The following is a 72,089-nucleotide window of genomic DNA, read 5'->3' on the forward strand; positions in this document are numbered from 1 at the left end:
ATAACATGCAGTTGTAAGACTAATAATTGTGGAGCATCTTGCGGGTGCAGGAAGGCAGGCCTCACGTACTCAGTTGCTTGCAAGCATTGTGGCGGCGAAAATTGCAGCAATGTCCCCGTTATCGACCTTGAAAATCATTTACTTGAAGACATTGATCTGGATTTCCCATCTCAAGTTGTTCACTGGCCTTCAAATGAAATGGACAATAGCACAGATGGTGTTCAACAACTGATACATCAACGACATCGAGTGAGAACGGAAACTCATCCCAATGAACCACAAAAAAAGCAGAGGCGGCAAAAAAAAGTAAATAATACTATGGATTTTTGGACATTGAATTTTTAATAGTGGAAAATGTCATTGATATTGTCAAACAATTACTAGGTTTTGTAATAAAATAAACATGCACATGAAGGAAGCATTTTTTCTTTTTCCCAGCCACGATTCTATAAACAATTTCATGCATTTTTTATGTTGCACGCTCAACAACAATTATCAGCACATTTTTGGAAGAAAGTAATAGTATAGTAATAGTAATTTATAAATAACAATTCACTACTTACAAAAAGATTATTTGTTCAGTTTAGAGTAATGATTTATTATGTACCCGAACTAACATCGCCCTCGTCGGAAGCAATGGGAAATCTACGGCGTGACAGGTTTGTCACACTATAACTTCTAAACGGTAAGTCGGAAAATAAAAATTTATGTATCAATTTTATAGGTTTTTTTTGAGATGAACAACTTTTTCATTGACAGTTGTGCGTTAAATTTTTTTTTCTCTGTCAAAAATTTAAAAAACGCTTTTTTGGTACTTTAGCGCCATCTATTAATTGTACTTTTCATCGCAGCATATCGACCCAATGAGAAAAGTTGTAGATAATATTGCCCCCAATTTTTTTTTTTGTCCTAAACAATTTTCCAAAAAAACCAACCATTTCCGAGATATTTCAAATCCAAAAACTTTTTGGATTTTGGAAATTTTCTCAAAATTTGTCTTAACAAACCATCCCGAGTTTTTGGAGTTAAGCTTTTGGGATGCCTTTCTATCCATTTCCGCAAAAAACAGCTCTTAAATAAGTCGCCCCAAATACAGACCTTTTTTCGTGACAGATTTACTGTACTAATCTATTTATATAATACCTGATTATAATATAAGGAAAATGTTTTTGCTTAATATGCTAAAACTATTTCACATGAAAAAAAGATGTTAAGAATAAAATAGTAGTTATAGCTAGAGACTTTATAATATAAATGTTTTAGAAAACAAATCTTTTTATCTCATTTTAAAGAAATAATGGAATGTCATGGTTTTACTCTGAATTTTAATGTCAACTAGATTGCACAAAATAGTCAGTAAAGACAATTGTACTGAGGGTTCCTCTATTAGTTTTTCAAAAACTTGTTTGGACAATTATAATTACATTTAAAAGTTATGAGATTTTAGGCCTAATTAATATGGACATCAGCCTTTCAGATTACAATGCATTGTTTGTTAACTTTCTTCAAATAAGTACTAGTCATTTTAAATAAAGGAAAAAAGGTGTGTTAAAAAGTGTTATCAAAGGAATGAAAACTATAAAGTTTGTAAATTATTTAAAAACAAATAGTCCAAGTCTTGACATGAGTATGGATGTTAACACTAATTACAATAGTATTTGTGTAATTTTTTAACAGAATGTAATGCTTGCTTTCCCAATAAATTGCTAAAGAAAGAAAATAAAAAAAAAATTCATTGGTCCATTTTGTTACAGAGGGAATTTAAAATATCAAGTAAAAGAAAACGAGAGTTAAACTGGGAAGCCAAGCAAAACAAAAATTAAAACTTTTTAAATTACGTTAAAATATTTTAAAAAGTGTTTCAAAAAATATTATAAAAGATACCAAAATACTGGTGCAAGTGGTAAATAAAGAACTGCTAGAAAGTCTTTAAGCTGAGAGGAATCAATAGTATACAAATTAAAGAAAAATTTGTTGCAAAGTCTTTTAATGATTTTTATATATTAGTACGGTTATTAATTTTTATATACTAAAGGTCACTGTAAATGGTGTACACTGTTTATTGAGGAAGTGTCTGAAGTGATCCTTTCCTTAAAAAATAAAGCATCGTTTGGTTGGGATGAGGTGCTAATATCCCTTATTAAAGCTGCTGAAACTGTGATTGCTGAACCTCTTATCACTTATAATCAATTGGTGTCTTAAAGAGGAGGTCTTCCTGGACAAATTGAAATACTCACAAAATTTCACCAGTTTTTCAAAAAAGGTGAGAAGACAGATTTAACAACTACCATCCCTTGTCAGTGTTATGTTTATTTTTACCAAGATATGTGAAAAAAATTATAAAATTATAGGTTACTTAAATACTTTGAAGCAAATTATCTTTTTTATTATAAACAGTATGGATTCAGAAAAAAAGCCTAACATAGGTTCTGCCTTAATATAGTCTATAAAAGAAATTACTGAAGCCTTGGACAGGTCGCAGGCCATTGCAGGTGTGTTCTATAACTTGTCTAAGGCTCTTTATTGTCTGGACCACTCAGTATTACTGTTAAAGATGTTTGGTTAAGGTGTCAGAGGTACCTGTCTGTCTATAATTGACTCATACCTTTATTCTAGAAGACAGAAAAACAGTAATAATTACCGATATCAAACATGTCTCTGGTTGGGGAAACCAGAAACTTTGGCATACCACAAAAATCCCTATTGGGACCACTCTTATTCTTAATATATATCAATGATCGTGCAGTAGCTATTAGTTGGAACTTAATTCTATTTGCTAATGATACAACAGCGATTAAAAAAAAAAAACAACAATAGATTTGTTAGAAACACTTCCAGTTGTTATAAATTAAATGACTTGGTTTTATTGCTCATGGGTTAAAATTGAATGTTACTAAAACTCAAGTAATTAAATTTTCAGTTAAAAATACTGGTAAACAGAAAAGAAAAGATCTTCCTAATTTTACAAAATTACATAAATTCTTCTTAATTCATAAAGGCGTATATCTAGATTGTAACATTAATTGGAAGGTTCATCTAGAATATCTACAGAAGAAACTTAAATCAATAGCTTTTGTCTTTTTGCACTTGTGATATACTGTTTCTTTGGATACAATTAAAGTTGTTTCCCCACGGCTATGTAGAGTCCATTCTTAGATATGGTATTGTGTTGTGTTGTGGGGCCAGGCATTGAGAAATTAAAACTGTATTAGACTCCAAAAACGGTTAATATGTATCATAACAAATTCCCATCCAAGAACTTCATGCAAAAAATCATTTTTTTTAATTTTAAAATATTAATTAAACGAAACTGTACATTTACAAGACTCTATTACATTCATTGTAATAAACATAGTTCATCAGAAAGTACAACATTTCAGCATACAAGATAGCAATCACTGTCTTAATTTATGTGCAAGGATTCCTCAGTACTTTGGGGGTTGAAGTTGTGCAATGTTATAACAAATTATTGTAAAAGTTTAAATGAAAATCAATTCAAGGAAAGTTGAAGTCATTATTGATTTATAATCCTTTTCATTCTGTACAGAAATTGGTTAATTTTTATTTTGACTGATTAAAAAAAATAACACCAGTGTAGTAAAAAAGTAAAAGCAAGTTGGTTGAAAATAACTGTAAGCTTGCGGCCTGTATTGTTAAGTTTTTGTATTTTAGGATAGTTATAGTATTATTTTGCATTTATGACAAATCACTTGTCTAAAAATGCGTATTTGCATTGTGCATGGATGTAATGCGCTGATAAAGAATGTATAATACCTCGTTCTCCTTCACCAATACTGAAACCAGTTATAACAAGTTAAAAACAGGTTCAGGTCCATGAAGCAGGGGTTGGTGAAAGCTTGGTAGAATCTGATGTATCGCATGCACACATACACAAATAAAGTCGCAAATAATGTGTCAGTTTCAACATATCAGCTGTGTCTTGATCTCCATCACTAACACTGAAACTGTTATCAAATTCACATTCGATCAATTATATCTTCATTTGCTTGTACAAAATGTAGAATAAATAGTGTCAAGTAAATCAAAGCTATTATTAACATTGTATAAATACTATGTCCATCTAAATAAATCAACTAACTACTTACTACTACTTGTTGTAAAGTGCACTACTGGTGCACAAAAAGTAGTCAGATATAAAATATCTATGATTAAATTATTTTTATACTAATTTTCCTATTGATTAAAATATTCATCTAGTGACTAATATGCGTGTTGTAATATTTGGCCCTTATTATTTTTGGAATATAGTTTAAAAATTGGGAACATAAATTTTTTTGTTTTGTTTTTAGTTCCCTTATATATACTTATTAAAGTGATAAGTATCATTTTATTATTGAAATGAAACCTATTGTCACCAACATATAATTTAATCAAATATATCTCTAAGTTGTTACATGTTTGCTGTTACACAAACATAGAACCATTTAACCAAAATACAAACAATTTAGGAAACAGTTAAAATAATTAAGGAAATAAAATCTTAAGAATTACTATAAGTGGCTGAAAATATTCCTCTGTCAACCTAATTTTGTTGTAATTATAACTTCTATGGACAAATTGATGCAGCAGCAATGGGGTAATGATTGTGACTTGCAGTGACAAACTTATTTTGAAAACTTAGTTCATACTGAAAGGGGTACAGAATAAGTTGAATTTTTAGATTGCTAACTAAGTAGATGATGTGGGCAGTTTGATAGCATGTTAAAAACAGCTTAGATGAATTCATAGAAATATAAAAGTCTCACATCCCAACATCAAGTTTACCGTAGAAGTTGAAAACAACAGGAGTTTAATATTTTTGGACCTAATGGCAAAGGAGAAATCAGAGAAGAGTATACTTGTGCGTCAGATTATTGAAACCTGGCAGCCTGTGATAAAGAAGTTGTGTTGACTGATGATTGGTTTAATATTATCAGTTAATCATGATAAATCTCCACTTATCATGATGCACAGAAGTGCATTATTGGTGCTGTCAGTTTTTTGTTTAATATTTGTTTATAGAACATATTAGTTTAGTTTTTAAGTGTATGTAATATTTGTAAATGCTAGAAACCAAGGTAATCAGTTCATCATTACAAAAATTTGGATTTGGTGGATAAGTATTTAAATCTAATGAACATAGTGAACAAAAGTATTAAACATGTTTGTAGAGTTGCAATAATAAAACTAAATTTTATTAAATTGATTTTAAATGTTGAATTTTATACATTTATACACAGCTTGTTTTTTTATTACATAATGTTGTTTATACAGACATTTAATATAAAATGAATTCAATCTACTTACTTGTAGCAAAACACAACAGTCAGAAGGAGTTCTTTGGAAGAAAACACATACTTGTAAGACATTTCTGAGTGTGTGCCACACACCATACAACCATTAGACCATTAGATAGCATCAGTGTGTTTCCACTATTCTGATGTCAGATGAGATACTACTGTGATTCATGTCATATTAGTGTATTGGCCAGCAGCTGTCCAGTTACACTAGTTGTCATATTTGTTGATAAACCTTTGTATGTATTGTCTTGAATCATGAATTAATGTCTTTATTAATAACAAACACAATAATGATATAGGCAAACATAAAACTTAGTTTTTAATTGATTGGCAATGTGCATTTTGAATTAAATTGATAATTAATTAGGTATTCTTACCTCTGTCAGATCCAAAAACAACACTGAGGGTGTTGTAAAAATTTACATGTTTCGGATATTATTCTGTCAACAGACTACAGAATAAAAGGTTTTGCACAACACCTATACAATACAAACCATTATATGCTTAAGGTTAACCAAGGTCTAAAAGTGCTACACATATTTGGGAAAGGAAATGTTTTAAAACACATTAGAGCAATATAAAAAGTGTACAAGGCATTTAAAAACAAAGACGCATCAAATAACATTTTAAATAAAAAAAATAATTTTCTTTCCAACATAATTTTTAATGCCATGCTCATTTAAAAAATCAATCTGAATCAGCTGTTCCTACTGAACGCTGGGTGCTGTACAGGGGTGTAGATTACGTACCCTGTTGTCTAACTGTTTCATGTCACGGTCTACTGTTGTGCTGTATTGTAGCCATACAAAGTTGTCTGTGAAATAAGTGTTTGTTAGTTTACTTGTTGTGTTAAGTGTGTTATGTGGTTTTAACTACAAAAGCAAGTAATTCGGTGCATGCAATTTTATGCTATAGTCTGATGATGGAATGATATCTAAAATACCTCAAGGTTATTTCTGGATTTGATGGAGATAAAGAATACTAATTAATTGTCATAAAACTTGTATACCAAATATAGTAATCCACTTTACACAATCAGAATCTCTTTATTCACCAGTTTACAAAATGTCCCATAAATGACATCATAAATAAGAAAACTATACCTTTGTTATAGAATGCATATAAAATATAAAAATAATATAACATACACATATAAAACAATACAACGGAATACCAAGGGACCTAACAAAAGTTTATCGTATAAACAGGCAGATAGTTCGATGAACACCTCAAGGTTATTTTTGGATTTGACGGAGATAAGAATACTTATTAATTGTTATAAAACTTGTATACCAAATATAGTAATCCACTTTACACAATCAGAATCTCTTTATTCACCAGGTTACAAAATGTCCCATAAATGACATCATAAATAAGAAACTATACCTTTGTTATAGAATGCATATAAAATATAAAAATAATATAACATACACATATAAAACAATACAACGGAATACCAAGGGACCTAACAAAAGTTTATCGTATAAACAGGCAGATAGTTGGATGAATTGCCATTTGAACTGTTGACCCAAAATTCAGTGGGATTCTTCCTTGGATCAAACCAAGAGAAACCTATATGTTTCTGGTTTCTAGGTCTGTTATATCAAGTTATTGCACAGATATACGGATGGACTGCCTTTTGAACTGTTGACCCAAAAATCAATAGGGTTGTTTCTTTGACCAAGAAAAACCTATATGTATAAAAATTTCAATTTTATAGGACTTTTATATCAAGTTTTGCGCAGACAGATTGATGGATTGCCCTTTGACATCTTCACCTATAAATCAATAGGGCTTTTACTTGGATCAAGAGACCTATGTAGAAAGTTCAAATCTCCAGGACCTTTCTATCACGAGTTATCACACAGAGGGCAGAAACAGATAGACGGACTGTCCTTTGACCTTTTGATCCCAAAATCAATAGTGTTTTTTTCCTTGGACCAAGAGGAATCTGAGTACCAAAGTTTAAAATCTCTTGGATCTATTCTACCAAAAGTTATAACACAACTGACAACAGCACTATTTAAGAAAGCCCTGTTAGGTCTTATTAAAATAAAATAAATAACATTACGATTTTGGACTTTAGTGTTCTAGCCATGTCCTTCACCTTGCAAAGAGCTAACAAGCTAGTTCCTTAACAGATACTACAGTTTGAAGTATACATAAAAATCCATCTAAATTGTCACGATCTTGAGTTCTATGAATCTATTTTTCCCTACAAAATCAATAACCTAGCCAAGAATTATTCTAATTTTGTTGTTGTATAAAAGTATATTTAGATTCAAATTAGATGTTGCTGCATCACATTAGACTACTATGCCCTTTCACTTTGGTAGCGAGTGTGTTAGTATACGATTGTAACAGTTTTAAATTGCTAAATATTGTGTAATTTGGCCTTTGTCAATGCTTTCAATTTTTTCTTGGGAATTGTATGATATTTTAATTTTGTATCATCTGCAAATAAACACAGGCAAACTGTGAGGGATAGCTTTTTCCTATGTAACTTTCCCAGATTTTCAAGACAGCCATTATGTAATTTAGACAGCATTGTTGAGTAATAATGTATGCAAACAATACATTGCTAACAAGAGAAAAGAAAACTGAAAACCTCTAAATCAGCTCTTCTATAGCACTAAACGTGGTACTTGATTATTGATTATTTGGCTTTGTGTCAGTCAGGTACTAACTGTAACATGTTTCAGGACTGGCTGAGGAGTCTCTCTGTGTGTCTGGCACTGGTCCAAACAGCAGTATCTCAGCCTCACAACCAATTGTATCGTGGCAAGGTGGGGTTTTGTGTCAGTCAGGTACTAACTGTAACATATTTCAGGACTGGCTGAAGAGTCTCTCTGTATGTCTGGCACTGGTCCAAACAGCAGTATCTCAGCCTCACAACCAATTGTATCGTGGCAAGGTGGGGCTTTGTGTCAGTCAGGTACTAACTGTAACATGTTTCAGGACTGGCTGAAGAGTCTCTCTGTATGTCTGGCACTGGTCCAAACAGCAGTATCTCAGCCTCACAACCAATTGTATCGTGGCAAGATGGGGCTTTGTGTCAGTCAGGTACTAACTGTAACATGTTTCAGGACTGGCTGAAGAGTCTCTCTGTATGTCTGGCACTGGTCCAAACAGCAGTATCTCAGCCTCCCAACCAATTGTATCGTGGCAAGGTGGGGCTTTGTGTCAGTCAGGTAATCAAGGTGTTGACTCTCTTCCGCTCTCTACTTTGCAGTCCACCTTGTAGAGTAAGTCTTTACTTATAATCATCAGATTTAATTAAATCAGTTGGTTAAGTTTGATAGAGTATTTTGTGGATACTGTGTATAGATTTATGATAAGAAATACTTTAAAAACTTTACTAGAAAACTTAAAGCCTGCTAGTTTTAATTTAGAAAATATGTTAGTTTTGTCTTATTACAACAAAAATAATATGTGTCCTTATTTAAAATAATTGTGTAACAAACATTAGTACAAATTTACAATAGAAAAATACAACAAAAATAATGCAACTATTGTAAAAACATAGTAATTGAAGAACAGTAGTAATTGAACGATCAAAAAAATATAAATTTTCTAAAAAAATTAAATCTTCTTATATGCTTGTAAGTTTCAAAATTTTTTTGTTCATTAATCATACTACAAATTTAAAAAAAACTATTAATTTATTCTGCAAAACATTATTTAAGTTTACCCATGTGTTTATTGTTTTCAACCTGAAAAATATATTTATTTATTTATCTAACATTTATGCCATGTTCCATCAATATACCTTTTTCTTATGCATTTCCTTGTTGCGTTTTTTATTATTTGCCTGTCTTGATGGTTTTTTTAATTTGATCCGCGCTTAATTTTAATTAATTTTTAGGTACCTCTTGAAGTACATAGAGAAACATTGAAAAAAAATTGAAATGAATTTGTGCAAAATTGTGAAGCCTACACAATTATCTCATTATTCTTAGATGATTAAAGTAAAATAAAGATTACGGATTTTTGCTTTTGTTGTATTATTAAAAAGTTTTACTGCATATTAAAAAGTCCGGAAATTAGTTGTTGTGAATGTGTTAAGTGTTGGTTAATTTTCAGCTGATTGTAATAACTAACAGGTGATATAACTTACTAATTTTTTATCATATTTGAACAATTGTTATAAAATACTTTCCTGCTTTCATTATATGTTTTATTGCCGAATTGGTCTTTAATTTTTGTGTATTTATTGTAACCAAAATACCAGTCATTGTACAATAATTAGTTTACACACATTTATTATTATGTATATTTTACTTTAAATGAGTTAATTTACTAAGGAAGATCAATTAACTTAATTTTTAATTTCTAAAATTTTCAGTTGATTGTTACATTTTATAGTTTGGGTATTACTTGTTGCTTATTGTTGTTGACTAAATCATTCACGGTATAAAAAAATATGATTAATGAAATTATGTAAATTCTTTATTATAACTGGTATTTAGTTCAAACACATTAGCAAACCTTAAAGATAAATTAGGCAGAACAACATCTACTGTATCTAAGTATGTTTCATAATTTATGTATGGCCACCATTTTGAAGCATGATATGATATTTGTATGAAACTTTTAAAAATAGATCCTGATTAGAATAAACATTTTACAAAGTTTGAATTTTATACCTTTATTCAGTTTAAAGATAAATATTTCCTAACAAATAGATAGACAGACAGTAAACAAAGCAAGATAGGACCCATACTTTATATGGCATTTCTTATTCATTTCGACCTGATAAGTCAAATAGTGGAGTTTGATATAGTAATTTGTAGACACCCTGCTTATATAAAAGGACATGTTCTCATTGACACACTCACTCATCAACTCCCAGCAAAAACCATGACAGATAGAGACATGAAATTTGGTACATAGATATTATCATGTGCTCTATAAAAATTTTTCTTTCTGGCATCAGGACTACACCCCACTGGCCTCTAAAGTTTCTAAGTTCACATAAGAAATGCATTGCAGGAAACACGTGTTATAAATTTATGTTTGAACCAAGTTGTAAAGTGTTTAGTCCGACTTTGTTAGATTTGATCAGCTGTTCAATGTAAACCGATTCTGATACTCAGTACATGATTAACTCGAAACATAGCGGTATCAATTTATCAAGGATTCTTCAATATTTTATTACGAAATAATTGATCAAATTTAAAATATGTTAAAAAAGTAACAATATTTTATACATAATGTGCTTTCATCTACATAAATAAAAATTACAGGCTGTAATTTTTATTTATTATAATATTCGCTGGTAAATTATGTCACCTAAGGATGGTTGGACCGATATACTATTTTTTGTTCCAAAATAGTTGTAAGAATCCAATAGGTTTTATGTAGAGAAAAATCTGAAAAATTGGAAATGCATACATATACTCCAGATTTTCCACTAAAACAAGAAATTTTGAAAGTTACTACTTTCTGTGTATTTCAAACAACAATGACAATAATATTATCTACTTTTTACTGTAGCTGACATCAATGACATATTTAATCATTTTAACATTGTTATAAAATTCAAGTAATTATCAAAATTGTTAATTTGTGCAAGTAACATACCTGATATCACATTGCATCGTACTTTGTGTACTTTATTTCATATTTTAATATATATATTTGATAGTTTCACGCTGATTCGCATCACGTCGTGTTTCTGTCTGTGTATTCTTACCCTATGGGATACGACACTATGTTTATAAAGGTTAATATTATTCTTAGACTGAAATAAGGAAATACGATAATATAGTGAACAAAGATCAGAGATCAAAAGGACTTGTTTTCACTGTACTATATCAGGTTTACAGATATTTATATACTTTCCAAGAATTAAAATTGAGGATACAAGCAAGGACAACTGTGAGTCTATTAGCCCGCAAAACAGACAGATGTATCCTTTAATGATTGAATTTTATTGTAAATATTTTAGATGTAATTGTTTGGATTTTATGTTCCTGTTATGTAAAAGCTACTACATACAATATTGTTTTTGAATTTCACATAATTGCTGAAAATATGCCAACTTCTGACTCAAAAGTATTGTAGGACTCCTTCATATTACATTATAAGAGCTGATTAAAAAAGCTAACATATTTTAATTTTGGGATTCCTTTCCCTGACCTAAGATAGTTCAGTAATACTGATATTTTTTGAGCTATCCAATTAAAAATATCTTATTTGTGTGTGTGTGTGTGTGTGTGTGTGCTCTTGTGAGTGTTGTATGGCCCAACAGCAGACTGTGTGGTACCTAAGCGAGAGGCTGCGTTGGTGTGTCTCAGAGCTCCGCCGGGTGCTGAGTGGTGCTGGCACGGAGCAGGATCGGGACGGTGCAGGATCTGTTTCATTCCTGCGCCAGGTGGACCACGCCCTGCAGCAGTTGAACCATTCAGACCTGGAGGGCTGGAAACAGATAGTAGATGACATGGTGTGCCAGGCCATCTCAGTCGCCAAGATAGCGTCATCAATTGACTACAATGAGATCACATCAGTCTGCCACAGGGTCAGTGCTTGAGTGTTCTCACAGCCTAGGGTTTTCACTACTGCGTTATTACAGGTGTAAACTCCGCACTTTGTTCTATTAAAGAATTACAACAAACTATACAAAAATTTTTGTGAAGTAATTGCAATAAATTTGTGTTTCAGGTGTCTTGGGTAATCAAGTTAGTTTTGGAAGTAAAACTATTTAAATAGTTTGTAGTTGTTTTAGTGTTTATTACAGTGTAGGCTAAATTATGCATACAATACTGAAAAATTAGTGTGTAGAAATCAACTCATGTCTATGATTATTCATTGTGTTTACTGTAGTAGTATGCCACCACCATAGTCAGCTGAAGTTTTAGAACTTACTCAATAATTGAGTAAAATCCTAACTAGATTTGGAGATTAAACTTAACTCATGTCTATTGTTCTCAATTGTCTTCATTGTATTTCAGTAAGATCGAGAGCTTACTGTCTCTCTGAGAACAATCTTAGCCAGAGTAGAAGATGAAACTCAACTGCTGATTGAGGGCATAAATAGAAGGCCTGGAGTAATACAATACCAGCCAAAATATGAGATAAAACCCCTACTTTGTTTAGAAAGAAGTTACTACACTAAAACTACTATAATTTTACTTAGTGTTAGTATGTAACAATTTATTTTTGTTACGTTTGTCATGACGTCTATGTTATATTCCTTAGTCACCAGAGAAATTCAGTGGGGAGAGTTTGACCAGATGACTTTAATCAGATCTGGGAATTGAGTATTAACAACATTTTAAACTATTCTGTAAATTTCATCTGTTTTGAATCATAATGTATCAATATATTGCAGTTATTGGACGAGAGCAATCAGCTGGCATGTGAGAGTGATCAGCGGCAGGTGACTTTGCTGAAAGACTCACTGGCTGCCTGTCTGTCCAGTCTAGAGCAGAGAGTTAATATTGCTGTGCTCAGGCTTTTTCTGCAGGTATTCTAACAGGATATATATTTTATTTACTTACAAATTGCAAGTGCCATGAAAATAATGTTCTTATTAATTATTTTGTAAACAATTACTAGACTAGAGAAAGCAATTCAGAACAATTAATGATAATACCAATAAAATTGTAGAGGAAGGTGTATCTTTTCCTAACTGAAGCTGCTAAAGCCTCAGAGACTCTTGAAATTCAAGGTGACGGTGTACTCCATTTAATTAGTACCATCCTGCATTGCATTGTTTCTGCAAATATACCGTAAAGTGTTTGAAGTTGGATAGACTACAGATGATTGGGACAGGTGTTCTCAGAGCCTAATGGGCCGGTGAAACGACTAGTGCATTGTTGTGGCCAGGCATTACACACACAGAGAAGAACAGACCTGGATTCCTTGGTCGCCGAGTTGGATGCTCATATCGAACGGATCATCCTTGTCGGCCAGTTTGCGGTCAGCTGCTGTGAGGATAAAGGAAGTAAGTTAACATGTTGTTTGTTACATGTTTTTGTATTAAATCGACAGATTAGGACCTAGTAGAAGCTTGACAAGTGTGTAAAATATATTTATCTTTATTAAAAAAATGTGTGTAGACCAAAAACATAATGTATTTCATCAATACTATACAAGGTATAAATTATTTCTTAGCCTGATTGCAAATGCCTTTCATTCTAATTTTGTAATGTTTCTTTTTAAGTATATCACATTTCATCCAATCAGATATTTTCTTAAAGGATTTCAATGCAGTGTATGAAGGGTTTTTCAAACTTAAAATCCATGATAACTGATTAGAATTTCGTTTTTGTGCTTTTTGTTAGATTTATGGGTTTAAAAATACTGCATTCGATATTTGAACATTTTCATTAATTTAAATTCTGTTATACATATATTGTCTATAGACTGTCAGAATATTAAGATTTTAAATATTTTTTACTGAATCTGTATTATTTAGAGATACCTTCTTTTGGTGGATATCTTCTGCAGAATTAATAACTATGTACCGATTGTATTAAATAGTAATTTTGGGGTAACTGGATTACCGGTGGAAGGAGTAGGCCCAGAAGAATGATAAGGACTGGACATTACAAAAAGCCTTCTATCAGCGAGGCGCGCATCACAGATGGGAGAGTTTGATAACGAAATTGAGAGGTGGGGTGAGGTAGACGTGCCGTACCTCCCGTCTCAGTTGATCTGTAGTAGTGGTAAGAATATAAAGTCTTTGAAAGTGTTTAGAGTTGTTTCTTGCTAATCGTCATCGAACCTGCGGGTAAGTGAACTTTTAACTGGAGTCCAGTCAATATTCATTCTTAGTTATTTTGGATAATCTTGGGGAAAGAAATATTGTGAAAATTAAATTTAATGGGAATTTAGGAACTTGTCCTTTTGATCTGTGCAATATAAAACTTGTTGGTGCAGTGAGCACATGTATATAAAATTGTATGTAAAAAAATACTAAAAGAGTTTTGTGGTTGTTACAGATGCTTTCAGCAATTTTAATTCTCTAACACTGAAAAGAAGTAATTTTAATTCTCTGACACTGAAAGGAAAGAATTTTTATAATACAAATATTGTTAATATTTAAAGTAAAGTAAAGAAATTAGTAACAGAATAAAATTGAATTTTGAAGATAAATTAAAGTGAAGAATTGCCAGATCAGATTAAAGTGTGAAAGTTTTGAATTTTGAAAATTGAATAAAAGACAAGCTGTGAGAACTTTGTACATTTTTGAGTGACGAATATATTGCAAGTTTGAACTTAAAAGTCATCAAGAAGTTTTTATTTTAATTTTAAATCCAGTGATTATTTTCAAGAAGAAGTTTTATTTTAGTTTGATGTTTATTAATTTCAGATGATTTTTGTTTCCTTTTTGAACCTTCACAAAACTTAAATTTCAAAGCTAACCCCTCATGTGCCAGTAAAACGGTACAACTAAATTCTGTTGGTTTTTAGTCAGGTGTTATTCCATAAAGTTATTTCTTAATCAATCTTTATATTTTATAGAATTAAGTATTCTTTATGTATTATTATGTATAATTGTTTCTAGCATATTTTATTATAATTACTAAATATTATAGAGAAACAGCTAGGGTAAGATTTACAATATTTTTACTGAAAATTGCCCGTACATAATTCTTTGCCTCAATGTCTTCAAATCTTGGTTGGAGAGTACACAGAGCCTCATACTCTGCACGGTTTGGAGGAGTTCGTATGATCTGCTTACTGCCTGTCATAAATTAGTACATTTTGTGACCAAAAATTTTAAACTGTGTTATAATTGGCACTCTAAAGTTGCTATATGATAATAATAATAATTAATTCCAACTAGTATCATGAACATATGAACTTAGTTATTTGTGTCCTCAACAAATGTTCTCTACAGAATGATCTTGATTGATGAATTTGAAGAAAAGTAAAAAAAAAAACAAAGTAAAAAAATTATGTATATCATTGATTTGTGATATTCATAATAACACATCAATTGATTGATTTTAATGATATCTGTTTTCTCTGGATTAGTAATATGATGTGTTGTAGAGGTAGCAGCAATGAGGTGTTGCATGGCCAGTTTGGAGTCTGTAGACAATTACTTGGTGCCTGCAATCACTGCCTTCTACCTCACCCCAGACTGTGTCAACAAAAGAGCCTTTGTCAAGTTCCTCTGCGACCACTGGCAACATCAGTTGACATCTCTACAATCCCATTTGGATAGTATTATTGACTCGTATGCATTTTCTCAGGTAATAACTTGATTCTTGAATAATAGTTTTTTAACAGTTTTTAAATTCATGGTGAAGCTTAAGTTTTTTAAAATAATAAATGTGGCTATAACATTCATTTTATTCAAATTTTGTCTTTTTATATAATGCAGTCCACTATTAGCACTAGTTGACAGTAAATCATGATTTTATACCATATTGGATAAATGCCATCTTTAGAATTAACAACATTACTACTAAGTTTGTTTTAAAATTTGCAAACCTTTTTATTACATTGTGATGTTTTGTTCATACTGCTTTGCACCATTATGATACAATCTTTTTTGTCTCACTCTAAAACTAAATTTATTAGCTCCGTATCAAGTATTTTGGCTGCCCATTCACTACTGCATGCTTTCTTGCATTTACTGCCCTGAGAGCAGAATAGATTTAACTGTAGTTAGTAAATTAATACTTAAAACTAAGCAAAATTATGAACCAATTAATGCTACTAGGTCTCCAGTAAATTTCTCTAAAATAAAAACCAATTCATCTTTATATTTGGGGGATTGATTGATTTGCCGTTCTCTATAAAAAATAATTGCATAGTTTTTAATTAAACAAAATTCCTTAAAAATTATTAATTTCCGAAAGAACTGAAAACAAAGTTTTAAGATGTTTCCAATGTGGCTGAAAATCAGGATTGTCACTCTTCTCCAGATCTAGGTAGTCAATTTAGGAGTTTCTGTTTGGAGGACCCCCAGGATGTCATAAGGCATGTGTGATCCTCTCAGTAATTAGCTTTACTGGTGTGTCCCCAATAAAGTGTGTCAGTAGAGAAGAGTGGAGGAAAAAACTTAATTTATTAGTAGAAATATAGCAAAAAACTGTTATGGCACTTCTGAAAAATGTGATAAATTATGTACCAGGAATATGGTAAATAAATAAATAAAAATCCCTTTATTTATTAAATAATGTTAGGATGTATGATTTAGAGTGCGATTGTAAAAATTTAAAAATATTAGTAGATCTGTATCTGCAACCTATACATCAATACCAGTAAACGTATGTCATACATTATTTGCTTCAGTGTTTTACCAAGCATACAACTTTGAATATTCACATTTCTTTTGGAAAACAATATTAAAATATAATTTTATAACACTTAATTTATATTTTATCCTATACTAGCGGACCCGGCGCGCTTCGCTGCGCATTTCAATAAGTTTCCCGCGGCTTCGCACGCAATTTCCCGTTGAAAACAGTACACTATATTCACTTATTCATTTTTCTATCACATTCTAAACATTGCTGAGATAATTGATAGTCGTTCCTTCGTGAGCTTCTTGGGCGCATTATGAAGGTATGTACCACATTCCTGATACTTCTGTCAAAAAAAAACAACTAAGGTTGATTTTTTAACATTCTTTATATTTGTAGCCAACGTAAGATAGTAATTATGATATCTGCATTGCTCTTCTGATCAAGCATGAGCATGGTTTATATTAAATAAATATTGCAGTTAAAGGTGAATTTTTACGTCAAATTTGAATTGTATTATCTGGATAGTAAAGTCTATGTTTAACAGTGATTGCAGAAACAGTTTAAACAAAATTTGTCGTTTCTCTTAAGCTTACTCTATGCTTTAAAACTATAAGTGTAGTAATTAAATTATATATAAATATATTTTTTGTCGCATTATATATGTTTACAAAGAACAGCTGATTAAAAATTTGAAAAGACTCTTTCACTTAATAACATATGTTTGCTGCAATGCATTTCTTACGGGTATTTCTGTAACCAGTGGGGCGGAATCCTGAATCGGGAAAGGGATAAAAAGTATCCTATAACCTTCTACAGATCAAGACGAACAAATTAAAAAAAAAATTAGGCGAATCCGTCCAGCCGTTTGTGAGTGATGCTGTTACATACGAACAGTTTCATTTTTATATAATAGATTGTTACATTTGAAAGATACATTTACGGGTATTTGTTCATTTTGTTTATCTCCATATATTTCGTATTATTATGTGTGTTCTGATTTAATTGCAAACCATAAAATATTGTAGATTGTCTACAGCAATGAAGCAGTATTATTATTATTATATAGGTTGTGCAAGACAGCATGGAAGTGCTGAGCAAAAATCTGAATGGAGAGAGTGATGCAGTGTTGGAGGCCAGCCAGGTAATAGTCAGACATGGATGGCTGTTGTATAAACACTTATCGAGATCTAGTGATGTGTCTGTGGCTTCTGATGTCTTGGATGAACTGAAGAAAGGTACATCAACAAGTATTAATTCACATACTCAGCATGGAAACAACTTCTACATATCTGAAAACTAAATTATAAAATTAAGTTGTAAAATCAAAGTTGGAAAATAAGACATGTTAAGATATTTGAATATGTTAATTAGAACAGGTGAGTAATTATATTACATTAATTAATTATTAAATACAAAAAAAACTCACATTATTGGAAATACGGTGGTGGGTGATGAACAAGATGAATAAACAAAATTAATTAATACTAACATATTTATGTGGTAGTACCATTTGCACCTAACTATCTTCTAAGTTTTCTGGTTTATACCATGTCAAAACATTGCTAACACGATTAAAATGTTATTGGCTTTGCTAAGGAGTTCCATTTTCATTCAAGAGATGTTACATTCAAACTAAACTAGCTGACCCAGCAATGCACGTCCCATTCTGCGATCCATTTATAAAGGTGAGTGGAAGGGAATGAGCTATTTCATGATTGTCTGAGTTCAACCATTCAGCGATTAACTCTTTGACATGTTACTTATTTTACCTCCTTCTGCACAACTTACTTTGCCAAATTTGGCTGGATTCGGTTATTTGTTCCTAAAATATGATATTATTTATCGCATGTTGTGTATTACTTTTGATATTAAATGTTTACTATTTTTTCAGGTAATATCATACACAGTCTTTTTTCACTGAATTGTAAATTCTCTCTTGCTGTTTATAATCTTAAAAATATTGCATGTCATAGTAGGTACAGACAGGTCAAGATTTATTTCCTAGGAATAAGATCATCATTTTGATCTATATTCATTGCAACTCTACCTAATAATTCAAGAATAGCAGCTTTGATTTATCAACATTTTGATCTAATCCTAAGTCTAAATTTTAGACCTCTTTCAAGGGAAGATTATTTCAAACTCGTATACTCTATATTTACCTTATGTTACCTCAAGCGTTATTGCACAGACTGATACAAAGCAGCACAATTGCTAGAAGGCCATGTCAGGTAATAATGAGTTTAGTATTGTATATTGTAATTGTTTTGGTGACAGGTTGAAAAGGGAAAATTTTATTTGTTTCAGAAATGACGAAGTCTTGTGTGTAAATACAAAATATTGTACTAAAACCTTTCAATGCACCTGAATAATGATTTATTCAAACTGGATGATAAGCAGATATAATTAAAATGTATTGAAAGACATTTACAATGCTTTAGTCACCACACACTGGCCACCAGGTGGTACAAACATTGTTCCATAATACATGGATGTGATTTATGTTAAACTTATAACTAAAGTAAACTATTTACGTTGCATGACAGCTCTGCATAAGTGTGAAGTGGCAGTGACCAAACGAGCCCATACATCTACTATAACAAGACAGACCAAGCTGATACTAGACTCTGTTGACCATATCTGTGACCAGCTGAGTGTGTCTACAGCTTCATGTGCAGCTGTCGATGGTAGTTGTACAGGTAATAACTCACTTCTTGTACTTAGTTTATATGGAAAACATTTTAATGCACATAACTGTTTTGAATAGTTGCAAAGTGAAAAAGAATTGTATTAATTGGAAAAGTTATATGAACTTCAGTAGACTTTCATTAATTTGAATCATTAATCCAGAAATCCAGATTTTTGTAAAAATTGTACACAAATGTTAAAATGCACAGCACTTTAATACAAATATGAATATCCTTTTGTTACTATGTAAAAAAAACCATAAGTAAAAACTATTATATACAGCTTCTTAATCAATAGGGAAAATTGTAATGCACTATTAACACTCACAGTTGAGTGCTGATGAGTAAGGTTCACCCACCAATACTCCAAGCATTGCTCCATCTAAGATGTCTACAGTCTTCAGAGTATGACGTCTATGTACGAGGCGTGTTCAGTAAGTACTGTTTAACTATTTTTCGATAGTTTCCACCGATGTTCAAACACTTGTCGTAGCGGATGATCAAATTGTCAGTACCCTCTTTGTAGAAGGTTCCCGCCAATGAATGTAGCCACGACTCCACGGCAGTTTTTCACTTCATCGCCGGTTTCAAGGTGTTGGCCGCCTAGCTCGTGCTTCATGTGCAGGAACAAGTGGTAGTTAGACAGTGCCAAGTCCGGGTTATAGGGCAGGTAATCAAATTGCTCCCAACGAAATTGTCAAACCAATGTTTGCGTGTAACTAGTGGTATGGAGCCGAGCATTGTCATGGAGCAACACAATTCCGTTACTGAGCATTCCTTTCCGTTTGTTTTGAATTGCCCGCCTTAGTTTTTTTTAAGGTTTCGCAATACCTTGCTGTATTAATGGTTTCACCTCTTGGGAGAAAATCAATCAGCAAAACGCCTTTCTGATCCCAAAAGACAGTGCACATGATTTTTTGTGCAGACATTGTCGTCTTAAATTTTTGTTTCTTCTGAAATTGCGTGTGTCGCCACTCCATTGACTGCTGTTTGGATTCTGGTGTGACATGATGGACCCAAGTTTCATTACCTCTCACAATTTTGTTAAAAAAATCTTCACCATCATCACTGTACCGTGTGAGAAAAGTCAAAGCACTTCCGAGTCTCTTGGTTTTGTGCATGTCAGTGAGCATTTTTGGAACCCATCTGAAACTTAGTTTGTGATAACCTAAGCGGTCCGTAACAATTTCATACAAAAGAGTGCATGAAATTTTTTGGAAATCATCAAAAAAGTGTTGTCGTAGTAAAACGTCTGTTCTCTTGGATTTTGTTGTCAACTGCCCTTACCAGATTATCGGTGATGGAGAAGGCCGACCAATCTGATTCTCATCATGCACATTTGTTTGACCGCCATTGAACATTCTAACCCACTTTCTCACCATTCCTTCACTCATCACGTCTTCCCCATACACTATCTCGAAGTTGACGATAAATTTCAGCTGGTTTCACATTCCTTGCATTCCAAAATCTTATTACAGAACGAATCTGACAATCGGCGGTGTGATGTTCGTGGCCGGTGGTAATAATACTGGGTAATAAAATTACACCAATTCAGGAAAACTATTGGACTACATCTTGGTCGGGAGGACGCGGGTTTCACGGACCGTGGGTAAAACTGGACTGGGCAGAACACTCGCTGCTGGAACGGTAAGGAACGTTGGCGGGGAGAAGTGGCGTGACCTCAGTAGCCAATAGGATTTATTTAAACAGTATGGTCTCATATTACGTCACATACATATAACCGCCAACGGCCAGATCGATAATCAACATTCCTATCTTAACAAATATATTTTAGATAGCTGACTATTTATATTAGATTCAGATATGTACACCACATTTCCTCCCTTCCAAAGTTGAAAAACACTGCAAAATAACACGCTACATAGTTTAACAAAAAAAAACATTGTTGAAATTCAATTAACACATTAATACAGTAACATCAATAAATTTTCCTTGAACTACAATAAAGCAAATGGTATGAACGCTTTGGTTATCACGACTAAGACAAATAAAACAATATAATGAAACAAACTAAAATAGAACAAAACAATATAATTTACAAGTTCAGTCTATCCACGGGATTTTCTAATCCGCACAGGATAGCGTCTATCATTGTTGTTGTTTGGGAACAGCTGGCGCGGCACGGACAGCTGCCGTCGCAGCCGGTGACGTGTTGCCACGATCAGCTGTTTGTTTACCGTTAGAACGGCACGACACTGAGAGGGGAGGGGAGCGAGCCACACGGCCGCTCGGCGGAGAGTGGGGACTCACTGCTATTGGCTCTCGCCCCATCACCGGCGTCATGACCGGGGGGAAAGAGGAACTGTCATTGAAAGCGTCAGCTGATTCTACCTGTTTGTTTACATCAGCTGGCTCTCCCTGCACGGCTACAATCTGATCAATATGCCGTCTGAACACAATGCCAGACGTCAATTCAACTTCGTATATAACATTGCTGATCTGCTTAATTACCGTAGCACTAACCCATTTGTCGCGGGTGCGATAGTCCCTAACAATTACATTTTGACCAGGATAAAATAGTCTAATTTTAGTTCCAGAGAAATACTCCTTTTGCTTGTCTTGTCTTTTACCAACTGTCATTGACAGGTTAGGCCTTAATAAATCTAACCTAGTCCTTAATTGCCTATTAAACATCAACTTTGCTGGGGTCTCATTGGTGGTAGCATGAACAGCATTTCGATAATCAAACAATATTCTACTTAAAGCTATATTTACATCTTTCTTATCACGTAAAGCACATTTGATCTTATTCTTAGCATATTTGACAGAGTTCTCTGCCAAACCGTTACTCATGGGATGGTATGGAGGACTCAAAGTATGTCTGATACCATTGTTTGACATAAAATTATGAAATTCGAATGAGGAAAATGGTGGACCATTGTCACTGTGGACAGTCTCTGGCAGACCAAACCTACTGAAACAAATCTCTTAAATGATTTATGGCTACATTGGCTGAAGTGGAAGCTACAGGAAACACTTCCAGCCACTTGCTGTGCGCATCAACAATTAGTAGATACATTTTTCCATTAATCGGACCTAAATAATCCATGTGAAGCCTTTGCCATGGACTTGAGGGATAATGCCACGTATGCAGCTGACACTTGCTAGGGTTATTTCTCTCCATTAAACAGGAAAAACAATTATTTGCCAAGGACACAATTTGATCATCAATATTAGGCCACCAAACATAACTACGAGCTATCGATTTCATTTTGACTATACCCATGTGGGATGAGTGAAGCTCGTCCAGCACATATTTTCTCATTTTGCTAGGCACTACTACTTTGTAACCCCAAACCAATATATTATTTACTATAGACAACTCCTCCCTCCTTGCAAAATATGGCAACAACTCCTTGTCATCCCCAGGGATGCTATTGGGCCACCCGTGCCTTACATAAACCAATAACTTTGCATAAAATTGGATCTTTTAGCGTTTCTACTTGTACATTTTCAAAAGTTAAAGGCACAGAGCTTTCCAAAAGACAATGCAAATAACTGCCCTTCCAGTGGTCATCGTCGCTCACTTCCGGCTCTTTCATTGTCAGTGGTAGCCTGCTGAACGCGTCGGCATTACTGTGATCAGCTGATTTTATATATTCTATATTAAACTTGTACCCTGACAAAAATAAACTATAGCGCTGCAATCTGCTGGCGCTAAACACTGACACACCCTTATGAGGACCAAATATTGATAGAAGCGGTTTGTGGTCCGTACATAAAGTAAATTCCCTACCATACAGATATTGGTTAAATTTCTTCACGCCCCAGACAATTGCTAGAGCCTCTCGATCGATCTGGGAGTAGTTCTTTTCAGCATTAGTTAGCGTTCTAGACTGGTATGCTAATGGTTTTTCAATACCTTCTGGTGTGACAACACTCAGGACCGCACCTAGTCCAAAAGAACTCGCGTCTACCGCCAGCTTCAACGGAAGTTTGCCGTCATAGTGCGCTAAAATAGTCTCACTACTTAGTAGTTCTTTTACTCTATCAAATGCCTGAACACATTGCCTGTTGAAATCAAATGAAACGTCTTTCTTTAATAAATTGTACAATGGGCTTAAAATGCTTGACAAATTTGGAAGAAATTTAGAATAATAGTTAATTAGCCCAATTAGCGATTTAATTTCTGTGACATTCTTTGGGATAGGTGCGTTCTTGATTGCTTCTACTTTCTTGGGATCGGTGTGCAAACCGTGTTTGTCAATAACAAACCCCAAATACTCTACTTGGTCAGCAAAGAAAGTACATTTACTCTTTTTGACAGTTAAGCCTTTCTCATTCAACCTCTTACACACTTCTCTTAACTTCTCATAATGAGCCTTATCATTTTCAGCGGTTATTAGAATATCATCTAAAAATACTGCAATTTGATCTATACCCTGGAGAGTCTGCTCTATTTTCTTTTGAAAAATAGCACTTGCTGACGTTATGCCAAAAGGAACACGGGAATAACAAAATAAACCTTTGTGTGTACTTATGGTACACAGTTTCTGAGACTCTGGATCTAACTCTAATTGGGTATATGCTTGACACAAATCGATCTTACTAAACTTCTCGCCCTTTTGCAGGTTTGCAAACAACTCATCTATTCTTGGTAACGGAAATTTTTCTACTTCTAAACAAGGGTTCAAGGTTACTTTAAAATCACCGCAAATCCTGACTGAACCACATTTCTTTAATACAGGAACTATGGGCGTACCCCAATCTGAGCTACTTACAGGTATTAACACTTTCTCATCTACTAGCCTAGCTAGTTCGTTTTCAACCTTGGCTTTCAAGGAAAAAGGTATTGGCCTAGGTTTGAAATATTTAGGAACCGTGTTTTCTTTTACTGTTAACTTTACAGGCTCGCCTTTTAAAACAACCTATCTCGTCACTGAATACCTTAGGAAATTCTTTGAACAACTTGTTCTTAAGTTCAAGACAACTATCGGCATCGGTTTTACTTATCTCAAATAACCTGTCATTATTTTTAAACGAAATTTCAACCCCTAGAGCACTTAACCATTCCCTACCTATAAGTGGATGAGCACCGGACTTGATGACATACAAGTCCATTACTTTGTTTACTTTGTTATAATTAACTTCAACTTTGATCTTGCCTACAGGTGTGATAGGTTGATCGGTATAAGAGCTCTGAGTGTCAACTCACTAGGTTCTAATTTACACATCTGGAAATGAGAATTGTAATATTCCTCACTGCAAACACTCACAGAAGCCCCTGTATCAACCTCAAACGTTAAGCTTTTACCATTTAACAATTAAATCAAGCAGAATTGGATTTACCTTGACCCTGTCAGTCACCTTTTCATTCATCCTAAATAAATTGGCTACATCATCCACAAATTGCTCAGTGTCCCCTGACACCTGATTACTGTCATCAACACCTTCTAGGTAGTTATGTTTGAGATAATTTTTGGAATTCCCAGTGCTTTTACTATCTCTAAAATTAGTCTTATCTCTATTTACATTTGTACCTTGCCGACCAGCTAACTTAGAACGACACACTTTTGCTATGTGGTTTTGTTTACCACAGAAATGACACTTCACACCTAATAACCTGCACTGTGAACGGAAATGCCCTGTGAGGCCACAACATAAACATTGCGCACTGCCACTGCCACCTGGCGATGCCATCCAGAAGGCCCTGGTGACGTGCCGCCGCTGACCTTGGCTGTCCCCCCAGCTCCCTTCCAGGACGTTCCAGCGTTGTCGCTCCGTGCTGTCTGGGAATGCGGTGCGCCATTTCCGAATCTCCCCCTCCTGGCCACCACGCTGCTCAACTGATGGATCCGCTCGGGTCTTCCGACTGATAGAGCTGCCGCCGCCGATTTTTCTGCTTGCTCCATTGAAAGCACTATTTTGGTCGCTTGCTCGAACGTTAACGAGGCTTCCGATAACAGTTTTTGTTTGGCACTTTCACTTCTGATGCCACTCACCAGTCTGTCTCTCAAGTAATCATTTAGCGACGCGCCAAAGTCACAATGGGTTGTCATTTTTTTCAAATTTGCAATATACTCGGCAACCGACTCGCCTTCCAACTGTACTCGCTTACTAAAACGATATCGCTCCGCGATGAAGCTAGGAGTCGGGAATAAATGTTTTTGCACAAGTTGCACCAGTTCATTAAATGTCTTTTCCGACGGTTTATTAGGAGGGTGCACAGGTCTCTCAACAAACTATACGTTTTTACCCCTATCACAGTTAAAAGCGTACTGACCTTTTTACCCGCGTCAATGCTATTACAGTCCACATACAGCTCAAAACGTTCGATGTATGACGCCCAGGTTTCAACTGACCCGTCATATTCCCCGATAACGCCTATTTGCGTCATTATATTAGTTACAGGAAACGGTAGTTCGTCTAATTGTACTTGCCACATCAACTCGTAGCTAAAATAATTTGGTTGCACACTACACTTCCTCCCACACTAATTGGTTTGAAACTAAAGAAAATTCGTACTGTTAATCTTCGTGATGTTCACTGCTCGCCATTTTGTGATGTTCACTCGATCAAAACTGTCCTCGTGTTGTTCGCCGCACGTGGTGTTTACTGTTGATGTCCAGCGGCGATGTACACTCGGAATTTCGCACTAATACTAATTTCCACAAATCCTCGTCGCCATTTGTGATGTTCGTGGCCGGTGGTAATAATACTGGGTAATAAAATTACACCAATTCAGGAAAACTATTGGACTACATCTTGGTCGGGCGGAGCAGGACGCGGGTTTCACGGACCGTGGGTAAAACTGGACTGGGCAGAACACTCGCTGCTGGAACGGTAAGGAACGTTGGCGGGGAGAAGTGGCGTGACCTCAGTAGCCAATAGGATTTATTTAAACAGTATGGTCTCATATTACGTCACATACATATAACCGCCAACGGCCAGATCGATAATCAACATTCCTATCTTAACAAATATATTTTAGATAGCTGACTATTTATATTAGATTCAGATATGTACACCACAGGCGGGATCACTAAATTGTCTTAAACATTTTAAACGTTTGCTGCATTGTATCTCTTCTGTTTTCTTGGTTTTTCAACACTTGCATAATTATGCAGAGAGGTGGTCAAGGCAGAACAGAGTTTCACTTATGGGCGCCTCTAATTAATGTACTTGCTCCACAACTCCAAGGACAGAAGGTTTGTATACTCTTCAATAAGCATTTGCTATGGAAAGCGTTCTCTGAACTGCCAGCGTCTTGAGTCTATAGTGATCTTATTGTCAATATCTCACATGTACGCTGTACACTAGCATGGAATGCATAAAAAAAGCTAAAGTATAAAACTGACATTCTGTAGATATATTGTGAGTAGATTGTGCAGCCGGCCGTACCAGTGTCACTGAGTTTTTCTTACCTGAACACACATGCAAAGCGGCGATAACCGCGGCAACGAGGTCATTTCATTTACCTTTGATAACTATGTATGTTATGTATAACTTTTTTTCATTATTTTTTTAGTGTATTTAAAGTACACCCCTAAAGAAATCATTGTGAGTGTATTGGCCTATTTTTATCAGGATATAAATATGACAGTTTATTCCACAGTTGTTTTATTATATGACAATTCTAGAATACAATCCTAGGTGTAGTTTAGTTCATAATGTTCTGAAAAACATGGAATAACACATAGAGACATTACAAAACTCACACATGTAGCAGGATTCACGTTTCGTTTTCTCTCGCCTCATAGTTGTGCTGCAGATGAGACTTTCGTCTTGGGTTTACTTTTTTCAGTCAGTGGGATGTAACTTGGGAAATGTCATTGAGTAAATAAATCAATAAAATTATCATCAACATCTGCATCGTCTTCTGAAAGATCATCATACATTCCCAACTCAGAACTTGGTATGTACATCATACGGTCAATCAATCAATCAGAATACTTTATTCGTATACATCAAGTACAGAATAGGCGTCAGGAGTAGGAAATAACGAAATTGAAGTTACAAGTAACCTCAATTTTGTTTTACAGTGTTATATTAATGATTAATTAAGTTTTGAGTGTGATGGTGGTCAACCTTGTGGGGACGGGTTTTCACTGAAACATGGCTGAAGATCTCCAATTGATGAATTCTTCAAACTGAGTGGAATGGTCTCTCTGCAAGCGAAGCTGATAGACACTGTCTTGTACTGCTTACATTGGGGCCTTTAATTGTCTCTGGTTAGTAGGTTCAGAAACTTCACTCCCTTCCTTTCACTAGGAAGGCTTTTCTTCAAAGAGTGAAAGATGGTGTATCGGTAGGGTGAAATTCATAGCCTGTCGAGTGTTTTCGGTTGTGCTTTTCTATGCCTCGTTCAAGTTGCAGTCTGCAGGCGTAGGTTCTCACAATTTCATTCTCATTATCAATATTGTGATCCATTGCCACGAACAAAAAATAATAACAATGCATAGAACACATGTGTAAATATATAGAGATTATGTTTCGTAAATGGGGTGAAAACAACAATTATAATGACGAAGTAATTCCTGCTCCTCCCTCCCAAGTTTTCCCAATTACGAAAACATGTGCGAAAATACTCTACAGTAGCGTTGATGGCAAGTGCTCTGCTTGCAAGTATATTCATCTACAGCGGTTAAAAGTATAAGTATACTAATGGAAAATAAAGGTATTGTACCATGTACAGATTAAAAATTTTGACAATTTTCTAATATGAAATACCACATTTCATGGTAACTTCAGATATTTACCAATACACAATAAATTATTAAAATATGTGCAAAGTTTTAACAAAAACAATTATGAAAAATTTTTAAAATTCTGTTGAGGATTTTTTAAAGTAATTACTATAATATACTATTTTATAATATTCTTATTGTGTTAAATAAGAAAATAAGGTTTATCTTCCAAACGTTGGTGACTATATAATTTTGGCATCATAAGTGTACACTTTAACACTTTGAGTGCTGGCCCTAAATAACATGTAACTCTGTAGAATGCTGGGCGTTTTTGGTGGTTTTCAAAAATTTATTTAAAAAAAAGTATTTGAGGTATAAGAAAAATACTTGCATGCCTAAATTCAGCTTACTTTCGTCTTTCTTTTAACATGAGTTTGTTAGTGGTTTTTTCAAAAACTACACATAAAAAATGTTTTTGAAAAAACATATATTTAAAAGGAAAAATTATTTTTTTAGACAGTTTTTTTATCTAACATACTAAACTAAGCATATATACAATTATTTACAATGACCCATTTACAAATATAAACAGTCCTTTGAATAATACAAATCATGTTTTTATGTCTTGTAGTTTTTTGACAAAAAAACTATGCCGACATATTGATGGGTCGGCATCACTTTCGTCGTCAGTACTGTTTTCAGCATCTGTAAACATAATAACATACTATGTAAAATATAAATATATTTTCATTTTATTCATATGAATAGAATATTAGTTGAATAAAGTTAATTTATTATAAAAACAAATTATAGTTTGATTCACGAAAACAATAACATAACCAAACTTTTAGACTGATGTGTATGTGATAAATAGACTTATTCTTACCTGAAATATGTGTCTCATCTTCTTCCATGAAATCAGGATCAATGTCAGAACCGTCCAAAAATACTATCAACACCAATAAAACTATCTTCATCTAATACATCACTGATCGCAACGTCGTTCAAGCTGCGAGAAGCCATGATTGCGACATAGACTGCCGGCCGCAACGAACGTCACGTCTCGGCACGTAATCAAAGCGACTGAAGTTGCTTTGTCACCAAGCTCATTCAATACATCTAACGGTGAATTGTGTTACTAAAAAACCCAAAAAACATTGTAGAGTAGGCAAAACTTGTTTAATACGGACAATGTAATATAATACCAATTGAAATGACAACCACGTAAAACTACGGGATTAGCACTCTAAGTGTTAATTTAAAACATATTTAATCCAATAATACTTATTTTAAAATGGGAGTATTAATTTTTTTAATTTTTGAATTGAAAAATCTAACAAGATGGATGTTTTTACTTCACAATAGTATGAAAACATAGTTTTTTGTTTATGGAAAATGCAATAGTAATACTTTTGTCAACTGCTGCTGTTGAGTACAGAGTAAGGTAAGGAAACTATCATCAATCAGCAATTAAAATATTTAATATAAATTTAGAAGATTAATTGGTACTGGATCAACTAGTACAGTAAATAAAGGGAAGTGTACAATATTATAGGTACACTTAAATGAAAGATAAGATTGTAAAGATTACATAGAGGTGATTATCTGTCCCATTTGTTGCTTTGTTTTTTTAATATTCTAAAAAGAAATGTGAGAAGCATTGTTACAAAACATTTGTTTCATTAAAGATTATATTTTAATTTTTTTATATAAATTAAAAATATGTACAAACATACTGTTGAAGAAGAAAATGTGTAATACATGTATCTTAATTTCCTGTAGGATTAACTTGGCAATTTTTATAAAAAATGTACACCTTTCCCAAAATATCAATTTACGCAATCCAAAATGTTTTTACAAAATAAGTAAAATACACAATATAAAATGTTCAGAATACATTTGGAATTTACTGTAAAAATTGTAAATAAAGTTTTATTGGAGAAATTGTATTTGAGAGTAAGTAAAACTTTCCTTTTACATCTTTTTTGCTTTTGTTAAAATATTAAAAGTAATTCAATTATTACTATTGTTAAATTTTATGTTTGGCCATATGAATTCGATAATGTTGCAATAATTCACTATGTAAAAAGATTCAAATAAAAAATTAATACTTTTTGTAACTTTATAAATTTTAAAAATTTATTGTCAAATATATCTGAACCAGGCATTATGCTGCAACGTTCACTTTGTCAATACTTGTAAATGTTGATGTGACAGTGAAAGTAATTATTATTAACCTCTAACACATACATTCCACCAGTCTTCAATGAGGGAAATCACTGTAGTCCACGTACAGCTTAATCCTTGGAGCACTGAAGAAAATTGGAAATTTTCGTTTTGGCCAAAGTTTAATTTAATTTATTTTTCTTAGAAGATAAAATAACAAACAAAATTGTTTAAAAAGTTCAGCCGGTCCTGGGGTCATGCCGTACACATGGGTGTATGCATATGCGATGTTGGCACCAGACAAAGTAAGTCTAACTTGTTATTGATTTTCAGCCTAATGGTATGTTTAATTTAATTTTTAATGTTTTTTTTGATGTAGCAAATAGCCCCGGAGAAGCAGTGAACAGTATACGAGATCTGCCGCTTGACATATCCTTTCCAGTCACTCTCAGCCTCTCAGTTCAACTCTTACAGGCCACAGTGTGAGTTTATTCTCTGTCCCAAGAAGTTCTTAGGTTAATTTAGTTTCATATAGACATCCGATCAAAGATAAGGGATAGGAGAAACATGTTGGTTAATAACAGTTTCCCAATCAATTTTTTACTTTTTAAGACAGACATATACTAGAATATGTCACACAACTGTCAACCACAAAAGAGAAAGATAACTGTGTGGCTATACACTTAGTCTAGATCATTGGTGGTTATGATATGATTTATTAGGTTATAAAATTATAGTTTTCTCTATAGGCCTATTGGGTAAGTAGGAGGTTCTACCATCTGATTGTAGATTTTTGGGTTAGGAAAGAATTTTGATTCCTTGCCAATTTGTGGAGTAAAGGGAATTTATTAGTTAAATTATATATTTTATTCGTTATGGTAAGAGCGATTGGGTCAAATCGTCAGTTTTGTTTTTACTTTATTAATTTTTCTTTAAACACATGATCGTTTTGATGGTGAAGAAACTGATTGTTTTAATGGAGTTAAATCTAAATCCAATTAATGTTTGATTCAGTGTATCTTTCTCATTTGATACTGAAGCCATTTTCAAGTCATCGACTTCCTCATCATCATTCTCTCGTCCACTATTTCTGTGTTACTAAATGTAGGGTTTTCTGCACAAGCTGGTGATGTAACTATCTTTTACAATTTCTACAAATAAGATCTCTTTTCATTTTTTATTAGAATATCATGGTGTTCGAAAGGGTCATTACAAGATTTCTGAGTTTTCTCAAAATATGAGATATAAAAAATGTAGGTGATGAGAACAGATTATAATATGTTCATTCTTGTAACTGTTCACAGTTCAATATTTTTCTTCCATTTCATCTTTTGATAGTTTTTCGAATATTTGAACTACTATCTTCTTTATGTACACTGAATTGTTAAATGATGGTGACAGTAAAATAATTAAATAAACATTTTTATTTAAAGCGATTTTCAGTTATTTTTCAAAATAACTTTTCATACATTTTCAAAATCAATATATATATACATATATTCACAGAGTATAACATAAATTAAAACAAGCAAAATAGGTCATACATTAAAAGAAAATAATTATTTATGAGTAACTCCTCCTCCAAAGTTAATCCTCCAAAGATTATTTTTTAATGATGCGTATTCATACGCCTTAAGACTATGAGGGACGCTGTTGTATATATGGGGGCCAAAGTATCCAAATCCATTCCTCCCCATCTCTAGTCTGACCCTAGGCACCTCGAGCATGGCGTCCTGCTGAGTGCAACAGTCCTTAATCACAGCGTGGGTCTGTAGCATCCTCCTGAGGTAAGAAGGTTTTCCTGTTCATCACTTAAATGAACTTCAACAACTGAAGTATAATGTGCAAAATAATTTTTAATAGAGTACAAAGCCAGGAATTTTAATAACACTTGTAGGAATAATACTATTTTAAATATCTATTTGTTATTGATGCACTGTAATTAACTATATTCAATGTTTTCCATACAAATAATTTCACAGTAACATCTCTACAAAATTTTACTCATTCCAAACCCCACTGTCTTTATTTTATAATATCATAGGAAATTTTGTCCTCTCTAAAATATTAAAATACAAATAAGACTATTGGGAGCTAGAAAAAAATGATGAGCACGTCACATTTTGGTAAAATTTGTACTGCCAAGTTTCAAACACCAATTTTTTCACAATGATATATTATAAATCATATGGATGTATGATATACCACATCAATTAGCATACATTAGTGAATTTGTGAATAAACGTCGAACTAAATTGGTAATAAATTGTTCAATTGCGACCGAAAAGTGTAACATAATGTCAAGCTTCGTCTTGGACTCAAGCCCAGGCGTTTGAGGACATGCATAATTTGACATGAGTCTCTTCACAAATTTACTGTGAAGACTGTGCAGCAGGTTTGTTTTGTGATAGGTATGTTTATTAACTTGCTATCAGATCTCTCATTACCATTCAAGAAACTAGAAGAACTATTTGAGAAAGGAGTTATTGAGCATGGTTTACTCCTTTTCTTGCTAAACAAAATGCCTTAATGAGAGAAACTAACACCTCCCAAAAAATTAATGGTAACATTTGCAGTGTTTGGCTACAGCACAAAGTCTAAAAAAGAGTTTATAGCTCATATGCTTGGATTGTGATTACTTAAGAAGGGGTGATACCCACACTGAAAATGGACCGAAAACCGCCTCTCACAAATATATTTAGATTCACTATTTTTTTATGTAAAACTTAATTGTTGAACTAAATTGAACATGTAGAGTTTTCCGGGTAAAATTGCTTTCTCAATTTTAAATATATTTATTGTTGTTTTTCACAGTAGCTGATCAAAAGATACTACATATGTGTAAATATAAAACATTAACTGCTGTACTTTTTTAAAAGCAATTTACAAAAAAATTAAAATATCTTTCCGATAGTATAATTTTCAGTTAAATAGCTGTATTTTTAGAGCTGTGATATGCTGCCACACAAATGTTTGCAAGTGAAAAAATCACATTGCGACGATCCTAGTAGATCATTGATGAAATGATGATAAAGTGGAAGAATAGGTCTACTTTCATTCATTTATATATAAACGCTGAAACATTTTCAAACTGAATAATGGACTAGTGAATTTCATCTTAAGACATAGAATATATTTTATTCCGTTGACAATATATATTACATTGTATTGCAATAGTCAATAATACCAATTTTTTATAGTATATAAATACTATAAAATTAAAAAACTAAATCCATTCACTCGACTTTCCATACAGTTGCACGCAGGCTCACCTTCATACACATACAAAAAAAAATTCGTAATTCGTTGGGATCAACCCCCAGGATTGCAACACCGCCGCGAATATCAATCCCAAGTGTGCTCCATGAACATCCCCAAATGAGATGAAAGTTTATAAAAAGTTCAGCACATTAAAGTGTGTGTAAGCCACATGCTTTATTAACAATAATTTTAAATTATGGGCCAATAATTTGGGGATTGATAGTTTTACAAGAACGACAAAGATGTGACCTTCAGTTTTGAGTGATGCAAGACCACTATCCTGGTCATGAGCAGTAGGTAATGAGAGGACCAAGGATGTCCGGGATGCTGGCTAGAGACATCTCGGACATAATTAATTAATAATTATGTTATTGATTATAACATAAATTAAGAGTCTGTATGTTTTAAAACTGAATTATAGAAAAACTGAACTATAAAGATACTGAATATATCAAAAGTAATATTCCTAACATTTATTCTTAACACTTATATTTGTTTACTTCTTATTCTCCTGTGTTTATAAATTTATGTTGGACAGTCGTAAGACAATAGTTTTTACTATTATGTTATCTATTTATAAAAAATTACTTTTAATAGATGATTATGACTTCTCTTTCCAATACTCTCTTACTACAGGGTTAAAGAATAAAATCTCTGAGATGAAAAAGAATCGCCAAATTCGCATCCTGAATCTTACGGAAATAATTAGAGCAGAAGAGGAAGTACAGTCTAGTACGAGAACTCCAAGGAGGACAGAGACAGTAAACAATGCCCTGGAGACACCCAAGGGAGGAGGTGGAGACTGGCTTACTCCCTTCCTGAGCCACAAGGCTGAGCGTAACACACAACACTATATGTGAGAACACCACGGGCACTAGTACAGTCCCGTGTCATGGACAAGAGTACATCTGCAGGTTTTGGAAATCTTACAGAAGGAGAGAGTTCTAGCAACCTAGCATTAGACATTACAGGTTAGTTACAATATTCTGTCAAGATTCTTATTTAACAAGTTTACTGTAGTGAATGCATCTAACTACTCTACAAACTGTCTTGCTTACAAGTGCACTCCAGTTAGCTGCTGGTTACGCATATGAGGTTCACATGGGGATGAAGTTTAAAACTGAATTATAATATAGAAACTCTACTCAAATCCATAAATGCTTCACTTTAGAAACTTAGATTTTAGTGCTGTAATGATAATGAAATTTTAAAACATTATTTTCTGTTAGTATGGTTTATTATTTATATTAGAAATAGAGGGAGATTATGGGAGATTCCATAATGAAAATAAATTATGAGCACTTACTATTAACAGATAATTGTATTTTTAACAATTCATTAGTAATGAGACCTTAAATTCTATGTTTCCAAAGTGAAACACTTATGAATTTCAGAAAAGTCCCTATTTATAATGGAGTATTAAACTTTAGACCCATTTTAAAGGGGAGCATCAGATAAAGGTCAGACTACAATACTCCTCACATATCTATCACAGCTGATTGATTACAACCACATGAATCATCTGTTATTACTTGTCTGTTTCAAACTCTTTTGTTATTTACAAAATATGTATGTCACTTTCAAATCTAATGTTAAATGAAGATATAGCCTAATAATATCTTACAGCCTTAATAAACAAAATAATTTTAAATAGGCAAACGCTCTATAGCAAGTATGTCATTTAATTATTTTCAATTGCAAAAGAAAAAAACAAAATATTAATAATTATGAGGTCGAGCGCTCACTTATTCCCACTGAATGAAGTGGAGCGGTCGGATGGGTTATGTGATGTCTCAGTATCAGGACTTGTATCAGTAGCTACATTCCATGCACATCTGTTAGTGTCACAATGTCAAATCAAATCAAATAGTGTTTTATTCAATATATGTACATTGATGGACAATGAATAGAGTCAGAGACTAATAAAATCATGCTTGCTTAGATATAAATGTTTACTGCATTTAAGAAATAGTTTAAGAAGCGTTCTTTTAAATGTATGTAATAAAAAAGCTGTAAAAGTTATATATGATTTGTTATTTATTTAAAACTTAATTTCTGACCCATAAGTTCTGAATAAATGTGTAAATAATAGTTTTTGTTATAAATGCAGATAATACAAATTTAGTGTTATTTATTATTTGTAGTCTGTACAAGTTATGATTCTGTAAAATATAGAAGGATGGTTTGATGAGTCTGGTACAAATAGAATAAAAATATTGTTTTAAAGGTAAAATCTCCACTTTATTTCTCGACTGTCTTCCTTGCAAAGCTATACACTTGGTCCAGTGAGTTTCCAATATTTTCAATCCATTAGCATAATAGGCTTCGTCAAACTCTGCAAAATAGTCTGTCTCAGTCTGGCCACTTCCTCATTCAATGAAAATTTCTTTCCACCAAGCCAAATTTTCAAGTTTGGGAATAAGAAGAAGGCATCCGGAACCAAGTCTGGTGAACAGGGTGGGTGAGGAACCAATTTGAATCCCAAGTCGAACACTTTTTCCATTGTGATAGCTACTGTGTGGGCTGGGGCATTGTCCTGGTGAAACAGCACCTTCTTCCGTGCAAATCTTAACATTTTTCAATGAGTTTCTGTTTCAAACTATTCTGCAGAACAGCATAATAGGATCCACCTTTAATGGGATCTACCTTTTTCCAGATAATATATCAGGATTATACCTGATCCTGGGGTCTTCGCCTTCCTTGGTGCACTCTCCCCACTTTTCGTGCATTCTGAGATTCTGAGTATAAATGTTCTTTCGTTTCTGTTTTTGGTCTAAAGTGAGCAGGCATGGCATCCATCACGCACAGAGCTTCGTCATGGCCAGTTTTTCATGGAGACATCTCGTTCAGTTGAGATGCCTTCAATATTGGTGCAGGACACACATGGACTTCATCCAACTCGGATTTAATCTATGCAGTCCAAACCTTCAAATGAAAATGTTTAATAACCACACAAAATTTGTTTTTCTCCATCCTAAGGAACTAACTACACAGTTTACCACTTCAGCTGGCTACCAAAACTCAACTGATAACAGCTTTCATTCAAAATTTGCTGTAATAATCCTTGGGAAATATCAGGTTTACCAACAACAGTGCAGGTTCTGAAAATTCCTCGCTCTTTCATACTAATTTAGCAGGCTTATCAAACCGCCCTCGTATTATGTAGACAGAAAAGAACTAAAATATGAAATGAACTGTAAAGAAATATTGCGTATGAAAAAATAAATTAAATCATTTCTACTTAATAAAGTAGTATAAGAGTTGCTAGGCCTGATAAGTAGTATCCAACATGCTAATTTATTCAACTGTACTTGTATGAACTATTTCTTATTAAAATAAATACAGCTGATGTGTAAAATTATAAATTAGGATGATTGTATTTTTTCTCAAAAGAGCTTTTTTTTTAAAAAAAATAAGACATAAATTGAAAATAATACATACGGTTATAGCTTAAAATTTCTCAAAAAATGTATAACATTTTAAATTAAAAAAACATGAATGGTGACCTATATGTTTGTGTGTTTAGGTCTTATAACTCAAAATTAAAATAGCTGTATTAAAGCTACTAGAAGGATTGACTGGATTAAATTCTGAACAGCTATTGTTTCACAGTTGAACAAAACTTGTGAGCCCAATATAGCCTATTGGCTACATTGTTTTTGGAATCAAACCAAAACATTCAGTTATGTCAACACTTCTGAACTGCAATACAAATTATGTTTGTTTAGTTTAAAAATTAACATGATATTCATTATTTTTAATGTTGTTTGATGTTTTCTGTCATTAGACTATTTTATTGTCTTTATAAAAATATATGTATGTAAAATATTTAGAATATTTACATATGTTTACAGATATCCTGGAGAGTTTCAGCACTCTGGCTGATACTCTGTCGTCAGAGATGGAGGCTAACAACTGGACACTTAAACAGACCAACACCACTCTCTGGTGAGCTGAAAAGGCACTTTTCTGGGGAATCATTCAATAGCCACTGGTTCTCTCAGGTCTCTGGGTCATTACCATCCGACATCAACACTCCTGACAGACTACAGGACCTTGCTTTCTTGGATGAGAAACTGGAGAAGCTGAAAGAACAGAGTTAGGGAATCTATTGCTTAGAATCGAGCAACTGTCAGATCTCTAAAAATTCAATTCGAATGAGTGGAATTTGTCATTTAAACGTTCTTTCCAAATATTATTTATGTTACAGGAAAGTTTGTATCTATCTCTGCCATGGCATAATTTAACATGAAGTTTTAAGCTAAAAGAATTTATTAAAATAATTTTAATACATCTGACTTTATCTCTTCTAAACCTTTTGAGTGCCATGACCATTTTTAAAATTCATGTTCATTACGTGTACAGCTATATTTTGTAAATTTAGAGGTGTTTGGGGAAAAAGGCATGTACTTAAAAAGGTTTAACGATGAAAATATTCATGTCAATGAAATGGTGGGCACTCTATTTCTGCTTAGCAAAATAAAGGAGTTAATATAAAGAAAATCTAATGCAACCAAAAAGTATTTGTAGTACACTAGCATCAGATTTTTAGCGCAAAAGGCTATCTTTATTTAAAGAACAAATTGAAATATCCTTTGCGGCATTTAAATTCCTTACGATGATAGGGTTTGTTCTTTTGGTATAAGCCAGAAAAGTAAATTAATGCATGATTGTTGGTTCACCATACAATAAAACAAGTTTTACCATGAAATGTCTTAATTTTATAACATAAAATACTTAGTTCTATTTTAGGTGATTACAAAGGCTAGAAGTAGACGCTTTTTGACCAAAAAATAGAGGAACATTGTGGCAATGAGGCAAACCAATTAATATAATCTTGAATTTACCTAATGAACTAAATTGTGAATGTTTACATATAAGGTATTGAATACAGCTGAAGGAGCAAAAGTGGTGGGACTGTTGAAAAAAACCTTGATTCAACAAACCATTCCCTCCCTGCGATCACATTGAGTCCGTGATTATAGCAAGTGGAATCACAAAGCAATACATGAGACACTAAATGCAATTTTTATGACAAAAAATCGTCTAGGGAACATCACATCCATTTCTCACTGATGGGGTATATGACTGATTAGGTATATAAATATTGATATAACTCCTAGACTGTATCTAGGAAACAGTATAATATTGTAAACATGGATTGGGAAGCAAGAACATGTACTTTACTGTATCATGTATCCTATCATCTTTACATATGTATGACAACTGTCATAATGTAAGTATTGAAATGTGTTTGTATTATTGATGTTGATTTTAGTTTTAAATTTTTCAATAACAATATATGTATCCATACAATTTAGAAAACTACTGTTTTTAATCTAAACTCATTACTAAATGATATAGAGATTTTATATTTATTGCTTCTCGGGTAAAAATAGCAACGTCCAATTTTTTGTTCAAAATAGAAATGATTTGAACTAAAGTGCAAAATCTAAAATAAGAATTACTCGTAATCTTGCTTAACCTCTGGTCCTCTTAATTATGAACACTGAAAAATGGGTACTTGATGCATGATATGTGACTAATTCCATTTCAAAATATCATAGGACCCTGTCATATTACAACTCAAGTGATTTCACTAAGAAAGCTGTGAACTTTGACTCTGATACATGATATATGACTAATTCCATCTTTAAAATATTATAGGACCCTATCGTAATACATCTCAAGTGGGATTTTCATTAAGAAAGCTGTGAAATTTGACTCTGATACATGATATATGACTAATTCCATCTTTAAAATATGATAGGACCCTATCGTAATACATCTCAAGTGATTTCACTAAGAAAGCTATGAACTTTGACTTTGAACTTTCTTTACATTGCTTTAAAATAGTTCAAGTGTTACTGAAATCGTAGGAGCTATTCAAGCAAAATACACAAAAATGTTGCACAGAAACTGTGGGCGAAATTGTCGGCATGTAAATATATTTTTTCCTGATTGGGGTTACAAAGCAAACCCAACTTTGGTGTGAGAAATAGAGTTTATGCACGTGATCACAAGAGCCCCTATGCACACAAATCCTGAAATAAGAGCCAGTTGCAATTTCCCTTAATCTCTGATCCTATTAACCATAAACAACTGAAACAGTATGTACCTGATATATGTCTACTTACCCATTTAAAAATATCATATGGCTTCAATTTGAAAATTTCGTGCAAACTGCAGGTAACTGCTAATTGGAATAAAACTTTCTTTGGAATAACGATTCACAGTGATCTGTTATGGTGAGAAATTTCCAATAAATATGACAAAATCCTCACTGACAAAATTTGTAGAAATCTAAAGAGAATCTTATTTAGGAATGTAAAAAAAAATTACCAATGGGCATGTCTTGTTTGTATAGCCGTTTGCCTAAATTTAAATAAATAGAATACACTTGTTCTATCCAAGAGGAAAAATTGAATCTTTGACAAAAATGAACATGGAACTTTAATATACGATCAGTAAAACTTAATGTATTAAACTGAATGTTTTAAAGGAACAATAAGTCTAAACCCATTTGAACATTTTTTAGAACTCTGCAGGAATCCATGACCCTCACGGTTAGAGAGCCTAGCTAGTTATAAACATTTAATTGTAATAAAAAGTAGCAAGATGGTGACCATTGTTATTTAATACCAAACATTTTTGTCGGTCACTTCAAAACAAAATATAGATGAAACATAAACAGTCTTTAGAGATTAGAAGCAATTTAAAAACCATTGTTATTCATACTCATCTTTTGATATCTTTTAAAGTTTCAAGATAGTGTTCTAATATGTGACACATTTCACCTAACTTATGTTTTAGAATTTACCTCCGGAAAAAGAATGCAGACACCAGTTCTTTAAAATATTGATTTTTCAGTTCTTATAACACATAATAATGGCATAATGTCCGTAACCAGTCATGCTCTCCAAATCATGTATCATCAGTTTACAAAACTTCAAACAACTAAAAAAGTTTGTTGCCAATTAGGATGACCTTTAATATTTGTATGGAGTTTGGGAAGCATTGTCTCTCATTCAGCTCACAAACCCGATTTTTTTTAACCACTAAAACAACTATAACGACAACAACTAAGTGTTTTGATGCAAACTGCTGAAAAATTCACCTTACAGTGTTGATTTGTCCAGTTTTAAATTTTTGTTGTCTGTTTCCTCAAATCAAGAATACTTTGTTGAAATTTGAGACATGAAGATGCAATAACTTTATGTAGAGAGTTATAAGGCAGCAGATGAAATCAGAGGCACTACTGTGTCATGAAACAGAGGTAGATGACACCAAAGAAAGCTCCAGGGGAGGCTCCAGATATCCACACTGACGGATGTCTACGTTCGCGGGAGAAACATACACTTTCAGCACATACAACGGGGTATATAAAGGGTTAAACAAGGTATAACAAAACAGGCAAAACAATACATAAGAGTGGTGAGCTAGAGAGGCTGAAAATATAGTACATGCTTTAACAAATTCTTATATTTGAATAGGATATATACGGCTAAATTGAAATAAACTTTTATATCAAATTAAAGAAGAGATTCTAGAGATCAAAAATGAACTAATAAAAAGAATGTTTATAATTTTTTACCAAACATGTCAACCAACTCTCCTTAATTAAACAACTATCTATTTTTAATCCATGGAACCTCTCCAAGGTACTTTCATAAAAGAATAATTTTGTAAAATTATTGGAATTTTTTAATAAGTGCACTTATTCAAGTCACTTGAGAACTACTTTAAAGAATAAAAGGTAAATTAAAGAAACAAAACAAATATTTAACAAACATTTTAATTCTCATATGTTGTCAAAAATCACAGTTTAAAATAACTCTAAAACTAAAATTACTATCATTATACAGATTGTACAAAAAATTATACTATAAATTAATCACAACGAAAATGCTTGAAACATCATAAAACTGAGTAAAACTCAAAACACTTGAGAGCACCTAAAATAAAAACATCATGCCTTAAGGTGAGTAAAGAAACAAGAAACTAAATAAACGTCTAAAAGGGAGATAGTTGGTGATTGAGGGGGAGCTTCCTATGAATGGGTGTATTTTATGTCTGATGTTGGTTTTGGTGTCTGTATTTATATTTGATTAATTTTTTGTCTGTTTTGAGTTTATATTCTATTGGTGATATGGCCTTGAATTTTCAGTGACATAAAGCGGTTTTAGAAAAAGGCTGAAAATATATTGTGCCATTAGATCTTACGAAACAACTAATAAAAAAATCAAATATTATTTAAGGTTTGCACTAAAAATTAAATATACTAGGCCATTTTAAATTTTTCAATTTCCAATCTCACGTTATGATGGCCAGATATGTGACATGTCCGCAGTGTGTACAGTAGTCGAGTCGAACATCTTCTCCGTTGCAACATTTGTCACTGCGAGTTTGTGCTGAGCTGCGGCAGTAATGACCATGACCACCTCTTTTAATTCTACCACCAAATGTAAATTGAGGAGTGTTATTCGTTTCCTACAAGAAGAAGGGAATAATTGCAGCAGAAAATTCATCGGAGAATGTGCCATGTTTTAACGAGAAAATATCACGAGTGATGGTGTGTGTGAATTGCGTCAAAAGTTTAAAGATGAACCGACACGTCAAATTCAAGGATCAATTCAGGAAATGTCAAAGCTGAAGCCATTCAGCGAGTTTTGTGGGTGTCAGTCAACATTTTTGGCCACCCAGTGAGCACAAATCTTTTTGTAGCCTATATATTCTGAAACAATACAGAAATTAATAAGATTTTGACACTTCTGGAAATTCCAAAGACAAAGCATTTATTTTGAATTTACAGTTTTCTATAAGCACTTTGTAAATTTGTTCAACTAGACTGTCTGTAGTGACAGACTTGTGTCCTCAACCTCCTTCATCGTGCAAGTCAGTTTGGCTATCTTTTAAACTTTTTAAAAACCATCCACATACAACATTATCACTCATAATCTTTTTTCCATAAACATGGCACATACGCCAATAGATTTTTGGTGCACTATTCCCTTGCATTTGGCTGGAGAATCAATAGGGGGGACCTTTATTTGACTGCAACTAATTACTTGAACTTGGTAGTGACAAATGTAGTGGGGAAGATGTGTAATCGACTATTGCCCTAACCGCAGACCTGCCACGTGTCTGGCTGCTGTCATGTCATCAGAGATTGAGAAAAAAAACGGCTCTTTTATTTTTATCAGTACTAAAATTTTGTATTTTATTTATCTGTCTATGAATTATGAACAATATTTTCTTCTGATAGGTGATAGTGATCTAATGTAGTGTGGTTTATACATGCCAATAATTGCTTGCTTTTATGAAACCAATCATTAAAAAATGTATATTATTGTTACTGATACCTACTGTTACATAAAAACATTTGAAATAAGTAATTTTTTGTGAGAAAAAATATTAGCTTTCACTTACTGTAGCCAAGTGATAGTTTTGTAGGAACATTGTTCAAGTTTTTTCAAGCATGACTTAACATCACTCAAGTGAATATTTTTTCTTGAAGTAATTATATAAATATACAAAGAAAGTGATACACTAAACATTGTCGGTATAAAATCTCTCGAAGAAAGCTTAGCAGAAGAAAACCTATTTAGAAAACGATGAAGACCAAACTAAAAATTGGCTGCCAAAATTGGAAACAACTCTACTGGAGGAAAACAAACTGTTGAAGAGACCAAAACTTTGAAACTGGAATCGAAACTCACCACAGCTGCAGAAGGAAAAGGCAGAGGGACTAGAAAAGAGGGAGAAATATGTACGTTAAAATTTGGAAGAACTCTTATACCAGAGTGGAGAAATACATAATAATCTGCTGAAAGGGGAAAAAAAAGATGCACATAGAAATGCAGCGGATCTTTGAGGAAAATGACACAGAAAACAAAATCAAATAATCAATGAATACAAAACAAAAAATTTACAAACTTTTGAGAAAAGACATATATGCTTTACAAAGAAACTTAAAGAAACATTTTAACATACAGAACAAGAATCTCTAAGCTAATAAAAACCTATGAAACTGAAACTCAATACTGACCCAAAACTCTGTACAAAACTTGAATACTCATACACCCCCCCCCCCCCCCCCCCCCCCCCCCGACTGACACACACACGTTTTTTAATAGAGTTGGGTGGCAAGTGAAATCAAAAACCATCTTTTGGAGGAGGCCATTTTTAAATCCTTAAAAGCGGAAAGTAAGTAAAGTTAAATTACGCCAGTGAAGAAGAAACTCAAATGACTCCAGTGGAGCAAAGAAACAAACTGCCTCCAAACAAAACTCCCCAAACCAGGACATTCAGGAAAAATAAATTTAGTATTTCTCTTCAGATGGCCAAAAGTAAAATCAATAAACACTCATAGCCATTCAAAAGCGACCACAAAAATGAAAACAAGACCTAACTGCAACCTACACACAATTTCTGTGCTAACACACAAAAGCTCGAAGAAGGTGGGGTTGAAATTTCTCTTGGAGAGAAAATCAAACAGATGAGGAAAAATTAACAAATTTAAACACAAATTAAAAGTTTATTTTGGGCAAGGGACCACACAGATGAATGCAAAAAGCCTAAAGCTATAGAAGAGAGGCTATGATGAAATGATTTCTTCAATAAACACATAGACTTTTACAAGGGTTTAAACAAAACATCAGTACCAGCTGAACTACAACTGGCAACCCAGCCCCTAGTGGGAAGAGATGGACTACACAAGCTCCAGAATCCGGCGCTTTTAGGTCATCTTTCATCCTCATCCACCAGAGAGCAACAAACCAAACTATACTGCAGTGGCAGAAGTTTTTATATTACTGATTCTGGGGAAGAACCAAAACACTCAAGGACTGTGGGACTTAAACACCCCAAACTGAAAATTGCATCCCAGAACAAAAAACCCATAACACCAATGGATCTTTTTTAGCTCCCCCTCACAGGAAATTCAGTCCCAAATACGACCATAACCCTATCTCTAAACCCAAACACAAAGCTCTCAAGGCACCCTTAGCTACAAGAATAAGAATTAACGATCTTCCATCAAAACACATGATAGAATCACTCCAATAAAATAGATAGACTCAATGCACACCTTTTTGATACCCTAAAACTGATATAGTAGTAATAGTGACTGATACATGGAGCAAAAAGTAAGAAACACTACAAAAATACAAGACTTATTCGGGTACACTCTAAAAACAGGATTTTTCGCAAAATCTCACCTGAAAGTTGGAGAATCCCGCCATATAATGTCCAAAACCACAATAATGTGAAAAAGCCGGCAATAAAATCAACATGAATAGAACACTCCAAATTGAAATGATATGTGGAGATAAGCTGCCTTGAAGAATAGCTTTTGGGAAAATCATTTCTTTACATTGTAGGTATCTTACAGAACACATGGTAAACCTAGAAACAGGGAGCTAGATGTCCCATCTAATGACTCTCCCTTGAAACCAGTCTCAGCAGAAAAACAACCCACAAAGCGTCTAATTGGCAGTGAAAAGACATTAAACATTGACTGCCTAAACAAGGGAGATGAATTTTTCCAAATGGATAAACACCTCTTAAAAACTGCTATGGACTGCGTAGGATCAATCTTCCACCAACCCGTTATTAACACATAGATTTTCAAAAGTTCCAATAGACGACATCTGCACCAACATATTCAGACACAGGAAAATCAATGCGGAAAGTTATAAACAGGACCGCCATTTTTAGATCACTCAACAGGCCAAACTGTGCACACTTTTCGAAGAGATAAAAGACAACTAAAGGCCTCTACTATAAAAAAAAGATGACTAATGAGCACAAGGGAAAACCCTTCGAGAAACTGAAAAGAACTTTACTGGCCAATGAAAACTGGTGAAAGATGTTTATAAATCCTTCAATGTAAACGAAGGCCTACAATAATTTTAGTCACACTCTCCAAGGGCATAGCACTAAGATCAAGCGTGCCCCTTAAGTTCAATTAAAAAAAAGAAATAAAAAAAGCAAAACAATTCCCCCCAAAGCGACCCAATACCCACTTCAAAATTTAAAACAGCAAAATTTTGCTGGGTGTCCCAAAAAATGGGCCCTATCGCAAGTGGGGGGGGGTAGAGGAGAGGAGAATAAAAGATATGCCTCACAAATTTTTAAAAAAAGGGGAATATGGGACTTAAACCTTAGAGAGCTGAGGAAAACCCAGACAAATGCTAGAACCAAATTTTGGGAAAGCGGACAACAAAATCTAAAGCCATTTGGAATGTAATAAACACTGAAGCAAAGACAGCTGAGGGGAATCTAATTCGCTAACACGAACTCAAAAATTTAAAACCCCCGGAGAAGAAACAACAAACCCCCCCAAAGAAATTGACAGCACCACTATTCAATCAGTATTTTACATCTATCGCACAAAAGGGGAAAACTATAAAAAGTAAGCGGAATTAAACACGGAAAACTAATAAACCCCAGCCAATATTTAAACAGAAATGTGGCCGCATTTTTAATCATAACCCCCAGAAACAAACTGGGGGGATGAAATGATTAACACATAATAGGTGGTCATTTTGAAGACAAAGAAACTCACCGGATATGATTGACATTTCATAAAAAAATTTTGAAGGGGTTGTGTGAGAATGAACTGGCCCCAACCCCCTCTTGGTAGATATTGTCAACCAAAGTCATTTAGAACAGGAGTCTTTCCCTTCTGCCCTTAAAAAAATTGAAAAAAAAGTGTTCCCAAAAAATTTTTTCAAAAAAAAGGAAACAACAACTGGAGCAGCCTAATTTACCGGGGCCACCTTTTCTTCATTTTCCAAAAACCTTTTTCCCAAACAATAATAGGAAAAAATTAGTTTTTAACAAAACGATTTTTGATCAAACCTCAACACATTTCAACTTTTATACACACCAATTTCAACATGGCTTATCTCACAGGATAATCCACAACTAAAACCGCCCTCAAAATTTAATCTGGGGTTTGAGTTCCCATACTTGACCAAAACTGAAGAAAGGGAAAAACACCGCTACAGTCAATACTACTGGACCTTTTACAGCAGAGCCCCTTTGGTCTGTTCTGTGATAATGAACATCTTCTTTCAAAGCTTTTACTACCCTTTGGGGAATTTCAAGGCTCTCATTCCAAGGTCATGGTTCACAAAGCTACCTGACTCGAAAGGATACAAAAAGTTGCAATAAAAACCTGTACAAAATGGAAAGAAACAAATAAAGTAAAAAATTCTGATGCAAAAACCCAAAAAACCCAGGAGGAGTCCCCCCCAAGGCTATGTTTTCGGCCCTATACTCTTTATCCTGTTTTTTTCTAACGACCCTTTTCCCACCAAATTCATTCAACATACAGTGAATACATCATGTATGCTGAATGACACTGTACTGCTACTTGGAAGACCCAGACCAGAACATTTGGATATAGAAGCTTTGTGGCCTTTAAAACATGGCAATATAGTACTGGGCCCCCACAATAACGACCTGGTTGTTAACGAAACTAAGGACAACCAGCCAACTAATACCTGGGATGACAAAAACAAGATGTATCAGGGACTACCCGACCTTGAAGAAAAATTTTCTATCTTGGTCGCATACCTAGGGAGTTATCTTTGGGGGGACAACAAGCTATCCTGGTGACTCTTGTGGGATTACTCTCTGGGCGTAGATTAGCTTCCAGGACTACGTAATACGAGAAATTTTTAAGAACACCAGTGACATCGATAGTGCCCAAAAATAGGCTTCCACGGCCCACTGTTTGGAGTTACTCATCTTCGCTAGGGGATTGCAGTGTGGGGAGGAACCCCCACAAGTGGGAAAAATTTTGCAGCGAGTACTTGGGGCAAAAAAATGAGCAGTTAGGGGAAAGCCTTAAAGGGGTTTGGGAAAAACCGAAAGGAGCATCCTGCAGAGAAGCCCCCTTTCCGAGAACTCAAAAATCTATGACAGTAATTCAAAAACCCTCTATTATATCCTAGTATTAGAATCCTACCGCTCACATCAAAATGCCATCAACAGTGAGAAGCGGAGTACTAATTCACCAGTACAATTACTAAGAAATGCTACTAACTACTGCCTTTTCCCCCCAGTACATACCCAAGCCTCAATGGAAAAAAAAAAGAAACCAGGCTACATCGGTGCGAAGATCTGGAATTTCCAAAACTACCAGAAGCCCTCAACCGCTGCGAAGGTTTTTTTAGAAAAGTTCTGCGTGCCTGGGCTGCAAGACAACCCATTCTACTCCGTCAATGAGTTCTTTTTGGGGAATGGGGGAAGACCACAGAAACACCCCCTTTTTGTGTAAAACTTTTTGATTCTTGTTAGTCTATGTAATAACGAAATGTATTATTATGTAATATTAACGCAACTGCTGAATTTTAAAGATCATTGTAAAATAAAGGGAGTTTCTGAAACTTTGGACTTATGAAGAAAACATTTCTTTTTTTTATAAAGTTCTAGACAAAACTGTCTGTTCTATATCTTTTATTGAATGTAGGGCTGGATAAGGGGACACCGTGGTCTGTGACCCAAAGGGGGCCCTGCAAAATTACGATGCCATATATGTTTTTTTATATCTTAGAAAAATGGTACTATATATAAATTTTATAGTCTCACATGGATTTTCATTATATCTTAAAAAAGTATGCATATAATAAAAATCAAGTTCAAGAAATTTTGAAAATGGAGATAATATTAGTTGTCTATAACATTTTTTTGTTTTTTATAATGTTAAAAACTATACTGGAAATTTACATAGTGAGGGAAAAAATATATTGATAATTTTAGTTATTTTACAACAATGTTTTTTACTCTTAGGTGTTTAAGAAAAAATTTGTAAATATTTATTCAAGTTAATATTATAATTTTATTACATTCTTTCTTATTAAATGTTATTTTGCTCTAGAAAAAGATAAAATTATGTTTTACATTTTGTTTTTTTATCTTAACTATTTAGATACACTAAATTTAATTTTTAAACTTGATTTTTATTTAAAAACCCCCATATATATTGGTTTTTGTAATCTAAATCACTAAGTGTTAGTTTTTATGCATCAATTTGGGGAATAATTCCCCAAAACTATAAACCCTATAGTTATAAACTAGAAGTAAATAAATAATAATTTGTTTTTTCCTACTGGTTGGTGTAATTTTTGACAACTCTTTAAATCAGTATCTATAGCCAACTGTTTAATACATAAAGGGAAAAAAAATTATTTTAAAGCTGTTAGATTGTAAAAACCTCACAGGGGATAATAGTGATGTAGATTAACTGCTTGGCTTAACAAACATGGTATGTTACACTCTTGCATTGCTTTTCATGTTCATGTGCATTCTCTAAACCCTTCAGTTTCTTTACTCATCCCTTCAGCCAAAATTATTCATCCAGGCAAATAAATACTATCTTAAATAAAACTACCAAAAAAAAATGGACCCAAAACTTTGTAACCCTGTAAACAATGTAAATAGTTCACACACTTTAGAATTTAGAAAGCTAAATTACTATATAACAACAAAAACATCACATAGAAAGCAATTTATGAAATATATTCTGCTTAAATTTTACCACACTTCTATAAAAATAAAAACTCTTTAAAAATTTTTAAAAACTCAGATGTGTTGAAAGTTTTTACAAACATATAAAATTGTGTTAAATACATTGGGCAAACATTTTCCTTATGTTACAAAATTTTGTTTTAAAAAATTTTATATATGAGTAAATTTTTACCTTAAAAATTTATTTTTAAAGATAAACATGCTACCACAAAATGCTTTCAAAATAGATAAAATTACTGCAAACTTTTTTTGGGGGTTTACTTATCCAATATAAATTTTTGTTGCACAAATCATATATCATTTTTCAATATAAAAAATATTTTTGCATGTAAAAATAGTTTAAAATTTCATACATGCCAGAATTTGCCCACATATTTTTAGATATCTTCTAGAAATATAAAGGAGGATCAATGTTTTAAAAAAGTACACTTTAACTTTAGTGAGCAGTTTAAAAAAGTAGTTTTCAATAATTTTAACTAATTTTTTCACAATAAACTACCTGCATGATCTATTTTGTGGATGCTATCCCTCAAAATCAGAAATTTTTTCAATAAATGGAACTTCTAAGCCAAAAATGGTTTACCTCTGCTGCTCAATTTAAATTCTGGGGCTATTTTTTATGGAAAAGTATTTGTTAGTAGGTCTTTTAACTAGGTTGAATTTCATTGAATTTTGTTTTAAATTTTTTTAAAACAGTAAGGTCCTTTTCACTGGAATATCTTTGCGGATAGCAGAAAGTGACACAAAAGCCATTGAATTGTTAATTACTATAGCCTAAAATTTCTTTTCAAAATTCCCCTTTTTACAAAATTATTTTTTTTTAGTTTGACATTTACATATAGTTGTGGGTTTTAAAAACAATAAATTATTCCATTATGGACAACATATGTCCTGGTTTGTAAACCTCCTCTTGTGAAAAAAATGAAAGGCCCACACAATGTATGCAGAGTGTTGTTCAAAAGACCAGAAAGGGTTATGATAAAACAACATTTTAATTAATTTTCCAATTTGTCTTCGAAAAAGCTGGTAATCATTAAAAAACCATCATGTGGGATTGTTTTGAGAAAAATTTTTAATTAGTCTGTAATCTGGATTTCGTATATCCCGTGAATTAACAAACCCCACTCTCCGGGGGTCTTGTATTCCCCCCTGTTCGGCCTAGCACCCAAGATTAAAAAAAGGTGAATTTTACAAGAAATTTGATTTTTTAAAAATTCATTTAAACAAATTTGGCATAGTTAATCTACAACAAAACATTTTCGCCCAAACAAAAAATTTAAAACCCCTTTTTTGTTAATATTAGTAAACATACATAATTCTTTCCCCTTTAGACAAAAATCACATGAATTCAGATTTCACAGCGCTTTCAGATATACCAGCGGGCTCATTAAAATGAATTCATTAACAGATTTTAAAAAAATTCCCCCATTAGACACCATAGAAGGAATCAAGTGGTTTGTGGCATTGCCAGAAGGGATTTCCTAATTTTAAAATATTAATGATTAAATTTTAAAAAAAATATTGTTTAAAACACAAAACCCATGGTCTTATCTACTTCTACACTAGAACCAAAACAAAAGTGAACATTAGGTCTCCCCCAATTTTAATAATTGGTTTGTTAATGACAAATCTTGGAAAAACCAAAATTTATTACAAAAATGGAAAAAATTATATTTGTTATCATAATACTTTTTTGAGTAGTAAACTTGGTTTAGTAGTTTGGTGCAATCCAAAAAGGCAGGGAATTTTAATAAGTCGCAAATATTTTAAAGCACATTGAAAGAGCTATGGAACCCCGTTTACGCCATGGTGCCAAGAGCTTGTTCGTTTTAAAAGGGGGGTTGTATGTACTGTAATTTTATTAATAATTCCTAAAAGCCTAAAAAGATTTTCTGGCCAGAGCAAAATACAAAGTATTTCGAAAAAGTTTGGAAATCTTCAAAATTTAAAGAGTATGTTGCCGGTGCATAAATGAGATTAAAAAAAAAAAACTGAAATTTTAACCCCTTCCCAAAATTTTTAAAAAAAAAAAATATCTTAAAAATATCTTTTTAAGTGGTTTTTTTTTTTTTTAAAAATTTTTAAAAAATCAAAATTTTAAAAATTTTTAAAAGGGGATCAGAGAGAAAAAGAGGAAAAACCCCCTTTAAAAACCCCAAGAAGACCGTGGTCTAAAGGTTTTTGGTGTCCAAATTCAACCTGCTAACATGGTTTTTTGGTTTTGGCCCCCATTTTTTTTTATTGGCCTCTCTTTTTGGCCAATAAAATCCAGTAACATAGTGAATTTTCCCAAAAAATTGAGCCTATTTTTAGGGTTTTTCTTGGTTTTTAATAAAAATTTTTAGAAAGTCCAATGGGAAATCTAAAATTAACCACAAAAACTTATCAAATTAAATTTTTTTTTATATATTCATACCAACAAAAAGTAGACCAATTAATATTTTTATTAAGTCTTTAAATCAATGAAGTGGTTTTCTTAATAAAAAAAGGTTAGCGAAGAGGAAAAAACTTAGTACGGGGAAGGTTTTTTGGTTGCGGCCCCAAAACTACGCGGTAAACCCCCCTTAAAGTGGGGGCATCTATTATGTAAAAATAAAATTTAAATTTTTTAAAAATTTAAAGTTTCTGGTTTTGGTTTTTGGTTTTTTTGTAAGGGATTGCTATTTTTTTTTCTGTTTTTTTAACTTATTATTTTATGTGTGTATAGAACCCCCCTTTGAGTTTATGTTTTTTATTGTTAACTGGCTATTTTAAAAAAGAGTATTTTTATTTCCTCATAATTTTTTTCATTAGTGGGGGGTGATTCAGTATTTTGTAAATTATTGAGGTCTTAATTTATATAACAAAAATAACCCCCTCGGGGAAATTTGCCTAGATAAATTTTTTCAGATGTGGTAAAAATCTTGTTCTTTTGTTTACTAGAGCAAATGTAATATTGCCATGCTGGTATATGAAAATAAATTTTTTTTTCATATTTTAAAAAAATTTTATTTTAAAAAAGCATTGTCCCCAAGGGGGCCCCCGCCCCCCAACAAATCTAAAAATTCTGGGTTTTTTTAAAAAAAATGGGGTTTTTAAAAAAAAAATTTAAAAAATTTTTTTAATGAACAATTTTAAAAGCAAACCCTTTTTATACTTTTTTTAAAATTTTAAAAAGGGGGGGGAAAGGGGAAAAACACAAACCAAAATGAAAAAAGGGGTTTTTAAAAATTTGGCCCCAAAAAAACCCCCGGAGGAAAAATTTAGATACATCAACCCCGGGGGTTTTTTTTAATTTTCACCAAAAGGGGGAACCCTTTTAAAAAAATCTTGCAGGGGAAAAAAACCCAATGAAAAAAAAATTTTTAAATAAAAAAACAGAATGTAGTTCAAACCCAAAAGTTGCCCAAAGCCCCAGCCCCGGGTGGTTTTTTTGGGGGTAGTCCCTGGAAGAAACATTTCACATACAAAAAGAAACAACAACCCCTTTAAAATAAACTTTATATCTCAGTGGGGGGTGCAAAAAGGGGAAAAATTTTTTAAATTTTTTATCAGATAAAAATAAATGGCTCACTAAAAAATTTTTTTTAAAAATCATGCCCTTTTTTAATTTTTTTTGGGTTTAAAAAAATTTTATCAACTGAGTCAAAATTTTTTTAAAAAAGTGGGAAAAATTTAAAACTTTAAAACCCCCCTTTTAAATTTTTGTTTAAGAAAAAAAAATTTCGTGCTTGAGTATACTCCACATAGATTTGGGTACCCCTCTAAAAAAAAAGATTGATGTCAAAGAATTTTTAAAAATTTTTTGGGGTTTTAAAAATGTATTAATTTATCTTACATTTACATTTTAAAATTTTTTTATAGAAGCAACCCCACAAACCGGCCCCCTTTTTTTTAAATAAAAAAAAAAACGAAACATTGTTCAAGATCATAACCCCCCGTTTCCTTCTTGGAAAACCCACTTTTTTTGGACGGTGACAGTGAAAAACGAGGAGTCTTTATTTCACAACTAAAAAACCCCCCAAAAAACCCCTTTTTTAGAGTCCCTGAGTGCCCCTTTCCCCCCCCATGCACACCCAAACCCTTGTGTCTCACCTTACGGCAGAGTTTAAGCGGTTTAAAGGGGTTTTTAAATGATCACTGACATATATTTAAAACTATTAATTTTAAAAAATTTACTTAAAAATGGTTTTTTATAATAAAATCACCGGGGGAAAAAAAGGGTAAAAACAAATTTTAAAACCCTTTTTTGTCCAAAAAAAGAGTCAAAAAAAAACCCCCAAAAAAAATAAATTTTTTTTTTTTAAAAAGCTTTTAAAAATTTTTTAAATACCTAAATGAAATAAATAACAAAATTACCCAAAAAAAAAAAAACCCCCTTTTGGGAAAAAAATTTTTGCTCTTTAAAAAAAAAAAATAAAAAAAGCTTTTTAATTAAAAAAGTTTTGGGGGGGGGGAAAAAACCCCGAAAAACCCAAATTTTCCCGAAAATTTTTGGGTTTTTCCCCTGTCTTTTTCCCCTTTTTTTTAAAATTTTTTTAACAATTTTAAACCCTTTTTGAATAAGAAAACAAAGGTTCTTTTTTTTTTTTTTGTGAATATGGAGGTTTTAAAAATTTTTGACGATAAAAAAACCCTTTCCCTTTGGGTTTAAAAAAAATTTTTTTAAAAATTTAGAAAAATTTTTTTTAAATATTATTTATTTTTTTTTAAAATTATAATGAAAATCAAAAAAAGTAATTTTAACTTTAGTTTTTTTTGTTTTATTTTTTTGAATTTTTTTTTCAAAATTTAAAAATTTTAAAAATCTTTTTCTATCCCCCAGAAACCAAATTACAGTTTATTTACCCCATTCTTTTCCCCCTTTACCTTTTTTAAAAGTGTTATTAAAAAATTTTTTAGTTTTCAGAACTCTTAGTTATGATAACATAAAACTTTTGGGAAAAATTGCCCCAAAAACCCCCTTTTTCCCCAAAAAAACCCAAAAAACCCAAAAATTTTGTTTTTAATTTTTGTACGGTTTTTTATCAATAAAAAAACTAAATTCAATGATGTTACAAAAGTCCCTCATAAAACTAATTTTAAAAAATATTTTTAATAACTGTAAAAAAAAATTGAAGGGTTTGCCACTTTTAATGCAATTACTTTTTTTAAAGGGACGGGGTTTTTAGTAGGGGGTATTTTTCGTTTAAATTTAAAATACCAATACTTTTAAAAGGATTTATTAAGTAAAAATTTAAAACATTTTTTAAAGCTATTTTTTAAAGGGAAAAAAAAACAAAAATTTACAGGAAAAAAAGTTCTTTTAATTCCAAGTTTTCTAAAATTTTTTTTTCCCCTGTTTTTTAAAAATTTTTTTAAAAAAATTGAATTTTAAATTTTTAAAATCATGAATCAATAAATAAGTATTACTTCAAAAAAATTTTTTTCCTTTTTAAAGGTTTTTCTAAAAAATTGGAAAAAAGGGAATGTTTTACCCGGGCTAATTTCTTCCGTAAATCAGCTCACCCTTTTTCCCATTCCTTAAAAAAAAATTTTTAAATTTTTGAGTGATCAACAAAAAAAAATTTAAATAGAGTCGATTTTTTTACTGCCTTCTGTGTTTAAAAAAGGGGGGGAAATTTTAAAAAGGTGGGAGAGAATCGTCCAAAATTAAAAAAGGTTTTTTAAAGGGAAAAAAAAAATTTTTTTGGCCAATTCTGGAGATTCTACAAAAAGTCGGAACTAGGGGGGGTTTTAAAATTTTTTTTTGGGGTTTTATCCCCTGTATCAATTTTTTTTGTAAACCCGATTAATCTAGGGGGGTTTTTTTTTGGGTTTAAATTTTTAAAAAAAAAAATTGGGGATTTCACCCCAAAATTCCCCTTAAAAAAAAAATTTTAGGTCTAATCTTAAAAATATTTTCCAAAAATTTTTTTAAATTTATTTAAAGATTTTTTTTAAAAAGTGGGTTTTTAAATAATGTTAAAAAGTTCCAGAATTTTTTCCATTTTTAAGTACAAAATTTTTGTTAACTTTTCTATCAAAAAAAAAAAAATTTAAAAAAACCATTTTTTATTCAATCAAAAATGCTTTAAAAAGTTAAAACAATATAATAAAACCCCCCCTTTAAAAAAAAATTGTAATTTTAAATTTTTTTTTTTGCAAAAAAAATAAAAAATAAAAAAATTTAAAAAAGTAAAAGTTTTCCATCTTTCATTGAATTAGAAAATTTTTAACCCCTAGTTTCCTTTTTAATGTTTCAGATTTTTAAATTTTTTGCTTCTTTAAAAAAAAAACCAATTTAAAAGCCCCAAATTTATTTTTTAAAAAAGAAACATAAAAAAAACAACAAAAATCAAGACCTTTTTAAAGGGGGTTTAGATCAAATTACTGGGACGGGTTTGTATATAAGAGCACTTTAAAGGGGTTTTGTCCACTGCCCCCCTACAGCCTTGGGGGGAAAAAGTTTTCTTGTTTTTCATCCCCCTGAATCTGCTCACTAAATTTTAAAAACCCCTCTTTTTGGGGGTTTGGGGGAAAAAGAACCAAAAAAAAGTTTTAATTAAAAAAAAAATTCAAAAGGGCCCCCAAAATTTCTCCCCAAAACCTTTTGTGATCCCCTTTACATATTAAGAAACCAAGAGTTTTTTTGGGCCCTTTTTTTTTAACGGGAATTGGGGGGGATTCCCCAAAAAAAATTTTATAAAAAGGGAAATTCTTCAAAGTAGTTTTTGACACCCTTTTTGGAAAGGGGGAAAAAATTTTTAACTTTTTTTAAAAATTTTTTAAAAAATTTTAAACTCTTTTTTTTTTTTTAAAAATCCCCGGGGAAAATTTTAAAAAAAATTTTTTCATAACAAAAAAAAAAACTTTTTATATTTTTTTGTAAAAAAAAATTACCACCTGATTTAACAGTAACTCCCCAAAGGGGATTATTTGAAACCCCATTGTTTTTTGTTGGCAGGGCCTTCCAAAAAACTTTTTCTGATGAAAAAAAAATGATCAAATTGTTCCTAAAAAAAAAAGCTGGGGTAGGGGGGTTTAAAAAAATTTTTTCCCCCTTTTTGGGGAGGGGGTCCCTCATCAATAAAAAAAAATTTTTCGATAAATTTTTTCATTAAATAAAAATTTTCCCTAGAAACACTTCTTGAAATTTTTGGGGGAAACCCCCCCTTTCTAAAAAAAAAAAATGTCCCAAAATTTTTTTTTTTTATGTTTTTATTCCCCCCTCTGGCCCCCCCAAAGAAAAGTTTTTGGGGAAAATTTTTGAAAAACTCCCCCCAAAATTTAAAAAAATCACCCTTTAACACTGAAAAAATTTTGTCCCTACCCCTTTACCTCCTTTTCCCCCCCAACAAATTTTTTTTGGGGAATTTTAACCCGGCCCCTTTTCCCCCTTTTTCGAAAAAAATAAAAACAAAACAAATAACAAATTTTCATTTTTTTCACAAAGATGGGGAAAATTTTTTTTTTTTCCGGGGAATTTGAAAATTTTTTTATTTAAAAGATTATTAAAAAAAACCCCAATTTTTTTAAAAATTTTTTGCGGGGGGGGCTAACAGTTTTAGGGGACATTTCGCAAGCTTTGGGGGAAAACCCCCCCGCAACCCCCCGGGGAAATTTTTAAAAAAAAATTTACAAATACCTCAAAATTTTTTTTTTAAATCTAATTTATGGTAGAGTCACTTTTTTAAACCCCGGGGGAAATGATTATGGAAAGGGAGGTATAGCTTAAAAAAAATTTCCCATTAGGTAATACTTTTGGGGTTTTTTAAACTGTTTTGGGGGCCCCCCTTGCCCGGGGGGGGTTTTTTTATATTTTTTGGTTTTTTTTTATGGGGTTTTTTTTACAGAGATTGGGGATTTGTATAAATATTGCAAAAAAATTTATTTTTTTGGGCTTTTTATTTTTTTAGGGGGGAACCCTTTTTCCCCAAATTTTTTTTTAAAATTTTAGTCCAATTGTAAGTTTTTTTTCCCCCTTAACATCATGCACAAACGAAAAACGGGGTTTTTTTAAATTTTTTCCACCACCTGGGAAAAAACCCCCCGGGCCCGTTTTTCCCCCCTTTTTTTTACCATATACAATATATTAAAACCCCCTTACAAACCTTCCCCAAAAACCCAGATTTTTCTTTCCAAATAAAATAAAAATGGGCCCCGCTTTTTTCGAATTTTTTGGAAAAGGGGGTTGAATTGGGCATTTTTTTTTAAAAAAAATTTTTCGCATTGACAGTTTCTCAACATACTGCCTTTAAAACCCCCTCATTACTGAAAAGGAGGAATCAAGCTACACAAACATTTTTGTTTAAAAGGGGCCCCAAAAAAAAAATTCCCCCTTTTTCGTTTTTTGGGCCCCAAAACACTTTCCCCTTTCCCCCAAATTCACTCCCCCTTTTTTGACAAAAATTGTTCCAATTTTTTCCGTACCTAAAGGGATTTTGCAAAATGAAAACCCCCAAATAAAAAATTAACTTAGAAAAAAGAAAAAAAAAACCGGGACAAGGGGTTTTTTGTAACAAAGCCCCAAAACCCCCCCCCCAAAAAGGGCCCCCGGGAAAAAAAAGATTAAGAAGAAATTTTCCTTTTTTTTTTTCTGTCCTGTTTATAATTTTGCCGAGTCCCTTTTTAAAACTTTAATTTTTTCTTCATTTAAGTTTTTAAAAAAAATTAAAAAAAAGGGGGTTTTTAATTTTTTTTTTTTTTTTCGGGGGCTTGTACCCGCCGGGGGGGTTAAAAGGCCCAAACCCCCCCCCCCTTTCCCGATGAAAAAATTTTCCCCTTTTTAAAAAATTTAAAAAAACTAAAAAAATTTTATTGTACCCCCCATTGGATCGGGCCGCTTACAGATGACCCCCGGGCCCTTTTTAAAACCCAGGGTGGTTTTTTGACCAAAAAAGGTTTTGCATTATTTCCCCAAAAAGTACAAAATGGGGGTTTAGGGTTTTCTTGTTGGAAAAATTTTTACTTAATTTGCTATCAATTGGATATTGTAAGGGAAATCGTTTTTTTTTTAAAAAAAAAAATTTTTAATTAAGATTCCTTTTTCTAAAAATTAAAAAAATTTTTTTTTGTCAAACCCCTGATCTTGAAAAAAACCCTTTTTTGGACAGCAACAGGTCCGGTCCCCCGATCCAACCGAGTTTGGGGGCCCCCCCTTTTTACCCCCCCTCCATGTTGACGACAAAGACCTCCACCCCGCCCCTTTTGCTGAGAGGGGTGGATTGGGGACAGGAAAGGGGTTTTGGGGAACCTTTCGGGGCATAGGTTTTACCCCTTTTTTCCCCTTTTGGGGAATTTTGGAGATAAATTCAAAAAATTTTTTAAATTTTTTTTCAGAAATCCCCAAAAAACAAAAGGTGAAAAAAAAACTAGTAGTTTAAATTTTTCCCTTTTTTAAACCCAAAAAAAATTTTTAAAAAATCACGGGGTTTTTTAAGTGCTTTTTAAAAAATTTTTAAAAATTTTTTTTTTTTAAATTTTATAAAAAAAAAGAAACTAAACATTCCTAAAATTTTAATTTTTGATTTTTTTTTATTTTTAACAATACAAAAAAAAAAAAATTTTTTTTTTTATTTTTAGCCCCTCTAATCCCCTTTGGGGATGGCTAATTGATTGGGAAAAAAAATTTTTAAAGAAATTGTGTTTTTTTTTGTAAGAAAAAATTTTTAGGCTACTAAATGCTGTCACAAAATTTTTGGGGGGAAAATAATACTTTTTAAAATTTTGTGTTTTCAATTAAAAAAAAATTATTTTTTGGGTTTGTAAATATTATTTTTTTTTGGGTTTAAGATACTACATGTCCCAAATAAAAAATTTTTTTTTTTAGAGGAAAAGTAAAAAAAAAAACCCCTAACCTTGACTTTAAAAAAAGTAAAAAGAAACTAAAAATTGGGGGCTAAATTTAAACCCAGGGGATTTATTTAAAATTTTGACAACAAAATTTCCCTTTTTAAAATTTCTGCCCCCAAAAAATTTTTAATTTTAAAATTAAAACCCAAAAAAATTCAAAAAATTTTTAAAATTTCCCCCAATTTTTTTTCAAAAATCTTAGAGAGTAAAAGATTTTTTCCTGTTTTTAAAATAGTTTAGTACCCAAAAAAAACTCAAAAAAACCAAAAATGTTCCCCCGATTTTTTTTAACGAGTTTCATGGCACTGGAGAGTTTTTTCCCCAAAACGGGAAGAAAAATTGGGTTGTTTTGGGCCCCTTTCTTTTTATAACGGGAACCTTTGGGCTCTGGCCCCCAAGGGAAAGGGGGGGTTGTCACATACCCCCCAAAATTTTTTGTCCACACCCCCAAAACCCCTTTTAAACCTTTTTCCCCCAGGGAAAACCCGCACCCCGGAAAAATGCATAAGGCCCCAGGAACAAAATAGCCAATTTTTTCAAAACCCCAAAATTAAAGTTTGAAAAAAAATTTTAAAAAAAATATTAATTAAGTAAATTTAAAATTTATCAGTAAAATAGTGGCTTGAAAATGCCATTTTCAGATCCCCTTTATAATCAAAGAAAAAAGGGTTTTAAAACTCCTAAGGGGGTTTTAAACCCCCCCAAAATAAAAAAAAACTCCCAAATGATCTTTTTAAAAAGTACCAGTTTTTTTTTTTAAAATTTTTGATACAGAAAACGTATTGTACCCAAAAAAAATTTGTCTATTGGTACATGGGTTTTTTTCTTTGCGCAGCATATTTTTTGATATTTTTTTTTAAAAAAATTTTTTAAATGCTAAGGGGAAAAAAAAAGTGAAAGAAAAAAAAAACATCAGGGAAATAATAATTTTTTTTTATCCAATAAAAATTTTTTTTATAACTTTTTTAAAAAAAAGGGTTCCCCCCCTTTACAACAAAAAAAAAACAATTATAAACAATAAACCTACATTAAATTTTAACCCCTTTGGGAACAAAGGGGAAAAACCAAAAAACCTTTCAGCACGTCCCCCCTGCATAGCCCATTTAGCTTTAAAAAGGGAAAAAACCTTTTTGGGGTTTGTATCAGCTGGGGAAAAGGGGGAAAACTAAAAATATAAAAAAAAAAAAATGAATTGGTTAAAATTTTTTAGTAAGGATTCGAAATTTTTGGGGGAAGTTTTTTTCCCCTTTTTTAAATTAAAACGGGTTTTTTTACGTAATAAAAAGGGGAAAATTGGGGGGATTGGGTATAAAAAAATGCCCTCTTTAAACATTTTACAAGTGGGATTGATTAACGTCTTTGCCATTTGGGCCCCCCCGTTGGAGGGTTTTTAAAGGGGGGTTTTTAAATTTTTGCCCCGGGAAAAAGACAACCCCAAAATTTTTTTTTTTTTTTAACTGCTTGTTCTTTTACAGCATTTTGGACCACTGAATTCCCCAAAAAATTTCATTGGGGGCTTAAGTTTCAAGACTAAATTTTTATTGTCATTTTAAAAGCCCAAAACAATACATATTATGCAATATAGACCCCAAAGTGTCAAACACATCATATTATATAGCCTACTTTAATATTAATCTTTAATTCTAGGCAACTGTTTATAGGACCAAAAATACCAGTATTGCCAGCCTTAGAAAACTAATAAACCAAATAATATAATGTGGAATTAAATTTATAAATATTTCAATTTTAAAAAAACAATAAAATCTTACAATAATAATTTAAAAAATCTATAAACATGTGCTAACCCAATCCTAAAACTCTTAAATTTTAACAATGGATTAAAAAAACTTATTGAGCTAATATCACAGGCAGGTAAATTAGATTAAAGGTGTGTAAATAGAGGTTTTAAGAGGGTAAATAGATAACGAGGGCTAGGGTAAGAGTAAAATAGATAAAGAATAAGCTAAAGCTTTCCTATCAGGGGGTTGTCCCCCTTTCTGGGGACACTCAGGTTCTTGTTAAATTTTTACATACTTTTTTTTATTAAATAAATAAAAAAAAAAAAAAAAAAAAAAATAAAAAACAAAGAAAGAAAAAAAACGACAATAAATGAACAAAAATATACAGACAAATAAATGATAACTTTCCCATTGATAGGTCTTTTCATATATCTTGCTTTTTAAAAACTTCCCCTCCAAAAGCAACCAGGTGTCTAACATATCTAACGAAAATTTTTTGGTGAATGTACTTTGCAATTAGGTTTGTGCTCTCTGAGAAAAAAGGGGGAAATATTAAATGGGAAGGAGTGGGGAACAATAAAACCAAACCTCAGAAGAGAGCGAGCAGCTAGGCTAATATAGGTAAAGGCTATACAATCAGTTCAAAATAGATCACTATAGGTAACTATGTTTTCAAATGGAACCCGAGCTTTTTACTATTTAGTTCAATACTGTTCTTAGGGTTAAACAGACATTCTTAAAAGGTTTATCCCAAGCTGCCTCCATGTTATCCCACTTTGCTCAAGATTTAGTGTTGTAAACAGACATAATTTTGTAACATGAACCTCATTATCACATTAAAACAACTAATGACATGGGGGAAGACAGACGGGATAATTTATGTTATTTAAAAACCCCTTATCCTAAAAAAAGAAAAACACAACACACAAACACAATGGGGATTTGACAGTAGACCTTTAGAGTCTAGAAACTTATTAATATCTAATAATAGACTTTCCCAAAACACCTCTTGTGTCTGTACCATTTAGCTTTAGAAAAATTTTCAAACAAATATAAAAATAATACTATATATATTATATTAATATATATTATTATATATTATATATATATTTATCCCTTTCCCCTTTTTAGCAAATCCAACCCCCTTATTTGTCAATTTAGGGCTAACAGCACTGACTATAGGTAACCCACCCCAACTCTCCCTTTAGATATTTGGTTCTATTTTATGAGCACTCTTTTTTCGTATGGAGTCAGTTACCACAGTCTAGCTGGACCTTCGGTTTCATAAAATATTTTCAACTTTGGGCTTTTCCCAGTATATTGCTTTCGGTATGGCTTTTTTTTTTTTTTTTTTTTTTTTTATTTTTGTTCTTTTTTTTTTTTTTTTTTTTTTTTTGTAAGATCTACAGGAAAATCCCCTACTACCTTTCTAGGATTGTTGGATGCGGGAGTACCAAGATGTGGATTTTTTCTCCCTTAAAAACCACTCTCCTGTTGTTTGTGTGGAGAATTTATTCTCAAGTAAAAAGGATGCTAAACTGCAAGGGGTTTGGGGTTTTCCCACAACCATTAGCAATTTCTCCCTGGCGGATAATCATTGGGGAAACCCAGCCCAAAGTTCTCACCACACCCTTTCTAAAAAGGTGTCTTCTGAGGTAGAAATCTCAGACAGGACCAATACTCTACCACTATAAAAAGTCAGGGAAGTGGGAGTTGGCAAAAAAAATAGGGAAAGTGGTGTCCCCATAGAGACCCCTGGAAGGAACAGGCAGTCGTTAAGGCATGTGGTTCTTTATGTAATGGTGATAGGCACTGGATGTTTTTCGGAGACCTTTTAAAAAAATGATTATCATGTCCTAATATTGGGCAATTTTACTGATTATTTTAATATAGGATATTTTTGCCGCATAATACAGTTTTGAGGATACGCTGATCATAAGTTTTCTCCTTTTCCTTTAAGTTGCAAACATCGTAATGGCCTTCTCAAGGACAGCATCTACAAAAGACGCGTGAGAAGTTTTATTTGCCTCATGCACTGTGATCAGATATCCTCCATGTGTTTTTTTTTATATTGCGAACACTATTTCTGATATACTTCAGAGAAGGAAAAATTTACGGAGGACAGTTCACATGCACTTACTTTTTAAAAAACTTTGGTGCAATAGTGGCACTGAAAAGAGCTGTTTTAAACATTTCTTAGGGCAGTAAACTTCTCATAGATAGGGAGACCTGTATTTCATTATCTAATGTAGCCTGTTACACAAGGGGTAGCATATTAACATACCCCAAAATGAGAAATATACAGTGCCAAACAAACGCCACCTTCTCCTCAACAAATTAAAAACAGGTCATTAAGATAATATTCAATAATATTTCATTCTTCATTACTGATATTTTTAAAATTTTTTTAAAATCACCTGGCCTTGTTCCATGATGCGTATCCTCACCGAAACTAAAAGGATCTCGTGTCCCCTTCAACATAAATTATATGAGGGAAACATTTCATCTCCAGGCAGATTTTGTATTTTTCTTCCAAGTTTTTCTAGAAACAGAAGAATATTTTACTACATTACATTATGGTGTCAAATATAAAAATGTTATTTATTTTTCTAGATTGAATGAGGAAAGAAAAACCCGACACTAATCTTATTGAGTTTTTATAAATAATGATTAAAAATGGGGTTTTTCCATTTTTTAAAAAAAGCTACAGCTATTATACAATAATTTATTTATTAAACTTTAAACAAGTGTACCAGGACCAAACCACAAATTTAAAACTTTATTTTTGCTGCTAAATAAATTTGCTTTATGATTAACAGTAAAAAACATCAGTTAACGGGAAATTTTAAAGGGGAGTCCAGTTCATTTTGGGGGGATACCCAAAACTTTGTATTATCCAAAATTACATAAAAAAAAATTATTAGCATGAGTACTTAAGGGGGAATTAAATTTCTGTGCAAAAATACGATATCCTTTTAAAAGTAAACTTTGAGAATGGTGGCAGGAGCAGGGGAAAATGACTAATGCAGTGGCATTTATTCTGCCGGTACAGTAGTAGGCCATTGGCTTGGCAACAGGTTGCGCAGCAGTTAGCGTGGGCAGGGGGATGGCATCGTTTCTAAAGAACACATTTATTTGCAAGGGCCAGTCGGCAACAGTGGAATGCATCACGCTCAGGATGCCGTAGAGTTTAGCACAGTGTTCTACTGTTTAAATATGAAACTATTTTGCTCGGTTTTATATTTATATAAACATTTTCCATTCATCAAAACTCTTTCAGATGACCCGAGTAAGGTTAAAAACCCAGGGTTTTACTGTATTTTATTCACTGACATTCAAGCATCACTTTTTAAATCTTGTATATTGATTTATTTTGTTTTACCTAAATTACATATATTCTTTGTTGGTAAAATATTTAAAATAAGTTACCTTGTCTTGCAATGTTGAGTAATTATAATTTCCCAAAAGGGGGATACTGTGCATCGATCGGACAGCGTTTTTTAAACCAATACCTAATGTTAATAACTTTCTTTTATCACTCACCTCTCTGTGGAGCCGTAAGTGTATGATTTAAATATCAGTAGTCAATGTGAATATTCACGTGTTTAAAATTTTGGGGCCAAGTGTTTCATTTAGGTGAGTGTTTTGGGGTCTCAGTGGTCTCAATCTTTTGACTTAAAGCCCTTTCTGAAATCTATTCACTTGCTGATAAAAAAACTGGGGTAAATCAGGCACCATGAAATGGGTACCAACATTCAGGCGAATTCATAGGGGTTTCTCATCTTGAGTTTTCGCTCCCCATGAATTCAGACTGTTGCCTGTAGTTTTACTGTGCCCGGAGGGGTTATCCATGAATTAAGATGTTGGTTTACAGATATGGGATATGCCTACCAATTGATCATCATTTATCTCAGGTGAAAAAATGGTGTTCTATTCTAACACATTCTATCAAACAGCTTTATGACCACTTGCCATCATGCACCAATGTGGAATTAGTTGTTTTTTCCACTAAAGAATTGCCATAATACATGTGGGAAGGGTTTTTTAAAACAGAATTTTGGTACAAGATCGTATTATGAGGTAAACACCTAATTTTTTTTAAATTAGTAAACATTTTTTCAAAAAACCAATTTTTTTTCTAACATGTATAAAAGCCTTCCTTAATTCAATTTTTTCTACATAGTTTCCACAAATGTGTACACTTGTAGCGGGAGATGACCAGCTTTTCTATGCATTCTCTCTTCATAAGAAACTTCTTACCCAATGATAATAATATATGTATCCAAAAGCATTTCACCTCAAACATTGGGTTTCAAAATGCGCTCGCCACTTAGTTCCACGTTTCATGTGTAGGGTAACAAGTGGCATTGGTTTGGTTGCCAAGTCCGGGTTGTATGGCAAGGTGATCAACTGCCCCCTCCCAAAATGGGAACAGCACATAGCAAAGCAATACCAAGTTTGCTTGGGTTTGTGAACACTAGTAAGCATTTTAGGAACCCACCTTGGATCGTTAGCTTATTATAACATAAGTAATTTAACAATTATGTACAGCAAAGAGTACATGAATTTTGTGGAATTCAGCTGGAAAAGCATTGTCACTGTTTTAAAACATTTTGTTCTCTTAAACTTTTCCAATCAATTCCTTTTACCAGATCAATGTTGACAGAAGAAGGGTTTCATTTCGCCCCTGAGTTCATCATGGACATTTGTTTGACCTTGATTTCGACTTGTTAGCAACATTCTAATTAATTTCTTCATCATTCCATCATTCACCACGTCGAATATCCAAAACATCTTTAAAACTGGCGATTTAATTTCAGGCGGGTTTCACATTACTTACATTAAAAAAGTGGAATTAACTGCAGGAAACCCTCATGTTGCAAGACATAGTAATTTTATTAACAACATTTTAATTGTGATTAAGCAAAGTTGAAAAACACAACTTAGTATAACCAAAAGAATACCAGTTGAGAGCCAGTGCAGAAGGTTTGAAGGAAGTTGTGCATGTGTGGAATGCCAGTTGACGGCTACAAATGAAATAGAGTTCTTACTTGACAAAAGTGTATGAAACCATGGGTTAAGTGATGAACAGCATACTGTACACCATCCAGCAGGTATGTCTTGATCCCTTCTGCCAGAGATATCTAGTGAGACTGAGCTTCTCTAGGGTCATGAGCTTGTGTGCCCACAGAACACACAAACAGCACTGACAGGAGAATATCTTGAATGGTCAGCCTGCAAGGTTGTGACCAGCTTGGTCCATGAGAGAGACTGATACCCACAGCACTCTGACACTGGCTCCCTCTTGCACTGACTGTAACAGAGATATAGTTTAAAACTACTACTTCCTTAGCGTCATGAGCTTGGTTGCACACAGATCACACGACAGCACTGACAGGAGATATCTTGAACTTGTCAGCCTGCAAGGTTGTGACCAGCTTTGTCCAGAGAAGAGACTGTTACCCACAGCACTCTTGACACTGGCTCCCATCTTGCATCTGACTGTAACAGAGAATCTAGTAAGGACTAAAACTTCCCTCGTGTCATGAGCTTGGTGCCCACAGAACACACGACAGCATGACAGGAGATATCTTGACCAGGTCATTTAATTTTTTATCACTAAATATTGTGTCAATTTCTTGTACTTAAAGAAGGTTAACATATCTGTACGATTTTTGCCAAGATCAATAGTTGGGTAAATATGTATACCACTTTAATGCATTTGCTTACCATAACCTCCCTAAATTCACAGGCTAAACAGACCATAACATTACACCTTAGTTCATTATTCTTCCCAAAGGACCTACGAGGAAGAACCACAATTAAAAACGGGGGAATTAATTCATTACATGTAAAACCATATACAAATGCACCTATATGGTTTTCTTGGATATTTATGTTTTTTTATTCGGCAGTTGTACTATATAATAATATTACTTAAATATGGATGTCACGTAAATCGATGGTGGCAATTTAAAAGGATTTTTCTGCATCTGATTATATGCCATCCCGGAGCTACTCAGTGATTAGATTCTAATACATATTTTCAATAGTAGACCAGTAGAATTAAATAAGCCATTTACCTTTTAATGGTGTCCATTGGCTGGGGGTTTAGAAGCAATTATACGGGGGGGAGGCTGGGGTGAAATTTAACCTGTCATGAGTAAAGAAAGCTGAACGTGCATATTCTTCTCTCTTGTTATTAGTAGATAAACATCTCAACATCCTCAAATCAACAATCAGTTTTAAGTAAAAACCATAATATACAGTATTAATTTACTTGGTGCTTTTATAATATGCATGGCACAAGCAAGTGTTTGCAGTATTTTCGAAAACTGTAAACAGTAACTTAATTAAACCATGTAATACATCAAGTGTTGAAGTGTGAAAAAGTATAGTTTAATCCACTACAGATATATCTTACAAATTATTAAAAAAAATCCCAAGTTTCACTTCCCATTCTAACATTATATTTAGTAGAATTCAGGAATTATCCAATACATAATTGTCATTCTTGTTGTTTTCAGTGTTTCTGTCATAGAATTGGCACAGCATTGATTTGTATATTGAAGAATTTTCAAAAATTGGTTTTACTTCTGTCCTCTTAGTTCATCTTGTGGAGAAAAATCGTTTCTAAACACATCTTACATTCCTTCTGTTTCTAGTTTGATTATAAAATGCCTTTTAATTCACCAGGCTCAATATTAAACAGGAAAATTGTAAACGAGTGGAAATCATCTTGGATTAGAGTAACCAACAAGATATGAATACAGACAAGACTCATCAAACCTTCTTTTTGTGCGGAGGTGAATATTTTATTCTTATTCATTTGGTCCAAGAATTTAAAAAAACATGGCTTTGCATTAGTCAGAGTGTTTTATGTCTATATCAGCGTGAACATCTTGTGATGATGGTTTAAGCCAAAATCCGTCTTATGGTGCAGCTTTAAAAATCAATCTGAGGGTTGATTCATTTTTTTAGAGAACATATTTACATATTTTATTTGTGACCCAGTTGTTATTTACTATTAACATACTAACTAATCAATCACCGTTAGAAGGAGAAAAGGAGATCTGAGAGTTGTCGTAGCGACCCCCGGCCCAAGCTATGATGGAGCCGCTGACTGCGGACCTCTGTTTGCTCCTCTGTTCCCACAACCACCTGACAGATCATGCCTTGAAATAGTGGCCTCATAGTCCTCACACCAGTCCCCGTAGGTTGACACCACTCTATGGGACACTGAAAAATCAAGACATTGTTATTCTATGTCAAATTTAAACAAAACATACTCAAAACATATATCTCTAAAAACACCAGTGTTGATGGTATAATATTTGTTTCTTTTGATTATATTCATGTTAAAATAATAACTTATTGCTTGATTCACTAATTGCAAAAATTATTCTCTACACAGTCAAACCCTCAGTAGGGGACTATAACGTTAGTATTCTTCTATACTGACAGGCTTTGTTATAGCTGGACTACAAGAGTTTTCCTTTTGAAACTGCTACAGAATACATATAGTTTATAAACTTTAAAATTTCTAGTTATTGCCTGTTAGTATATAACAATAATGTTACTAGAGGATTTGTTCACATGTCCATTTGTTTCGCTTTTGACCTGTTCTCAAATCTGAAAGAATATTGTTAATATTGTTAGAAAGTTTAGAGATGGAATTTGTATCATTAGGTCAATAAACTCACAGTCCAGCAAACTTTCCATCTACCACAGCTCTTTGCCGACTGCTTCAAAGAGAGTCTTCAGTGTCAAATTCAAACCATCTTATGTTTTGGGGCATTTTGTAAGATATATGAGTACTTACCTTTTGATGAAAACTAAAACGGTTTTAAAAATATTTGTATACACTATAAATGTAAGCAAATTGAAATACATGAACAATATTTAGGACAGAACAGTTGATGACATTAGAAATGCTCTTTAATTGATATTTCACAACTTTAGAGACCAAGGTGGGATTTTGTCACTACTTTAAAGACCAGCCAGCTGGGGCTTAGCCTGGAGGGATTTTCGAAATAAGTATAGACCTATATTCATCCAGAGAGCCTAAGAATGTCTATATAAATTTCAGCGCACTTTCGCATTTATAATATTGTTAGGATTAGAATTTGTAGATACAGTTTTGAGTAATTGTAACAAAAATAAAATCATCTGTTGTGGACAGTTCTAATAAGTAAGCTATGACAAAAAATCAAGTTAATTTTACAAACTCATAGTAATTCAAGTAACATTTAATTAAATAAATTAAAATTACTTTCATGATGGTTATTATTGCTCATATTTAAAAAATTTAACTATGGTAGATTTTAAATTTTTGTAGGCTGAGGTGTCCTGGCAGACCACAAAACAAAATTGTTAAAAGACGCATGCTACACGTACATGTACTTTATTATAGTGTTTTTAACACTCAAGCTTTAAGTTCAACCAGAAATTTATTTTTAAAGGACAAATATCTATCATAACGTAGCACCCTTAAAATTAGTGTTTGGGCTATTTTATACATATAACTGTCTCGTAACTACAGTTTAAAATGTGCAGGCACTTTTAAAACTTTTATCTTCTAAATTTAAGTTTTAAACAGATTAAATTTGTAACTAAACAAACAACTGCTCAAAATCCGCCTAGAGAACAAACAAAATTTCAATTTAAATCGGTCCAGCAGTTTAGGAGGAGTTCAGTGACAATTACACATGCACACAAGAAATATATAAGGATATGCTCAATATTCCCACAGTCCATGAATTCTTCAACGGAATAAAATTTCTTTCTTTTTGACCAGTCTGACAGCATTTTGTTTGAGTTTTTTTATTGGCAAAGTTTTTAAAGCACAGGGGAGCTTAATATACAGCTTGAGTTGCTGGTAGTTGTGATTTTTATAAAATTTCTCAAGTCTAATATTTGGAGAAAGTGATTAAATCATCTCTACATCTTGTGTCATAATCATGAAGAGTACTGTGAGTCACAAATTTGTTTAGGTTTTCTTTTCCGTAGACTACATTCTGAAGAATATAAATAGAGGCCAGAGTCAAAATTACTGGCTGGGTCCAGCAATAATTCTATTGGCCTTTCTTTGCCAAACAGACTCTCTTTGCAGCACTTGAATTTCCTCCAAAGACGAACCTCATAACACAGATGGTTATAGAATAAACCAGAATATGTCAATATAAGTGTATCATACGTGACACAAAACCTGAGCTTTCTTAGCAAAAATGTTACCCTTGACAGCTAAAATGTTGTCAACAAGAGCACTCCTAATTTAGTTTTGTATCGTATCAAGGAAAAAATTTCCAATAGTTTTACAGGTTTAAGCAAGCATTCATTCTCGTTATTTATTTGACTTCTTAATATAAATATGATATTCTCTGTTTTTTTTTCTTCGTATTTTAATAGTTTTTTTGCAAGAGTTACCAATTATTTGCTAATTCTAAGGGATGTTTTCAGTTGTGCCGTAACGTTAGGAAATGTTAACACCTGTACTAATCTTAGTATCGTCAGCATATAATTGAGGACAGAGATGGTAATCATTAACCCTAAAGTCATAAACAAAAAGGGCCCCAAAACAGAGCCCTGGAGAACTCCTGCAGTAACATTAAGGTAACCAGACTCAGTATTATTAACTCTAACCATCTGCTTTCTATTGCTGCTATTGTTTTAATGTTGGGAAGTGGTGGTTTAAACAATGGCAACAGAGTATCCATAAAACAAACTAAACATTATATCTACATCATCTACTCATAAAGTTTAGTCCAAGTCAACAATTATTTTAAAATATTTTCTTCAAGGGTTGATAATCTTTAATTAGGACAATAACGTTTTACTTCATGTTTGCTTAATATCTTTTTTTCCAAATTTTTTTTCAAAACTAAAATCACCGGCATGTAAACCAAAGCATCATGCACAAATCAAACTAATTAAAAACAATGTGGGTTCAGGTGGTAAAGTAACAGGGGAAGGTAAATTTATTCTGACTGGACGGGGGAAAGGCAGGCAGTGGAAATTATGAGCTAAGCAGTAGTGGGACTGATGGTAGTTCTTTGGAGCTACGGATTCAAGCAGTTGCGAATAAATGCAAGATAAGCAGCAGACACTCCATGATCCAAACACTAGACCATTTGAGTGGAATAATTATTTTTTTTTTAAATTAGTGACTGTTGGCTTTGAAAATATGTCATAATCGGGTCTTAGTCATAGTGAAATTCTTAACCTTAACACACATAAGCTATATCAATTAATCATGTAATAAACAAGATAGGAGTCACCACATTCCATGTCGCATAAACAGGCTTCACTGAAGTTAAATGCTAAAGCGTTAAATGCAAAAAATTTCATTATCGAGATGTCCCTGATACAGACATGCAATCGGGACAGGAAGAATATTGTACAGGCCCCCAGGCAGAAAGAAGAGAAAGTCTTCCAGCCTACTTAGTGACAGACTTCAATGACACTTAGCCAAATCCCCATGAATAAATATGCACTTTCATCCTAAGTACTCTTGTTTATTAAACAAATGAAGTGCAAAATTTTAAAGTGCATTTAAAGCTCAATTCATTCTTGAGACCAGAAAACAGAAATACACAGGCAGATAAACAGAAGGACAAACAGACCAATTTCACTAGACATCTTAGCGATAGCTAAGTAAAAATATACAACATTTCTATAGCTCAAACCATTCTCAAGATATCACCCTAAATTATTAGCTTTACTAATTCTCAGCAAAATCACATGCAGTGACGTGCACCATTGTCAAACTCAATGTCGCCTGATTCATCCTTTTGCATCAATTAAAAATAACCTAGAAATGCCAAATGTTTCAATGTTGAATGAAATAAAAAGTATGAAAACGTTAAAAAATTTGTTGAAAAGGGATAATTTTCAAAGCCAGAGTAAAATAGTACTTTTATATAACCCTACATTTGTTATAAAACATTTTATTTCAAAAATTAAGCATACAGTTTTTATTTTACTTTTACACACAATACAAAAAATGAACCCACACAATTATAATTATGGGAAAATATTTAACTCATCAAACACAAAGTTATTAAACCAAAAATATAAGCCACAACTTCATAGACAAATACACTTTGTTATGGTGTTTATAGCTCACTTGCATGATGACAGCTGGAATAAACTACATGGGTTACAGTTACATTTTGTTTGCATCAATTGAAAAACTTGTTTTGTAAATACAAGCATCTGTGATGATATTTTACTTTGTTGGAAAACTCTCAGACAACAAATTTATAAGCCATAATCAAATTTTTCTTCATGTTGAAATTTGTAATTGAAACAAAGGCTACACTTTGACTAGGGATAATACAAATGGCAGTTAAAAAGGAGTTTTTAATTGAAAAACATTTTAAGTCTCATTACAAAAGAATTTAAAAAAGTACAAATATATAAAGTTACAATTTATAAGTAGAAAATTAAACAACCAACAAACAACAAACTACTTACAATTTAGTACGTACATTATTAATAATAAAATGTACACAAAAAAACCTGCAAATTATACAAATAAAAAGGAAAGGAAAACCTCACAAAAGCAACTTATAAAAATGTTAGTAACATGAATACTGAACTACATCCATAGTTCGGAGCTCTAAATTTTTTCCCTGGATCCAGGCTTAACATATTCTGACTATATTTCTGGGAATATTTACTTAAAGCCCATTCATATTCCGGACTTGTTTTATTCTTGTTCTTA

At 32.7% G+C, this 72,089-nt stretch overlaps 1 protein-coding gene across 6 annotated transcripts; it reads left to right on the top strand.

Annotated features, from left to right (window-relative positions):
- Positions 1-8,106: 8,106 nt before the first annotated feature.
- On the top strand, positions 8,107-37,199 carry LOC124373008 (serendipity locus protein alpha-like). Of its 6 annotated transcripts, none has more exons than XM_046831414.1 (10): positions 8,267-8,545; positions 11,536-11,820; positions 12,634-12,768; positions 13,077-13,248; positions 15,306-15,508; positions 17,577-17,745; positions 19,057-19,209; positions 30,391-30,493; positions 33,909-34,243; positions 37,127-37,199. In XM_046831414.1, the coding sequence occupies exons 1-9, from the start codon at positions 8,282-8,284 to the stop codon at positions 33,919-33,921; spliced, it is 1,497 nt and encodes a 498-aa protein (XP_046687370.1). In that variant the 5' UTR covers positions 8,267-8,281; the 3' UTR covers positions 33,922-34,243; positions 37,127-37,199. The 6 variants fall into 6 exon arrangements, with proteins under 6 accessions (XP_046687373.1, XP_046687370.1, XP_046687371.1 ...); XM_046831415.1 differs by having other exon boundaries at positions 11,554-11,820; XM_046831416.1 differs by having other exon boundaries at positions 11,557-11,820.
- Positions 37,200-72,089: the final 34,890 nt, after the last annotated feature.

This window comes from Homalodisca vitripennis, unplaced genomic scaffold, assembly GCF_021130785.1.
Source record: "Homalodisca vitripennis isolate AUS2020 unplaced genomic scaffold, UT_GWSS_2.1 ScUCBcl_4601;HRSCAF=10873, whole genome shotgun sequence".
NCBI lineage: Eukaryota > Metazoa > Arthropoda > Insecta > Hemiptera > Cicadellidae > Homalodisca > Homalodisca vitripennis.

Excerpts from the sequence above, each read along its gene's own strand:
- LOC124373008 (XM_046831414.1), top strand. The coding sequence starts at position 8,282 with ATGTCTGGCACTGGTCCAAACAGCAGTATCTCAGCCTCACAACCAATT. Across the intron at positions 13,249-15,305 it reads CTGCTGTGAGGATAAAGGAA|AGGTAGCAGCAATGAGGTGT; the intron begins GTAAGTTAACAT and ends GATGTGTTGTAG. Across the intron at positions 17,746-19,056 it reads CTTGGATGAACTGAAGAAAG|CTCTGCATAAGTGTGAAGTG; the intron begins GTACATCAACAA and ends GTTGCATGACAG.